Source organism: Piliocolobus tephrosceles, chromosome 6 (genome assembly GCF_002776525.5).
Source record: "Piliocolobus tephrosceles isolate RC106 chromosome 6, ASM277652v3, whole genome shotgun sequence".
NCBI classification, from domain to species: domain Eukaryota; kingdom Metazoa; phylum Chordata; class Mammalia; order Primates; family Cercopithecidae; genus Piliocolobus; species Piliocolobus tephrosceles.
In genome coordinates, this window is record NC_045439.1 from 96,050,903 (window position 1) to 96,121,769 (window position 70,867).

The following is a 70,867-nucleotide window of genomic DNA, read 5'->3' on the forward strand; positions in this document are numbered from 1 at the left end:
TTGCCCAGGCTGGAATGCAGTGGCTCGATCTCAGTTCACTGCAACCTCCGCCTCCCGGGGTTCAAGCACTTCTCCAGCCTCAGTCTCCTGAGTAGCTGGGATTGCAGGCACATGCATCACGCATGGCTAATTTTGTATTTCTAGTAGAGATGGGGTTTTGCCATGTTGGTCAGGCTGGTCTCAAACTCCTGACCTCAAGCGATGTGCCCACCTCGGCCTCCCAAAGTGCTGGGATTACAGACATGAACACCTGGCCGACTGTACCCTTTCAATGTGTGGATTGTATGGTATGTGAATTAGGTCTTGATAAAACTGTTATTCATATTAACAAGGAATATGAATAAGGAACTGCATAAGGAAGCTTTCATGGGTGATAGATGTCACTATGATGATTGTGATGCAAGTTTCATGGGTATAGACAGACATATGTCAGAATCTACAAAACTGTATAGTTTATGTGTAGTTTATTTGTACATCAATTACAATTCAGTAAGAATGTTTCTAAAAATCACCTACAGTGAACATCTAGAAATAAGCACAATTCACACGGTGGTCCACCCTCCCGGTCCCTTTTCTATAAACACACATAGTTTATTTTATATAATGGGTCGTCCTGCCTTTTTCCACTTTATATCGTAAGCATCTTTCCAAGTCACTAGCTCTCTATGGTGGATGGTCACATAGCATTTTCTGTGCAATAATGTCATTAGTTTATTTCCATACAGGGGTATTTGAAATGAGACAACTGAAGTGTTTCGGGTTACAGGGTCACCCCCTTCCTGTCCCTTCCTTAGACTCCCAACCCCATCGCTGCACCTGGCCTGGCGTCCTCTGGAAGGAACCTCAGATTTGGAGCCTCTGCCAGGGCGGGGAGCCTGTCGGAACCAGCCCAGCGCCAGCCGGCTCATTCCTGGAATTCCTGCCTCCTCTTACTGCCCTGGGTTGGCACCAGGTGCTGAGTGGGCCTCAGGCCAACTGTGGGCATGGGCTCGATACCGCTGCTTCCTCCTCCACATCAAGGCATCAGCCACACCTCGTCCCAAAAGGCAGAGAGGAAATCCAGGTAAGTCCCATGCCCAGCTCTGTGCTGGCTTCTGAAGGGAAGACACAGTCACTGATCGGCACTTTTGGTTCCTGTGTCCTCCTAAAACAAATGTGAACCACCATGTACCTTTCACATGGTTTTATGTCTAGCTCTCAATTGGTATCACAAGTGTAACTGTTACCAAGTATATAATTTGGGACATTATTTTCATGCTTCAAATATATTTAGGGCTAAAGGCTTAAGTTGTTCAACTTATAGAAAATGCCCACCATGTAACCTCATTAGCAAAGCCAGTACTTCTTGGCAAATTGATTGGCCAATTCAGAATTCAATTTCCATTAAAAGTTTGATTGCTTTTAAATTAAAATTAAAATGTTATTTAGTTGACAATTAAAAATGTTATTTAGTGACAGCTATCTCACTTCTGAATTATGACTTAAGTTAATAATAGGGAGGGAGGGAGGTAGGATGAATGAGTGGATGGATGGATGGATGGATGGATGGATGGATGGATGGATGGACGGACGGACAAGTGGACGGGTGGATGGGTGGATGAATGAATGGTGGCTGGGCTGATGAGTGGGTGTGTGGGCAGGTGGATGGGTGAATGCATGGGTGGATGGACAGGCAGGTGAGCAGATGGACACACAAAGATATGGAACCTTGTCATATGCTTGTCAATTGAACTCCAAAAGGCACTGCCCTGTTTAACAACCATATGCTTTGCAATCCACTTTTCCCTCATGCTGCTCAACCGTAACACGTCCATTTGGTGCCCCAGATGTTTTTACACCCTGAGCAATGCACCATAATGAGTTTTAGGAGGGGCGAGAGATAACTTCCTTTTGTGAAATGAAAGAAGGGTGACTGAGGAAGAAAGGTGGGAAAGGAGGAACAGGCACAGGCAGAGGCACGGTTCTGGGAAAGCGCATCCCCAGATCCCAGAGGAGTCCCCAGGACTCGCCCAGCCTGGGGCCCATCACGAAGCTCCTCTCTGCGGTGGGAGCCCTGTATGCCAGACCACTTCCCCCCGAGGAAGGTGGGGCCCTGGTGTCTTCCTGCTCTTTCTCCATCACCACAAGCATTTGAAGCCCTGGCTTTTACCTGGCAAGAGAGAGAGACACCTCCTCACCCGCTAGCCCTGACTCCAGCTAGACAAGCCTGGACAAACCCAGCTCATGCCCAATGACATTCTAGGTCGCCTGGGGAAGATCTGCCAAGCCACGGCCTGGCCCTCGGGGCTCAGCATGCACTGAGCAAAGCGCCCAACCCGTACAGTCTTCTTTCAGTCATCACACTGAGGCTTGGACCTGGGGGTGACTGTCCCCACCAGCAACACAGCAAATCAGTCTTCCTGGAGGCGGTCAGCCTCCCAAAAAATCTGAAAATCAGGAAGTCACAGAAAGTTTTGTAAGACTCTGCACACTTTTCAAGCAGAAGTTGAGGTCCTTTGAACCCTGTGATGGCAGTAACAATTTCTCTGCGGTGACTCATACAATTTCAAGCCACAGAAGGAGGACAAAGCACTCCTGCCAACAGGAGGGACGACACACCTCTGTGAGGAACCTCCTGGTGGGCTCTGGGCTTCCTGGCAGCCACAGCTAAAATGGAAACTTTTTGTTGTTGTTGTTTTTTGTTTTGAGACAGAGTCACACTCTGTCACCCTGGCTGGAGTGCAGTGGTGCAATCTCGGCTCACTACAACCTCTGCCCCCTGGGTTCAAGCGATTCTCCTGCCTCAGCCTCCTGAGTAGCTGGGATTACAAGCGCCTGCCACGACGGGGGTTTCACCATGTTAGCCAGGCTGGTCTCAAACTCCTGACCTCCAGTGATCCACTTGACTTAGATTCCCAGAGTGCTGGGATTATAGGTATGAGCCACCGTACCCGGCCAGAAACATGTATTTTTATTGAAATTGCCTTCAGCTCCCCAGAAAAGCTGGAATGCTTTCTTCAATTTTTACATACACACACACACACACTCTTTACTCAAGCTGGAAACGTATATGGGGCAAAGGAAATGGACATTGTTGACGGAAATCTAGTAGCCCCTTTACCCGATTTACTTCAATTCTTACAACAAGCAATATAATCTGTTCCATGTTTCTTTGTTATGAATGAGGAAATGAAGTCGCAGGGGCAGAGGGACCTTCCCGAGGAGGGCCGCCGAGTAGAGGAAGAGCTGCCGTTTGTACCCAGCTGGCTTGACTGCAGTGTGGCCCCCGATGCTGCACAGTGCAAACTGAGGACCCACATCCTGAGGCTAAGCTGGGGGAGCCAAGCACATGGGCTGCCAAGGTCTGGCCTTGACCGCAGCGCAGAGCTCACACTCCTGCTGGGAGGAGGAGACAGGCGTGGCAGGGACCGCACAGGCCTACAGCAAAGAGGCAGCCACAGCTGGCAACACCAGCTTGGAGGGCAGACTGGGAGCTGAACCCCCACCCCCTGCAGACTGGTCACCTCTCTCAGGCAAATGTCACAGCTGCATTTAACAGCGCCAGGCTTTTCGGTATGGCTTCAACTCTCGTTTTAAAAATCTCACTATTCTCCATAGGAAGTGGGGAGGCGGAGAGAGGAAGAGACAGGACCTGCTCCTCGCTAGTCTTTGATGAGGCCCTAGTTAGGGCTGTACAGATGAGAGACACAGAGCACCTCAATGTTCACTCTGCAGAGGGGAGAGAAGCGGGGCCAGCTTTGGAAGCTTTGCGGAAGCTCACAGGAGCCAATGTGAAGAAAGCGCAGCTGTGGTGAAGCCATTCATGGTACTTGCTCTTGGAGCCTGCATTTCTCCTGAATGCACGTGGTCAGGATAAGACTGTGCAGTCCTGTTCGCTCTGCGGTCCTGACGCTGGTAGAGCCACCACAGGGTGGGCTTGGCGGGATGTGTCTCTCTTGCTCCTAACTTCCCTGGTTCCCCACCAGCCCTGCAAGCTGAGTGGGAAAGCTGTGATGAGTCTACCTGGAAATGGCTTTGGAGCCCTGGGGCCTGGCATGGAGCTGGTGCCCATCAGTAGAATTACGTAATCTATCGTGCAACCCAGGAGTGCCTGGAAGCGTCTCTGGGTACCAGAGCAACACTGCTCATCTCCTTTACCTGCAGAAAGGACAGAAAAGGAGTCCAGCCCTACTCAATTCAACTCAAAAAAGCCACTGCTCCCCTACTGCTGCAAACCCTCAGGGTCCCGAGTGCCAGGTTCCAAACCCAGGCCAATCCCAGGGCCAGAGTAAGGCCCCTCGGGTTCAGGGGGCCTGGGCAGCTGGGGCCAGACACACAGAAACCGCCAGAGCTTCTACTGCCATGCTGAGCGTGTTTCCTCGGCTTTAAAATGGTGACCTCAACAGCGACCTTGGGCTAGGCGAGGTGGCTCTCTAATCCCAGTACTTTGGGAGGCTGAGGCGTGCGGATCACTTGATCACTAACCTCAGTCAGAGGTTAGTGAAAATAAATGTGTCATTTTTCTCCCACCCAAGTGCATGGATCCCCTGAATTTGATCCCAAATCCCAAGTTAAGAAGCCTGCGGCCTATTCTAGGCTTTTCCTTGACCCTCAGTGAGGCAGAGCCACATCCCAAAGCCCAACAAGGCAAAGGAAAACGCAGGACAATATTGTGCCCACTCTGGGAAATTCACCCGAATCACCCTGGCTCCCTGGGCAGGGCCTGAACCTCTGCAGGTACCATGAGCAGGACAAGCTGCATGTCAGGTAGGGCTGGGCCTGAGGGCAGAAGAGGAGCTGGGGGCCGGTCACCTTCATGGTCTCTTCAAGGTGGAAGAGACCACCTCGTCCATAATTCAGCCGTAACTTCCACCTCCTGAAGGAGAGGCCGGGCAGATCCATCCGGGCTGGGACTGGGGCCGGGGCGGGGCCATGATGGATGGGGCATGCTAGTTTCTTACTCTGCAAAATATCCCCCCAGTGATGATCCAGAAGAACCGAGGTTCTTTGCAAGCTGCGCTCATTAGACGATTGCTTCTGAAGAGGCTGCTTCTTTTCCCCGCTAGGATTTACAGCCTTGGGTGTTGAGCAAGGGGCGGCTGCCACACACCCTTGGGGTGAATGACTCTGGGCTCATTCTTGTCAGTTCCTGGCCAAAGAAGTGTCCTTTGAAGGCAGGGAGACCTGGCTGAACAGCCAGGTGGAGGAGGCAGTTGGCTACCCTCTCCTTGCCCTTGGCAACTTGACAGTCCCCCCAGGCAGGCTCTCAGGATGCCAAAGCCTCCAAGATGGCCTATTTTCTTTCCTGCATCAGGCACAACCAAGGAAAGCTCCACTGGCCGTCTCGGGCCCAAAGTTTCCAGAGAGGCCTTGCCCCGTCACTGATGGGGAGGGTGGCTTCTCCCCTCCCCAAGCCCTGTCCCAGACTCAGTCTGACCCCTGGGAGGCCAAGGAACATGGAGCTAGGCCTTCTGGGTAATGACTGGAAGCAACACCACTCCCAGCCCCCACAATGTAGCATATGGCTCGGTTTCAAATCCCAGTTCCACTGCTGCAATGTGGCGGCCATTCTCCCCGTGTAACGGGCTATCTGGGCATTGGTCATGGTGTTTGGTGCTTTATGGAACTCGACCTCAACGCTTAACCCTGCTATCATTAAGCCCGTATCAGAGAATCAAGTGGTTTAACCAAGCTTGTCCATACATGAGAGCCATACATGAGAGCTTGAACCCAAACCCAGGTGGGCCTAGCTCCAGAGTCCACATTCTGTCAGTTGCCACTGTGTTGCCTCCTCCTCCTCCTACTAGAATGAGACCTTGGGCAAGTTACTGTGACCTCTGGGCCCATTTCTTCATCGGCAAGAAGAGGCCAAGAATGTCTACCTCCGGGGGTCACTGCGAAGGTTAAAGGAGGTAATTATGCAAAGCACTGGCTAGTGAGCAGCACACAATCGGGGCTTGACAATTGCTCGACAAGAGGGGTTTGACAAGAGCCAGGATCTTGGCAGACGGTGGCTCTGCATGCTCCCAGAGAAGCTGGAGGCAGGGAAGTGTGCCCAGGTTCCTTCCACCCCTGACCCAACATGTAGAGGAAGAGGCTGCTACCTGTCTAATATCTATGCTCCCTTTAGTTGTGTTGGAGTCCTGGAGTTTCCTCGGGGCACTTTCCAGTCCCGCTCGCAGTCAGGCATGGATGTGACTGAGTTCTACTGCTGGGAGAATGCAGAAGTTATGGTGCAACTTCTGGGCCATGCCCTTAAAACAGGCTTGCCCATCACTTTCTCTCCTCCCCTTCCCACTGGCTGGAATGCAGATGGGACAGCCGGGGCTGGGATGGCCAGGGTGGACCAGGAAACTGCTGCGTTGCATGGAAGACGGCAGAGCAGGGAGGGAGGGGGTGGGGTGCAACGCTGGCGCCCAGTGGGCCACGGCCGGCTCACACTCACCCTGTGACTGCGTGACAGGGAACTTCACCTCTGCTGCTGTCTGAGCTGTACTCACAGGACTCTGGCTGGAGCCAACTTCTGGCTTTGGATGTGAAGCGCTGGCCAGAGTGAAGCGCTCAGGCCTGTATGGAAGTGGTGGCGTTCACCTGTGGTCCCCACCACTGCTGCAGGAGCGGACAGTGCCGGGCGAGTCCTAGGATGCCCCTCCCAGGGCTGCACCTCTGGGCAGGGGGAGGGACGAGGCCCTCTCTGCTCTTGGCCCTTGTACACACACCATACTCACCTCTGAGACAAACCCACTCAAGATCATTCCATTTTCTAAGGAATGTGACGTCATGCCCCTACGCCAGCATCAGAGCACTTCTTACACTACACTGTGAAGGCGCCATTTGGATTTTGTGGGCCAGCACACCACGGAGCACCATGGAAGCCGCCGCTGAGAGCCACCGTGCTGGGGTACCTCCGGGTTCCCGCTCACAGCACAGCCACCCCGCACGCAGGCTGCGCCACAGCATGGCCTTCTTGGGCTGCCCGCTGTCTGAGGGGCGCCTGAAGGTGAGACCACAAAGCACAGAACACGATGTTTACCCCGCGGGCATATGCTTGAGCTCATGAGGTTCATGGTGACTATGAAAACGCACAAGGAGGGCAGGTAGACCGGGACCCACAGCGCAACCAACGGGCACAAGGGTGCTGTGAGCTGGCGCTCAGACCGCAGAGCTGCCTCCTGCAGCCATTTTGCCCCTCTGAATGGCACTTGGGTTATTTTCAGACCAAGGAGCATCAGCTGGACGTTCTGCCTTTCCGAGTGGATGGAGTGACGTTCCCAGCTTCTATCTACTAGTTTCCAGGAGAGAATCGCCTCAAGAGGAGGGGCAGACAGGATCAGGGCTCTCCACGGAATCAACTTCACGGCTTCTAAAGTAACTTCAGGAGGAGACAGGAATGGGGAGACCTCTCATCCGGGTGGGTCCCCCTTCCCAGCTCATGAGAGGAGCGGACGCCAGCAGGCAGGCCTGAGCCTTGGCTGGTGGGACAGGACCGAAGGCAGCCAACAGCAATGTCTCCGACACCGATCCCAGCACACAAGGAAGGCAAAGAATTTTCTCAACTCTTTTTATTAAGTTAGGAAACTGGTAAAAACTCAACACAACTTTCGGGGAAAGCACCATGGCCCATCCTTTGTACTATGTGGTAAGTGTTTTTTTATCTCAATGAAGCAACGCCACGGGTCCAGGTGCACTCCCTGCAGCCCCGTGGCCGGGCTCCTGAGTGTGCCAGCAAAGCCATCCCCGGGGACCACAGCCAAGTGTCTTCGAGCAACCGGCCCGACACAGGCGGGGTCTGCGGGGTCTACAGGGTCCAAGGAGCCCCGTGTAGCCAGTGCCCCATGGTGGGAGACACATCAGTGGGCAAACCCTGCCCAAAGGTCCCACCCCCAAGAGGCCTCCAGGATCCGCACCAAGGCATGGGGACGCTCAGGGCTGCTTAAGTCACTGGTTTGTGGCACAGCCCCCTGTGTAGCCCTAACCCTGAGCCAGTCAAGCAGTGTTCACACTGCAGGTGCCTGGGAAGCCACAAGTGTGGACACCCTACCCAGCCCCGTCAAGGCACCCACACCCCTCCCCCTCAAACAGGGGGTTAGGAGTGAGAGAGAGGCATTAGGATGGTCACTGACAGGCACCAACCTCTCCACAGCCCAGGTGTAGGGAGGTTCTGCTGAGGGACCCCAGGGACTCAGGAGGTGACAGCAGTGAACACATGTTCAGCAGTTCTCTCACGGCCATCCTTATCTTGGAGCTCAGGGAGCAAACGGGGGCCAAGATAGATGCAAGAGGATGGTGAGGGCCCCATCACTGTCTCCCAAACTGAAATGGATGCGGCCCTGGTGGGGTAGGCAGGGGACTCCCTGGGGTCCCTCTGCTATCCCAGCTCACAGCTGCCCCTGGTCTTGGAGGGCAGCGTGGTCTCCTGGGGGGAAGCCCGCAGTGCTGTTGGCAGGTGTGTACCACGGGGGTCACTGCTGCCTCTCAGGGCGGGCTCTGAGGAGGGGATGTGAGGGGTGACCCCAGGGCACTCGGAGTCCTGAGTCTGCTGCAGGCCCAGCTCCACTGAGTGGCCAGAGCATCTGTGTCCCCACCAGGCCACAGCACTGGGCAAGGCCCTGAGTGGGTGGGCTGGGACTTACAGCTTTGTGGCAGGGGCCCACAAACCTTGGAGGTCTGGGTGTCCTTTGCCCTTATTAGCAAATAAGGCAATTAGCCTTATTGCCTCATGGATGTCACTGAGCACCCCCCTGCAGTTTCTACACCTTATAAAATCTGTCCTGGGTTCTCTGCTTATCAACCTTCTGGTCTCAACCCCTGGGAACCTGGTTTCCCAGGCCTGGGACACCATCTACAGGTGGCAGGAGTGCCCCAGCAGGGCGGGCCGGGAGGGAAAGCATGTGTGGCGGTGCTGCAGCCCCGAAAGCCACCCGGGGCTCCTCCCCGTCCCTCCGGCCCGGCCCCAGTCCAGGACCTGCCAAACAGGTGATCTCCACGCTCTGCAAGTGTCCTTCTCCCCGACGCCAGGGTCAGTCCTGGTGGCAGTCCATGACCCTCTGGGAGGTATGTCTTCCTATAAACCACTGCAAAGCTGAAGAGGCCCCCAGGGGCACAGATGCAAGAGATGCTTCTCTTCTTGTGCCTAAAGCTCCGAACAGCCCAAGGCTGCTGCTCCCCAGAGCTGGCGGGGCCCCTTCCACCTCTCGGAGAGCTGGTCCAGGACCCGCTCAGCTCCCGCTGTGGCACATAAGCCAAGGCCACGCTGTGACACTGAGGGCCGCGGGCTGTGGAAGGAGGAGAAAGAGAGAAAATCAATCAGTGGCCACATTGTTTTGTTCTGACCTGATCTGAAACAAAATGACAATGAGGCAGCTGCCCATGAGGCTTGGGCATGACAACACCAGATCCACCATTCGCCAGCAGCGCAGTCCGATGATTCAGGCACCCCAGGCCTGCTTTCATCTGCCACGCTCGGATGACTCAGGTGTCAACTTGATTGGATTCGGGGATACCCAGACGCCGGGGACGCATTACGTATTCTCCGTGCTGCAGCAGGCATGGAGCCTGGCCCTTTTCTGGAAGGGAAACCCAGGCGGCCTGGCACTTGATTCGAACGGCTGGGCCGCCCCGGTGAGTCTGTGTGGGTGCTTCCAGAGGCAACCAGCGTCAGAGCCGTGGCCCGGGTGGGGAAGATCTGCCCTTAGTGCAGGTGAGCACAACAGGATGGGCTGGGGCCCTGGTAGAATAAAAAGCTAAGGAAACGGGAATTCAGGTTTCTTTCTTCTGGAGCTAGGTTGTTCTCTGCCACCGGGCATCAGAGCTCCAGGTCCTCTGGCCTCTGAGACTTGCTGCCCACCACCCCATCCCCACCCCAGGCTCTTGGTTCTTTGTAGTTGGGCTGAGGACTGCCCCGGCTCTCCTGGTTCTGCAGCTTGCAGCCTATCATGGGGCTTCTCAGCCTCCATCACCAAGTGAGCCAATTCCCCTCATAGAAGTTCCCTCTCACATACAACTCCGAAGCCCTGAAAGGGGAAAAGGTGAGCCTTCTTACACAGGGGGGCGCAGGCAGGCAGAGCACTCTAGCAACCCTGCGAGTTCATCCACTCCACGAGGCAAGGGGCCTCAGCAAAGCAGTGACTAATGGTGACGCTGTCTGGGGTTTTTGGCTTTGGCTGTATTTAACCTGTACGTGTTAGTTTTACAGTTGTGTAGGAACAAGAACATAAGGGGCTTTACTAGTTGTATGCTTGTGTGTATCTAAGTAACCTTAGTAACATTTCAATTAAAACACTGAAGCCAGCACTGAGGCTCCATGGGACTGTCCCCTTTAAGTGGGGCACACCTCTCCGTCCCTCAGTGCTGGGCCCTCCGCTCTCTGAAGGCTGCTCTGCAGGAAGTCTGCCCTCCCCAGGTGGCCAAGTTGTTTCCAGATACAGAGGCTGGGTTGGGTGACTGAGGAGGCCCCCAAATCCCTTCAAGCTCCTCACAAGTGTGAAGCTGGGGTCACAGGGGCCCTAACCATCCTGAGGTGCTCTAACATAGCAAACCCAAACCTTTGGGGCCTGGCTGCCCGGTCTTGGCCCCGTCCCAGCACGCCACATGCTGACATGGGGTCCCTTCAGGGCAAGGCCCATTACCTGGAACAGCCACCCCACCTACCTGGGGGTGTCCCCCAGGGCACCCTGAGTTGCCGAGAGGAATACAGATGACAGCCAGAAGCATGGGGCTTGGGGAGCCTCGGGGCCAGGCTCCTGTGTTCCCTCTCAGGCTGGGCCCTTTAAATTTTGGCAGGTGCTCCCTGGGCCTGGCCGCCTCATCTGTGAAACGGGCTAACCCTCCAGCCTGCAGAGGGGACAGGGGTCAGCGGCCGCCCTGCACTTCCTGTGTGCGGCAGGCCCTGGCCGACGTGTGCCCTGTGGGTTGTTGGTGCAGGGCCTGCCCCGCTGGACTCAGCCTGCCCCGTCGAGGGTGGGACGGTGCTCTATCCCCCAGGCTGGCACAGGAACGAATGACTGCTGACGCCTGGACAGATGGACTCCGTCCTGGGCACTCGCTTAGCCAGGCCCAACCCTCGAGGCTGGCAGAAACCCTCAGGCCTGTGCTCTGGGATTTCCCATCTGTAGCAACTTCTTTTAAGACAGGAGAGAACGTGCCGCACTGTGCCTCCTGCAGCAGTGACAGAGCCCACGGTGGATTAATGAGCCCTGCCCTGCACCCCAGTGGCCAGGCCCCAAAAACACCTGTGAAGAGAAGACAAGCTGTCGGCAGCTGGACGCCTGCCTTGCATTCGGCAGCCCCCCATGCTGGAGGCAAGTGGGAGAGAAGGGTTGGGGGGCTGCGCCTTAAAGGGCCTGGAGTAGGGGGTACCCAGTGGGAGAGAAAGAAAAGGAGAGAATGTTCACAGCAAGAGCACCCTTAGTGGGTAACGGGGCCTCCTGTGGCCACTGGCTACTATCCCCTAGGCTGTGGGTCCAACCGCAACACTGGAGCAAGGGGCTGCCCTGGAGGTCACTCAGGTTCCAGCTCAGCAATTCCCCGCCGCTTCTGGGCAGCTGCTGGCCAAGCCTGTGCTCTGTGCCAAGGGCGCAGATGTGAAGATGCCCGTGGCCAGCTCCCCAGCACACTCAGGGCTCAAGTCCTGCTCCAGCCCTGACTCGCTGTTCATATGATGCCAACTGTCCCCCCTCTCAGAGTCCCAGCGGGTGCCCTGTAACAGCAAGACCTATGACAAACGGCTGTGGGAATGACAGGGGACTCGATGCAGATGCTCACACCTACGACGAGTTCCAACAAGCGGCCAGGAGAGGGAACACAAATGCTTGTGGACAAACAGGGGCCATCATCTGGGGTGCAGAGGCCACAGTGTGCAGGGGACCTCCTGGTGACTTCTGAAGCTTATGTCAGAGTCTTGCAGGATGGACGGAAAGGGGCCTCCAAGGACAGGGGCAGTTGGGCCCAGCATGGAGGCAGGACACTCAGCCATGCTTGTGGGGACGAGCGAGAGCTGGACTTCTCACCAGCACCCTGATCCCCGCTGCTGCCTGGGAGAGCAGAGTCAGGGCGGGGAACGTGGGGAGTGGGGTGGCCACAGAAGCCATCTCGGGCCCAGGCACTGCCAGAGGACACTCTAGGTGGCCGATGCGCTGGTTGGGGCTGCAGGCAGTGGTGCTCAGTGAGAAGTGCCATGGTCACCAGGAGCACCCACCACGTGGGGGAGGCGGCAGGCGTGCTTTGTTTCCACCCTCCCTGGCCCCGTCCCTGTCAAGGGCACTCCACCCAGCTCCCCGTGAGCCTTGTCTGGTTCCAGGGCTCGGCCCCTCCCACTCAGAGCCACATCACAGGCCCCGTCTGCGGCTGCCTGAGTTGAGGGCTCTCCTCTGGCTCAGCCCTGACAGCTCTGCAATGGCTGCCTGAGCAGCAAGAGCTCTGCCTGCAGCCACTGTGGTTCCACCTCCTGGGGACCTGGGAAAGGCCAGGCATGCCCGGGTGTCGGCCTCCGTGCTGCAGGCCCTTCTGTGGAGAGCCTAACTCACTCCCTGCCTTTGAAGAGAACTCGGACACTGAGCTGTCCAGGCAGAAGCTGGACAGGAGGGGCTTTGCAGAGCATGGGAACAACCCAGGGACATAGTGAGGGGACAGAAGCCACGGGACTGGGGCGGCCTCAGGCGAGGAGGGGCTGCCGGAGTGTCTCTGGGTCGCTGCCAGGCCCATGAGAAGGAAGCAGCTGGAATGCAGGGCAATGGCAGAAGCTTAAGAGCAACCTGGACTCAGCGCCGCAGCCGAGGAAGCACACAGCCCAGAACGCCTTGGGGACATGGCTCTGGGATGACAGGGTCTGGAAGTAGCTACCCCATCAGGTCTGGGACTGGCTCAGTCCTGTGTGTCTGCTTCCTCATCCCTAAATGGAGCTGATGACAGCAAGCCCATTACAGACTGAGGACGACTCCAGTGGGCACAGGGCAAGTGCCCGCCGAGGAACAGCAGTCATGGGTGGACAGGCCTTTCAGAGGGAGGGGCTGAGCAGGGACATCTAGAGGCCCACAGCACCCCAAAACCATCATCATCAGCATCTCCCTGTCCTCCATCGCCACCCCTTTTAAAGCTGCTTCTGAAACTGGCAATCATTTGATCTCTCTTCAAGTGCTATGAGGAATACGATTTCCACTCGTTGTCCAGATGGAGAAGCTGAGCCAGTCCAGGGTGAAGCAGCCAGAAAGTCACAACCAAGACACCATGCATACTCCCCTTCCAGGGTCCCTGAGATCAGAGTAATCCCTGGGAGAGTTCACCAAGTCCAGCTGACAGGGCAGGGCCAGGTGAGAGGGAGCCTCCAACCTGGAGGGTAGGCAGGGGGCAGTCTCTGGTCTGGAGGCTCAGACCAGAGATGGTCTTAGCTGCCTGAGGCCAGCAGCATGGGCCCCTCATCCTGCCCATCCCGGCTGGCCTGGGGTGGGAGGCACCTCCATTCCCACAGGCAACATTCCCCAGGTTCCTAAATGACCTAGGGGACAGCAACAGGGAATTAGTGAGCAAATGCCAGTATCCTCTTGGAATCTCCTCAGGGAATCAAGAAATTTGGCAGGTCTGATTTTTCTCCAAAGGGAATAGATTAAAAAAAGAATGCCGGGCGCAGTGGCTCACACCTGTAATCCCAGCACTTTGGGAGGCTGAGGTGGGTGGATCACCTGAGGTCAGGAGCTTGAGACCAGCCTGGCCAACATGGTAAAACCCCGTTTCTACTACAAATACAAAAATTAGCTGGGCGTGCTGGTGGGCACCTGTAGTCCCAGCTACTCAGGAGGCTGAGGCAGGAGAATCGCTTGAACCAAGGAGGCGGAGGTTGCAGGGAGCCGAGATCGTGCCATTGCACTCCAGCCTGGGGGAGAAGAGCAAGATTCCGTCTCAAAAAAAAAAGAAAACAGAAAAGCTGTAAAAGAGAAAAGCAAGCCAGATGTGGTGGCACGCACCTGTAATCCCAGCTACTCAAGAGGCTGAGGAACGAGAATTGCTTGAACCTGAGAGGTGGAGGTTGCAGTGAGCCGAGATCACACCATTGCACTCCAGCCTGGGTGACAGAGTGAGATTGTCTCAAAAAAAAAAAAAAAAAAAGAAAGAAAAGCAGTGTTCCTATTCAGGCTGGCCTCTGTGAGCCCAAACACTCTATGTTCACCAGCCTGATGCTTGTTCTTGGGCCCTCCTTGCCTGCCACCGTGTCCCCTTATGGACTCGAAGGCTTGGCTGGGTCTGAGTTAGCGGCTGAGCCAACAGCTTCCATTGAGAAGCAACCCCAGCTAAGAGTGACTGCCTTCACTGGGTACAGCTTTCAGCATTTGTATCAGCAGCCGCTGGCTCACTGAGGAAATTAATTTTTCAGCTTGGGCCAGCTCCTGACAAGGATCCTATGACCCGAAGCTGAGCCCACACACAGGGACCAGTGCCACCACCCAGCGCTGCAGGATCGTGGGAAGCGGCTCGGCTCCCTCCGGCAGGAAAGCTCATCTTCCACAGTCCCTTCTTGTGCTGGAGGTAGAGTGCACCCAGGGATCTCCTGCCCCGATCCCAGGGGTGAGGGCCCAGGAAAGCAGGAGCCGGGAGAATGGCCAAGGACTAGTGGCACACACCCTGGCCTTTCCCACGCCTAACCACAGAAAGCATGTTGGGCACAAAACCCTTCTCTGGCATCTACCCCAGTACCCGGCCAGGCTGGCCGAGATACCCTCTCTCAGGGCAGGACCTCACGCCGATCCTGCCCCTATTTGCTGCGGGAAGACCCTGCCCCCAGCCCAGCTTCTCAGGAGATTAAACCAGCACCAGATGAGACGTTCCTCCCGTCCGTTCCTTCCCCTCACTGCAGGGTCTGCAGGGCCTGGCTCCAGTTGCTCCCAGTGTCTCTGTCCCACCATCACCTCCCACAGAGTGCCTTGTGTGTCATCTGTTTTCACAGCGATTCCACACAGTGACAGCGTGGCAGCAACCCACGGACACTCGCTCTGCAGGAAGCCCTGCTCCAAGGCCCGCGAGGATGACCTCGCTTAAGCTAGACGCCTGCTGGTTTTGAGGAAGGACTTCTCCCCATCCCTTGCACGCTGGTGAGCATACAGCTGCCCCCAAGAGAAACAGCACTCAAACCAAGGCTGTCTGTTCCGCAGGCTTTGGTGTTTACAGTTTTTGGGGGGACTCCACCATTTAGACATGGATGTCATACCCGGTTGGCAATCTTTTTTTTTTTGAGACGGAGTCTCACTCTGTTGCCCAGGCTGGAGTACAGTGGCATGATCTTGGCTCACTGCAGCTCCACCTCCCAAGTTCAAGTGATCCTCCTACCTCAGCCTCCCGAGTAGCTGGGATTACAGGTGTGCACCACCATGCCTGGCTCATTTTTTGTATTTTTAGTAGAGGCGGGGTTTCACTGTGTTAGCCAGGATGGTCTCGATCTCCTGACCTTGTGATCCACTTGCCTTGGCCTCCCAAAGTGCTGGGATTACAGGCGTGAGCCACCGCGCCCAGCCAGGACTGACTTTGAACGTTGCCCAGGCTGGTCTTGCACGAGGCTCAAAGTCATCTGCCCACCTCAACCTTCCTAAAGTGCTGGGATTATAGGCATGAGCCACCGTGCCCAGGCCTGGGTGGCAATCTTCATACATATCATTACTCATCAGTGCCAGGAGAGTAACACTGTCCTGATTCCATGGGGAGGGGGCCGTTCTCCTGAACTCTGCCTTAGTACATGTCTCTTCCCTTGGCTTATCTTAATCTGTATCTTTCCCTGTAATAAACTGTAACTGTAAGCGTAGCAGCCTTCAGCGACTTCTCTAAGTCCTTCTGGCAAAATTGACCAAGGGTGGTTTGGGAGGCCCTCTTTGTTGCACCTGGTGTCAAAAGTAAGAGCAGGCTTGTGTGGAGACTGCACCCTCAGACTCTGCAGGTTGACCTGTGCTCCACATGGCACGTCAAAATGTCCCCGGGTGATTCCGAAGTGTAGCCATGTTTGGGAACTACCATGTTGGTCTAACTACGGTTACTGTCCCCATTCTGCAGACTGGTTGAATAATTTGCTCCAGGTTAACTGCAAATAGAAGGCAGAGCCAGGAGTTGACTCCAGAGCACACCAGCCACCTGCTGCCCACCCAGACCTCCCTGGAAGACACGGTGACCTTCACCCAGACTGAGAGGAGGTGGGACTGCATTCCCCCATGACCTTTCCAGATCCAGAGTAGCCGTGGGCTGCCAGGGGCTCACCTGGCTGGGCTCGGCAGGTGCTCCTCATGCGGGCAGGTGCTTCCAGGTGCTGACAAAGGCCGTGGGGATAAGTGAGTAGGGCACCGTGGTAATGCAGTTCCACGTATCTGAAGTGGGGTCATAGCAGTCCAGAGTCTTACACCTCTGGGTCCCAAAGTAGCCCCCGACCACATAGAGCTTGTTGCCGGAAGCCAGGGCATGGCAGGACATGCGCTTGGCGGTCATGTCCCCAATCCGTGTCCACTGGTTGGTCTCACAGTCAAAGCGGTAGGCCGAGGCGGCCGTGAATTCTGTGTCACCTCCCATGATGAAGATCTGGCTGCCCAGGACAGCAGCGGCTGTGTACCGCCAAGGCTGGGGGCACTCAGCCTTGATCGTCCACCTGTTCTCCGAGGGGTCATAGCACTGGACCTTGGACACCATGTCCCGGTGGATGCTGGTTCCTCCAAACACAAAGAGCTTCAGCTTGGCACTCACCACTGCGGCATTGCTGACGCCATCCCTCAAGGGGGCCACCATCATCCACTTGTTGGCCCCAGGGTCGTATTTCTCCACTTGTTTCAGGGAGACAGAAGGGGAGGCTGGGAAGACGCCTGCCAGAGAAGTGTGTCCCCCCACCACATAGAGGCAGTTCTCCAGCTCAGCTGAGCCATGGCCAAAGCGGGCAATCAGCATGGGCGCCGCCTTGGACCATTCCTCATGTACGGTGTCATACACCCAGACGTCCTTGGAGACCCCGTTCTCGGAGCCCCTGCCCCCCGTCACATAGACCTTGCAGCCGATCGCTGAGGCGCTGAACTCCTTCCGGGGGCTGGGCAGGTCGGCCTTGGGGATGATCTCCTTGGCCTTGTGGTCCACCTGGTAGATCTTGTCACACATGAAGGTCTGGCCCCCCAGGATGAGCAGCGTGTGGCCTGCCTTGCGTGGCCGGGCACAGGGGCTGGTGACCACGCCGTCATTCTGCAGGATCCTGGTCTTGCAGCGCAGGGCCTCGTCTAGGATGAGCTTGGTGCGCTCGTCCGCCATGAGGAGTGCCTCGCTGGAGACGGCCTCCTGCAGGCAGTCAGACGGCAGCAGGGCCAGACGCACGCTGCGGAGGAGCTCGGGCAGGTGGGCCTTCCGTGGCTCCAGGTCGTGCTTCACCCACTGGAGGATGGCCTCGAAGACCACCCGCTCGTCCTCGGTCTCCAGCTCATCACTCGAGATGAGGTCCAGCAGCGTGTCCTTGGACAGGCTGTTGAAGTCCTCGCTCTGCCGCACCGTCTCAAAGTGCACCAGGCACATGCGCCAGGAGAACTCGTACAGCCGGCGGCACTGGTGGGCGTCCGAGAGCAGCATCATGCCCAGGCAGTTGGAGGGGAAAAGGTTCTTCTCCAGGAACTCGGCGGCCGCGTCCCGCACGTCGTGGAACTGCAGCATGTCGCCCGCCTCCAGCAGTGACTCAGCGTTCTCCTCGTTAATGGCGATGCGTGAGGAGTAGGCGAAGTCCAGCAGCAGCTCCAGCACCTCCGGGTGCAGGTTGTCCTGGAAGTTGACAGTGTCATCCCGGCTCTCCCGCAGGCCGTGGCTGAACATGGCCTCAAAGTAGCGGCTAGAGGCGGCCAGCACGGCACGGTGACAGGGGAAGGCGCGGTCGCCCGCCCAGAGCGTGACGTCTGTGAACATGCAGTGCTTGCGAAGCGTGTTGAGGTGGGCCAGCACACAGTCCGGGTGGGAGGCCTTGTGGAAGAGGGTGACGTTCATGGACCCCGTGCTGCTCCGCGACTTGCGGGTCTCATGGACGCTGACCGACATGGCGCACCAGCCTGTGGGGGAACAAGCCCGCAGGTCAGAGGAGCCCCTCCTGTCCATCTGCCCTCTCAGGACTCACTCTTCAGCATGAGCCCCCTTGCCCCCTCCCACCCACTCCCTGCTCACCTCTGCTAAAGCAAGTCCCTCTCCCGCAACCACGTTGCCAAGGACAACATAGGCAAGACTGGCTGGGTCTCACCCTACCCTGCCGAAACTGGTTTTGTTCTCAGGGTATGGGCCAGCTCTGGGACAAACATCTTTGGCCTGCAGAGGAGCCACCCCCTAGGTAAGCTAGAGTTGAGGCTGCCTCCCATGGTTAAGAGAACATGCAAACGGTGTTCCTGACTCAGGCAGGTGTCTGGGCAGTGCTAAGTAACTGGTGCCTTTGACCATATTCCACTCTCATGACAGTCCTCTGCAGAAGCTTCTCCTGTGAGTCCCATTTTAAAGCTAGGGAAGCCACAGCTCAGAGAGGCAAAGAAACTACCCAAACCGCCACAGCCAGGATTCTCACATGGGCTGTCCAGCTCTGGAGCCTGATCTCTGTTCAAGGTGACTGATCCCTGCAGGGTTTGCTGTGGACACCCAAGCAGAGCCTCATGTACCCGCTTCCCTGCTCCCAGCAGGCTCTGCCCTGGGCTGGGCTCCAAGCGGTACTGGCTAGACATCCCCCCAGCCTTGGAACAAGAGCTGCCATCAAGGCCCAAGTGCTCAGTGGAGACATGTTCTCTGAATCCAGGTGTCTCCACAGGGCTCTTCACCTAGCCGGGGCAAGTGATGGCCTGGAGGTGGGGCCACGAGTGACTCACCCTCGAGACCAAGGCAGAGGCCCAAGACGACAGCAGGACATACTGAACGCTAACTGAAGTGATCCAGATTTGCCTCAGCCAAAGCAGAGAAACATGCAGCCAGAGCTTCCTGGGTCCCCCGATTGACTCCAGCACCCTGAGTCAATGCGATGCCTCCCCTGCCTCCCTTCTCTGCCCTTCTCCACCAGGCCTGGGGACCGGGTGCTCACAGTGATGGAGTGATGGTCTGTGCCAACAAACAGGTTCACTGCCTGCTCAATCTAGGGGAATTCCAAAGCATTGTCATTAACGTCCAGTGAACGGCATGACCCAAGACCCCAGTTCAGTACTGTGAACTCAAGGCTCAGCCAAAACTCACGCCTAGAGAAATTATGGCCAACACTTTTGATGCCATCTCTAAGACCACAGCTACCTGCCCCCCTGACCTGTGGGAGGAAACTGTATTCAACAAGTCTCCCGATCAGGAATTCACTGACCACCTTGTCAAGACCCTCACCAGAGGCTCCGTGCAGAAGACCCAGGCTCCAGCTGTGGCTACAACAGGGTTTTTACCCAAGAAAAATAAAGTGAATTAAGCCTGAAAGAGAAAAAGAAAAGAAAAAAAAAGAAAACATGGCCAAAACGCAAACTGCATTCCAGCATTTTGACCCCCTAAAAAAGCCTGTGCTGCCATCTTCCTGATGGTAACGGGGCCAAGAAAAACAAAAAACCCTAAACAACAAAGTTTTTCATTTTTAATTTTCAAAAGTATGTAACTCCCCTGCCGCCTCCCATTCCAAGTCAGTTTTCTACTTACCTGGTAAAGGTAGGAAACGATTTCATGCTTCAATGAAATTGCAAATGAGTGTCCGACTACATGGCTCTCTCTTGCTCACTCCTCCTCTGGCAAAGAGGCAGAGAAGCCACAAACTGACAAGATTAGAGCTAGGCAAGGTCCCTGCTTTTCGGCTCAGGCAGAGAGGGCACAGGAGCCGTACTGGCCTTGCTGCTTGGGCCCCCAAGCTCCAGGTAGACTGCAGACTGAGAACCTGCCTAAGGCACTGCTGTCCAAACCTGCAGCCCACAGGCCACAGGGCTCTGATGCCGTGAGGTTAGCCCTTCTGGGGGTTGAGGTGAGAGCACTGGACGCAGGTCCAGGCTGTATCCTGACTCCACCTCCATCCTGCACCTCATTATTATTTTCTTTTAAAGTGGGATCCCTATCCTATGTAGGCCTCCACAACTCACTTGTTGGCAACTATTTCCTGAACGCATCCTCGAAGCTGGGCCCTCAGATGCAGTGGCACAGAGCCTGAGAGGCTGCGCTGACCTGGTCTAAGGGAAGCTTTGCCAACAGCTTGGTTCGTGACTGATCGGAATCGCCCAATCTGAATTCCAGACCCTTCGACATTTCGCCAAATCCTGCTGTGATTGCTAAACCCTCACTCCAGTTTCCAAACTCCAGATCACCCCCTTGGTGATCAAACAATTTCTCAAATGTGGCTCTGTCCCCTCCTGCCCCACCCCACAGTGTCAGGACATTTTAAGAGGCATTTGTTGCCTCTGGTCTGCAGACTGTGCTGGGGGAAACATCGAGAGCCAAGGACCAGGAAGAACTCTAGTTCAAGCCCTGGGACTCCTAAGCCCAAGCCCTCTCCACTGAGGTCACATTCAAGGACCCTGATGCTGAGGTGCGGCCTCAGTTCCATTATCAACACACCTGTGCTTCCAAGGGCCTCCCTGCTCTAGGTCCCTAGGCACCTCATCACACCTGCCCCTGGCCCTGCTGGGAGGGAGGCTAGTTCTGAGCTTGGGCTGAATGGCACCGTGAAGGCCTGGGCTTGGACACTCCAAGTATGGTGCCAAGCCCCTCTGGGATTCTTCTTACAGACAGCCCCAGCTGGAATCCCAGCTTCTCACCTTAGTAACTACGGCCCTGGAACCAACACACCTAGAACTAACTCCACTCTGGGGCACTGTGTTAACTGGGCTGCCTGCGAGGGCACCCAGGCAGAGACTCCTTTTGGAGGGGGTTATGGGCAGGACAAAGTAAGACTCAAAAGACTGAGAAAGCCAAAAAGCAGGACAAATTGAAACAGAGCAGCCACAAAGGTCCAGAGAAGGAGACAGAGCAGCGACCTCTCCAAGTCAACACTGAGCGGCAGCCCAGGGTCCCAGAGCTGACAGATATCCTGCCAAAGTCAGTGCCAAGAATGCCTGCCTGCTGACGCAGACACTGGCAACTCATGTACATACCCAGGCAGGTTCCCACCCCCTTAGACAGCCGCCAGCCTGGGACACCTCTGTGCCAAGGACAGAAGCACCTGCCCAGTTCCAGTTGTTTCTCCAGTTTGTCCCATCTCCTTCTGGGCAGTGCCTGCCCCTGAGCCAGTCTTCCACTGATGGCAGCCACTCACTCACCGACTCAGCCTGATCCCAAGTGAGGCACTGGAGCCTCACTTTACAGGCAAGGATGCTGAGGCCCACACAGGTTCTGGGCATGTTATTTGTGTACTGTCTCCCCAACTGCACAGGAGGCCCAGAAAGGCAGGGACCATGTGTGGTATTCACTGATGTGACCTCAACACCCAGGACAGATCCCAGCACAGAAGTCACTTGATTTGATGGCATGGGCCTGTCCGTCTCTTCCTATGTCCATGATGAAGCCCTGAGGCACAGCACACGAAACTCATTCACATCACCGCCACCATGACTGCCAGCCCAGCCACTTTCAAGACTCAGAGGAGAGGAAGGCCGAGGCAGTGGTGAATGCTGCCCAGGTGGCTGCGACACCTGACATGTGGTAGACACGTGGCATTTCACTCGTGCCAGCACAATGCCGCCTCCTCCTCCTCGCACTCACACCCTGACTGCTCTCTGGGAACCACCTGCCTCCAGGCAGCCCAGCGGGTGGGATCCCAGGATGGGCACTGGGCCCCGGGGATCAGGTGGGGAGTGGATGTGAGCCAGGCCTGGCTGTTCAGCTAGTGTCACCTCCCAAACACTGCGATGGGGCCTACACCCCGGACAGACCAGTGGGACTCTCTACGAAGACGTTCCTTGGAACTGTGGGGAAGGAAGCAGGCCCTGTCCCCAGGACTGCTGACCGGACTGGACCAGGGTTGGGAGTGGAAAGGAGTGGCGGCTGTGTTGCCACCTACACAAGATGGAAGCCTGCGCAGAGGGCCGAGTGGAGCCCTGTGGTCCCCCAGTCCGCCCCCTTTTGCTGAGGCCTGTCACATAAGGACTCACAGGGTCATCAGTGCCCTGAATTGGTGATCAGGGGCTGCTTGTCTCAGTAGGGGGTCTCAGCTGTGTGTGTCCCTCCACCCCTTCCATCCAGCACCCAGGAGGAATGGTTGTGTGTGATTATTTTCAGTGGCTCAAGATATATGTGTTCAGTACCAGTGGCGTACCCAGCCTCATAGCAGGGCTTGGGGATGCAAAAGCAGCCTAAGCCAGAGGCTCCCAGTGGCAGGGGGTGGGAAGCATGTGAGAGGGCCCAAAAGCAGGCCCCAGGAAGCCTCCCTGTGCCCACGGCCCACGTCTTTGGGGCCATAATCAATCAGACACTCTCACTCTGCACATATCACAGAATTGTTCTGATGACCTAAGCACGGTCCTGAGCTTTGATGGATGTAAAGCATATAATGTAACTGCACAATGCTGCAATGCCACAAACCAGCAACCCTTCACCCTGCTACGAGGTGTGGATCCACCTTGGACATCGCTGCTCCCCAGGCAATCCTTACCTACAGACTCGACTAAAATGTACCCGATAACAATGTGCCCAGCTCCCTTCTCCGGAACATCTTTGGAAAGTTACATGCACGAGGAAACAAAGTAGCCAAGGGGTGAGACTTTCTGAAGAAAACTTGCCACACTCACAGAAGATTCCAGTGACTGAAAGCGAAAGGCCTATTCTGAGAGACATAGGAACCAGGATGCCATCAAACTGCTTTTTCCGTGCCACTCTCAGGAAGGCCTATCTTAGTCTGGCTGCAGCACTAACCCCTTCCCACCTGCCTCCACTAACCAAGAGTTAGCAAGGCTCAAAATGAGGGTGTCAGCTCCATCATTCTTCACTAGAGGCTGGGGAAACAAGAGAGGCACAGGGCTCAGCCTGCATAGTCCCCAGCCATGAACAGCTCAAATCATCTCCGGAGCTCAGGGCCACAGCCAATCCGTATGGCCCCCTGGTACAAACTGAAAACCCCTCCCCACTCCCGCAGTGCGATTCTTTTTTTTTTTTTTTTTTTGAGACGAAGTCTTGCTCTGTCGCCCAGGCTGGAGTACAATGACAGGATCTCGGCTCACTGCAACCTCCACCTCCCAGGTTCAAGTAATTATCCTGCCTCAGCCTCCTGAGTAGCTGGGATTACAGGCGCCCACCAACATGCCCAGCTAATTTTTGTATTTTTGCTAGAGATGGGGTTTCGCCACGTTGGCCAGGCTGGTCTCAAACTCCTGACCTCAGGTGATCCACCCGCCTTAGCCTCCCAAAGTGCTGGGATTACAGGCATGAGCCACCACGCCCGGCCAGTGCAATTATTTTCGGTTTGCCCGTGTACCTGCAGTGTACCAGTCTCTGGGTTAGCAGGAAAGCACCTTTGTAAACTCGGAAAAGCCAAACCTGGCTTTTGGGCTTTTTGACAGATGTGGCTCTGGGCCCAAGCACAAGACTTAGAGAGGAAAATGTCGCTGAAATTCAGCCTGCATGAGGCTGGGTGCCCTTATGTAGTGAAAACCTGCACAGTGGTTCACGGCCACTCTGCAGGAGCCGACGCTAACAGCAACCCAAGACACAGCCCTTCCTGGCACCAAGTATGCACTGGGTGCATCGGAGTCAGGATTCCACCAATAATGACTTCATGAAAACACAGAGCTGCAAGGACCTCAACATGTTCCGTTGCCAGGACTTCCATCATTCTCATTTCATTGATAAGGAAACAGGCTCAAGGCCACATTCTTGGAACTTGGGCCTGACTGCAGACTCTGAGCTCGTAATTCCTCAGGAAGGTGGACTTGCTCAGTAAGCAGTGGGAGGAAAGGAGATGGAACAATGAACTCCTCGCTCTCCTGTCCCCTCCAGAGGGTTGGCAGCGCAAGCTAGGTAGGATGCACCAGCCACCCGGCCTGATGTCCCCTGCCTGGGTTTCGGAGGCTGTGGGGGCAGCAACCATGCATGAGGGCACCCAGCCAGGTTGCTGCCTTTCAATGGCCCGTTTAAAAAAAAAAGGAGGGGGGGGCTGGGCATGGTGGCTCACGCCTGTAATCCCAGCACTTTGGGAGGCTGAGGCGGGCCTATTACCTCAGGTCAGGAGTTCCAGACCAGCCTGGCCAACATGGTGAAACCCTGTTTCTACTAAAAGTATAAAAATTAGGTGGGCGAGATGGCATGCGCCTGTAGTCCCAGTTACTTGGGAGGCTGAGGCAGAATTGCTTGAACCCGGGAGGCAGAGGTTGCAGTGACCCAAGATCGTGCCACTGTACTCCAGCCTGGGCGAAAGAGAGACTCTGTCTCAATAAATAAATAAATAGCAAAAAAAAACCCTTTGTGCATATTTATTCAATATTGTATGTATCTTGTTATTTAAAATGTAACTGATCCAAATTATTTATATTTTTCAGTGTGTATATTTATTTAGTTTGATTTTATTTCATCTTTTTATTGTGAAAAGATCTGAGACCAGGCGCGGTGACTCATGCCTGTAATGAGTCCTCCTTTGGGAGGCTGAGGCGGGCGGATCATGAGGTCAGGAGATCGAGACCATCCTGGCTAACACGGTGAAACCCCGCCTCTACTTAAAATACAAAAAATTAGCCAGGCGTAGTGGCGGCGCCTATAGTCCCAGATACTCGGGAGGCTGAGGCAGGAGAATGGCCTGAACCCAGAAGGCGGAGGTTGCAGTGAGCCGAGATGGCACCATTGCACTCCAGCCTGGGCAACAAAGCGAGACTCTGTCTCAAAAAATAAATAGATCTGAAACCTGCAGTGAAGTCACAAGAATTGTGAAATGGCAGCTTCTGGTCTCAGGTGGACAGTTTGCTAGGCAGTATTCAGGTCTCCTAGCCCTCAGCCTCACCGCGGCTTCCTTGCCTCACTTTGGCCCCCATGCCTCCCGCACAGGAATGGGCTGCCCATGGGGCAGTTCTAGAATGGAGCAAGGATCAGGGAAGGCCTGAGGACGTCTGCTTCAGACAATGCTTGGTAATAAATGGGCTTCCCCTTCAGGCAATCCCATGACGTCCCTGCATCAAACAGCTCCCAGCCAATGCCCACCCCAACAGCACAGAACCATAGCCCTGCTGCAGCCTCTGACAGTGCATGCAGTGAGACCACCTGGCTTCACCCGCTGTTCCGAGGTCAAGATCAACAGCGCCAACAACCAATGCTCTCAAACTTGTGTCTCCTTCCCTACCCAGACACAGTCTCCCTTGTGGACAATGAATCAGAGGATTACTCTATACATGGCTACCCATCAGCCTGCAGCCAAAGCCTGGAAAGTGAAGGGAGGTCCCGACAGACCCAGAGGGCCGCCCAATGTTTCAGTGCCTTCTCCACATGCTCCAGCCTTTTTTTTTGAGACGGAGTCTCGCTCTGTCGCCCAAACTGGAGTGCAGTGGCTGGATCTCAGCTCACTGCAAGTTCTGCCTCCCGGGTTTTACGCCATTCTCCTGCCTCAGCCTCCCGAGTAGCTGGGACTATAGGCGCCCGCCACCTCGCCCAGCTGGTTTTTTGTATTTTTTAGTAGAGACGGGGTTTCACTGGGTTAGCCAGGATGGTCTCGATCTCCTGACCTTGTGATCTGCCCGTCTCGGCCTCCCAAAGTGCTGGGATTACAGGCTTGAGCCACCGTGCCTGGCCGCTCCAGCCTTTTTTCTTAACACACCCAAACATTAAGCACACTTGAAGGGCAGCCACTTTAACTTCCAGGATTGACCTCCGAGTCCCAGGGTGACTGCAGCCTCTGGTCACCAGGGAGTGGGAGCTGTGATTACAAGTTGAGATGGATGCCTTCTCCACTCCAGAGGAATGGGTCGGGCAGTGCAGCATGCTGGGCCCTACCCAGCTTGGTGAAGCTCTTCTTCACATAGAAGGCACAGAACAGGAGGTAAGGGGTCAAGGCCTGTGAAACCGCTGAAAGATGAAGCAACACTTGCTGCTAAAAATGAGTAGGGGATTCTGGCCAGGAAGGGAGCCAAATCAAATGCACGACTGTCATGTACCTGATACTGTGCTAGGCATTTTACATACAAAATTTAATCATCACAACCAAGCTCAACATGGTTATGACTTTCTGTCTTAATCAGGACAGACAAGGTTCTATCGCAGCAAGGAACAGCCCCCAAATCTCAGCAGCTGTACAGGAGAAAGATTTTATTTCTTGCTCATACTATTAATACATGCATCATGGTTCAGGTGGTGATGAGTGTTCTCATTAATCCCACTCCTAGGAACCCAGATGACAGAGCTGCCACCATGTCACCAGTCACTATGCCACAGGGCGGAGAGAGCGCTCTGGAAAGCATAGCACTGACAATTAAATGCTTGGCCTGGAAAAACACACAGCACTTCTATTCACATCTCACTGGCCAAAACCAGCTACACGCCTTCATTCACCCACCAGAGAGCCAGAAAATCCAATCCTGCCATATGCCACACTATTTCTGTTTTTTTTTTTTTTTTTTTTTTTTTTTTTTTTTTTTTTTTTTTTTTTTTGACGGGGGTTTCGCTCTGTGCCCGGGGTGGAGTGCAGTGGCCGGATCTCAGCTCACTGCAAGCTCCGCCTCCCGGGTTTACCCCATTCTCCTGCCTCAGCCTCCCCAGTAGCTGGGACTACAGATGCCCGCCACCTCGCCCAACTAGTTTTTTGTATTTTTAGTAGAGACGGGGTTTCACCGTGTTAGCCAGGATGGTCTCGATCTCCTGACCTTGTGATCCGCCCGTCTCAGCCTCCCAAAGTGCTGGGATTACAGGCTTCAGCCACCGCGCCCGGCTACTATTTCTGTACAAAATTTACCAATAAGAAAATAGAAGCTCGCAGGTTAATGATAATGGCAACAACAGTGCTAATCACAGGTGCTTAGTACTATATGCTGGGCACCATCTCAGCGCTTTGTGTGTTAACTCACCTCATCCCTACTCAGCCTTAGTTATAATCATGGCCTGCATTTCACAGCTTAGGAAACTGGGCAGGGAGATGTTAGGCAATTTGCCCAAAGCTACGCAAGGAGTGGGGGCAGAGCCCAGGGCTCTGTCTTGTTGAGTCTGTTCCCACAACTACACTATGTGAGCTCACTGGCCCAAGACTGGGGAAGGGGTGGTGTTCAAATCCAGGCCATCCCTCTCTTTGCTGAGCACCAAAGGGGACAGAAGAGAGGTCTGTGGGGCCTCAGCCCTGTGTCCACCAGCAGGTCCCAGCACCAGGACACTGTCCTCTCCGTCTACCCCTTAAGCAGTCCTTCTCCACCAGCTTCTGTGCAACCAGGACAGTGGGATCCTGAAGAGGATTAAGCTCCCAGGCCCCATGATATCAACTTCTCTCCTGTGGGTCACTGGTCCTAGTAGGGAGCAGCCTCTGTGATCAGATGGGGAATCAGGATTGAGAAGGTTCACCCTAGAGAAAGGACCCATCCAGGACTTGCCCAGCTACTCGAAGGCAACGTATGGATTTGGCCAGCTCCTTACCAACAATTTGTTTTTTGTTTGTTTGTTTTAAAAGAGAAGCCATCTTGCTAAGAGGAGAAGCCAGCCAAGCCCTTGCATGGGAGGAACTGTCCAGGCCACACATCCAGCCCGGGGCGGGTACAGATAGAAGCAGCCATGGATGGGCAGCACCCGCCTTTCTGCCCAGCATCCTGTCTTCTTGAGTGGGAGCTCTGCAGACCAAGGGAGAGAGGCCAAGAGCCTCACCCAGGAGCTCCACTGTGTTGTCTTTTACTGACATAACAGTGAGGAGCAAGACAGAAAAGACACCAATGCCCTAGAACCACACCACCTGACCACGGTGAGCAGGGAGGCAGTGGATGGGGACACACAGCTTAGTTCCTGGGGAATGAAAAACTCTTCTTCATCATATGTATAAGGCATAGATATATACGTGGTATTAAAATGCAATGAGGAGGGTGGGTGTAATTAGGAAAAACATGTCTAAAAAGGCTTAGGGGTGGGGGGTGCCAACAAGATTGAGAAACACTGCAAACACAATGACTATTTTCACTTTGGCTTATTATGTTCAGCTTTTATCCCAAAACAAACACTTTGAAATTACTGCAGTTACGGAATACTATTTTACACTGGTTTTACCTCAACTTTTCACAGTTGCCATTTTCCTACCCTTCCCTCACTGCTGAACAAAGACTGATTAAGGGCCTGCCAAGTGCAGACACTGGGGACCCAGCCTTCTGGAGCCCTCACGAACCTCAGTCTAGTGTCTTTGCGGTTGTCAACTGTAAACTGTAATGTCCGTGGAAACATCAGTATGGCTTACTAATCCACTCACCCATAATTTTCTGAATTTTTATCAAAGGAAAAAATAATGCCTTTTGCTTCTGTTGGTTCACTGTATTCTCTTGAGATAAATCCTTTCGAGAAAAATTTTTTTATGTCACACTGTCCTAAAAGTTCTATTTATCAGGTAGGCCACCCGCAAGCCACACTTAAACCACCCTGCAACGAAGAAGCTTCTTTCAGCTCAGGGAGGGGTGGTGGCCCCTCTAAATCTGCCAAGGCAGACGGAAGGTGCCGCCCGGCTTCTACCTGCCGCATCCCAACACCCTCATCCTGGGGGCGCTGCCCAGGCTTTCTCTGGACCCCAGAGCTGGGAGTAATCTGCAAGCCCAGCTGCTGCTCCAGACGGGAGTAATGTCCATAAAATGGACTCCACTGCTCTCACCACAGAGGGGACAAAGAACTCGGCACTCGGGTTCACCCACCTGGTGAAGTAACTCGTTTACTTCCACTTATCCAGAGCAAGCCAGAGAGAGAAACAAAGAAGGGCAGCAAGACTGGCTCCCTCCAAAGCCAACATGGTCCCCTGAGGAGGATTCCGCCTCTACAGCAGGACTGGCCTTTGTAAACAGATGCAGTCTGAGGACCTGCAGGGAGGCTGTCTCCCCTCATCTCTGGTCCCACAGATGGAGCCATTAAAAGCACTGTGGCCTAGATATCACTTTCAACGAATCACCAGGAGTGACAGTCTTAGAAGAACACAAACATGCAGAACAGAACAAAAAATGAACAAAAGCCGAGCACTGGCCCTTTACTGGTAGTGAATTTCTTTCTCCCTGTTCTCCAGAAGCTCTGTTCTCCAGGCTGTCAACGCTGACACTGAATCAGGATGAGAATGCCTCTCAATTCCCAAAGCCCAAGATACAACTCTCTTCACCCACTGAGAGAGATGAGAGCAGGGGGAGCACAGTTGGCACAATCTCTTCAGACAACAATTGGGCAACATCTTACAAAATGACAAATGCATGTGCCCTCTGCCCCAGCATTTCCACTCCTAAAAATTTCCTTTCCATCATGCCTGCACGTGGTTACAAAATGGTTACATGCCTCAGCATGGTTACAAAAGGAAGGGCTGCGAACAACCACAGTGTTCACAAATAAGAGGCCTGGTGAGATAAACTTGGGCACATGCACAGAGTGGAGTACCACACAGCTGTCTAAAAACACCAAAGGGGCCAGGCAGTGGCTCATGCTTGTAATCCCAGCACTTTGGGAGGCTGAGGTGGGTGGATCACCTGAGGTCAGGAGTTTCAGACCAGCCTGGCCAACATGGTGGTGGCAGTCACCTGTAATCCCAGCTACTCGGGAGGCTGAGGCAGGAGAATCGCTTGAACCCAGGAGGCGGAGGTTGCAGTGCCAAAATCGAACCATTGCACTCCAGCCTGGGCGACAAGAGCAAGACTTTGTCTTAAAAACAAAAACAAAACAACTGGCTTTCTGCACTAAAATGAAAGAGCTGTGTATCCGATGTTACTTTTTTCTTTTTTGAGATGGAGTTTCGCTCTTGTTGCCCAGGCTGCAGTGCAATGGTGCAATCTCGGCTCACCGCAATCTCTGCCTCCCCGGTTCAAGCAATTCTCCTGCCTCAGCCTCCCAAGTAGCTGGGATGACAAGCATGTGCCACCATGCCCAGCTAATTTTGTATTTTTAGTAGAGACAGAGTTTCTCCATGTTGGTCAGGCTGGTCTCGAACTCCCAACCTCAGGTGATTTGCCCACCTCAGTCTCCCAAAGTGCTGGGATTACAGGTGTGAGCCACCGCGCCCAGCTCAGATGTTACCTTTGACATGTGTGTAAAACCAGACTATTCATACACACACACATATATAATATAGACACACCTACTGGCACATGCACAAACCATCTCTGGCAGGCTATGTAAGAAATTGGTTACTGCTAGCTATGGTGGAGAGGAGAGCAGGGGGGACTGTTTTCACTGCACACCCTTTTGACCTATTGAACTCTGAGTCCAAAGTGGTATTATCTTCAAGCACCTTGCTGTATGTGAGCCTTTGTGCAGGAGCCCTATCTATATTCTTTCATTCAATCCTTTCAACATCTTCACAAGGTCTCCCTGTCCTGGTTGTACAGATATGCAAACTGAGGCTCTGAGAAGATAAGCAATGTGCACACATCCTTAGTTTGACTGGAGCCAGTACTCAAAGCTGTTTCACTCCAAAACAGCAAAATGTGGGATATTGACGAAGATGAAGCACACCAACACTGCGTGTGCCTGAATAGAGGCATGCTATTACAAACTCTTGATTTCCCAAGCCTCTCGCTGCCACAGCAAATCTATGCCTGTCTTCCCGGGCGTCAAGAAAGAGGACAGCACACGGAGATACACCTCCCTGCCAGGCTCAGCACTGCATACTAGGCGGAGGACTAGAGCATACAGAGCAGGCTCCCCCTGTCCCACCCCCCGATATCTGCCTTCCTCTCTGCCTGGGACATCCCCACGTGCTGGCACTCCCACCTCTGTGCTGTGAGACCTGTGCCTGGGATTCATTCTCAGTGCCTCAGTTTCCTCATTTGTGAAACAGATACGAAAAGAATTACACCAACCCCAAAGGACTGGTGAGGGACTGAAAAGGGAAGATGGTGTGCAGAGCCAGATACAGGGTCCGACGCTTAGCTCCTGGTTTTCAGGGGCTTTAGATGGTACAGCTATTCTCAACAACTGCTTGGTCCCAGGACCTTTACAACTGAAAAATAACTCAGGACCCTAAGGGGCTTCTGCTTATGTGGTTTTGCCTATTGGTATTTACCAGAGTTGAAATTAAAACTGAGCAAAAAACTATGTTAATTTAAAATAATAAAACCTTCACATGTTAACATAAATAACAAATGTTTTTCTGCCGCCTAGACTGGAGTGCAATGGCATGATCTCAGCTCACCACAACCTCTGCCTCCCAGGTTCAAGCAATTCTCCTGCCTCAGCCTCCCAAGTAGCTGGGATTACAGGCATGTGCCACCACATCCAGCTAAGTTTTCTGCACTTTTAGTAGAGACGGGGTTTCGCCATGTTGGCCAAGCTGGTTTCAAATTCCTGACCTCAAATGATCCACCTGCTTCAGTCTCCCAAAGTGCTGGGATTACAGGTGTGAGCCACTGTGCCCAGCAGTAACAGATGCTTTCCATAAATCAATTTCCCAAGAAAAGATAAACGTTTCAGGTGATGGGTATCCCAGTTACCTGATTTGATCATTACACACTGTATGCTGTGTATCAAAATATCACAGGTGTCCCCAAAATATGTGCAACTGTTACATGTCATTTTTTTAAATTATTTTTTGACCAAAAAAATCAATTAAAACAATTTTTTAATTGAAGATAGTGGCTGGATTCTCATATCCGCTTCTGCATTCAATCTGTTGAAATGCATTGTTTTGACTATACAATATAAAGAAAATCCAACCTTACAGATAGCTGGAAAAGGGAGATTGTATTTTCAGATCATTGTGGATACTCTCCTTTGATACTACACTAAAACTTGACAAGTATCGTGCCTTAAAGGTTCGCTGCAATGTGAAATCTGAGCCCATATCAATGAACTTTTGTACTCAGTGGCATTCCCATCTGACAGCCTGTCCTGCACTTTGAATGGATTGTTTACCCATGCGTGATTTTGTAACATCAGGCACCAGCCATTTGGAAAACATCGGTTCACTGAGTTATGCACTCTGGAGAGAATGAGTGGAAAAGACAAATAATGTTTTAGTATTACCATGAAAATAGTTTTGACCTTGTGGACTCTCCACCAAGAGAATCTCAGGGACACCCAGACCACACTTTGAGAACACTGGGGTAGCAGATTTTTCTTTCTTTTTTTGAGATAGAGTTCCATTCTTTTTGCCCAGGCTGGAGTGCAATGGCGTGATTTTGGCTCACTGCAACCTCCACCTCCCGGGTTCAAGCAATTCTCCTGCCTCAGCCTCCTGAGTAGCTGGGATTACAGGTGCACACCACCATGCCAGCTAATTTTTTGTATTTTTAGTAGACACAGAGTTTCACCATATTGGCCAGGCTGGTCTTGAACTCCTAACCTCCAATAATCCACCCGCCTTGGCCTCCCAAAGTGCTGGGATTAGAGGTGTGAGCCACCACGCCTGGCCAGAAGATTTTTCTTATCCTCCACACTAAGCACAGTTTTCTTCAAGAACTCAGAAAAAGAAACTTCTGTAGGAAGCATGGGGGCCTATGCAGGGGGTCGCCATCCCGTTTGTTCTACAATGCAGGCACTAGAGCCTGCTGTCACTGGAGGCGGCTGGACCCAGTACCCTCTCACCCACGGCTGGCTGCCTCCTTCTAATGAGCTGGCCCTGCCTGCTCCTCCCTTCATTATCAAAAGCCTTCTCTTCCCCACAGGACCACCTCATCCTTCTCTAAAAAAAACAGACCTCAGGGGTTTGCAGAGGGCAGACTCCCCAGTAGCAAAGTACAGGGGCCATGAGTAGACTGCTACACTTGGGCTTTGCAGTTGATAATTCTTGGTCTCTTGAAATTACATATGTATGTATATTTATAGCAAAAACATGGGTGCCCATAAATAGCCAGTCATTCATGTACACATTTTTAGCATATTGTTTAGCCACCAAGTTCCACTGCATCCTTCTTCCTGGGACCTTGCATTGGGGTTTTCCTTCCCAGTCTTGCCACCACCACTGCAGGCCAGGTTATGGCCAGGCCCCTGAACCCTCTCTTCCCACACCTACCAACCCGGTGCCAAATTGTGAGAGCTCCTGCTCAAAAGCCTTCAATGACGCTTTCACATCCAAGCTGTGTTCAATCGGTTCCCTTTCCAGCTTTGTCCCACCCCCAGCCCCTCTTCCTCCCTCTCTCAGCTTTAGCTCTCCCCCTCCCTTCCCCTCATTCTCCCTGCTCAGCCCCATACCCTCCCCTCCATAATCTCTCCCTTCACAGCTGCAACCCACTCTGGATTTTATATTTGTCAGGCACGTAGATGGCCTTGTCCATAGTACATGCTCAGAAAATGAATGCAGTAAATACACTGAAATCTGAGCACCTACAGTGTGGCACCCCATGCAGTGCACAGGGCATATGGCATGCAGTAAAGAACATCATTTTGTCGTTCGTGTCTCCTAGAATGAGCATTCTTCTGCCCTCTGTGTCTTTGCTCCAGCATGGCAGCCTTTCTTCTTCTGCTGGACCGCACTGTCCACTCCTCAGGTCACTGTGTATTGTGCCCTTCTCTGTACTGGCAGCTCAAGGACAGTGTTCTGTGTCATCTTTGCTACCTAGAATCGATTAGATGCTTAATAAATACTGCTAAATGAAATGGGGATTAGCCACAATACCCATGGGAGAAAGAATCAAAATGATCCAGAGATCTGTTAGACCCACATGAGAGTTCCCTGGTGCCTGCCTGGTACCTGCCATATTATTTGCAGTATAATCAACATATACCATATTTAAACATTTTATTTATTATTTATTTATTGTGAGACACAGTCTCGCTCTATCACCCAAGCTGGAGTGCAGCAATGCGACCTCAGCTCACTGCAATCCTCCGCCTCCTGGGTTCAAGCTATTCTCCTGCTTCAGCCTCCCAAGTAGCTGAGAGTATGACTGGCTAATTTTTGTATTTTTTTTTTTTTTTTTTTTTTTTGGTAGAGATGAGGTTTTGCCGTGTTGGCCAGGCTGGTCTCAAACTCCTGACCTCAGGTGATCCACCCGCCTTGGCCTCCCAAAGTGCTGGGATTACAGGCGTGAGCCACTGTGCCCGGCCATATTTAAACATTTTAGGCCAGGTGTGGATCTTAAAGAAGGGAGATTATCTGGGTGAGCCTGATCTAGTCAATAAGCCCCTTAAAAGCAGAGTTGGCTGGGGACAGTGGCTCATGCCTATAATCCCTACACTTTGGGAGGCCGAGGCAGGCGGATCACCTGAGGTCAGGAGTTCCAGACCAGCCTGGCCAACATGATGAAACCCCTGTATCTACTAAAAATACAAAACATTAGCCAGGCGTGGTGGTGCACACCTGTAATCCCAGTTACTCAGGAGGCTGGGGCAGGAGAATGGCTTGAACCTGGGAGGCAGAGGTTGCAGTGAGCCGAGATTGCGCCATTGTGCTCAGCCCAGGCAACAAGAGTGAAACTCTGTCTCAAAAAAAAAAAAAAAATTGCAGTTTTCTCCAGCTGGTCCCTAAAGTAAAAGTCAGAGATTCGAAGCAAGAAAGGATCTGACACATCTCTGCAGGCTTGAAGATGGAGGGCATTGAGATTGGCACCCGGCTGCGGCCAGCAAGGAAATGGGGACAGACTTTAGTCCTATGACCATAAGGAACTTGATTCTGCCAAAAACCTGAGCCTGGAAGCAGACTCTTCACCAGAGCCTCAATAATCCAGTCCAGCTGCACCTTGATTTTGGACTTGTGAGACCCTAAGTAGAAAATGCAGTCAGGCCAGCCCAGACTTCCAGCCTACAGAACTGTGCACTAATCAATAGGTACTGATTAAGCCACTAAGCTTGTGGTGATGTGTTATGCTGCAATAGAAACCAATATAAGCCCCATCTGGCCTCTAGTCATAATGTACAGACATTAAAAACACACCAGGTAATCATCCAAAAGGTGCAGAGACTACTCACGCTTTCTGCATTTTCAATTCCTGAACATGTGATGCTAGAGAGCAGAGACTGATGTACCCTGGTCCTTGGCACAGTGGGTAGCATAGAGTAGGTTCTCAATCTCGTTTAACAAAGTTTCAACTTTCTGGGCAGTCAGAACAACATGGCTTACAGTTTTGGAGCTGCCCCGGCAGCCAGGTACAATTATCCGGGCAAAACCCAGCAAAGTCCTTTTTTTTTTCCCACCTAGAGGAAACTCCAGGCACAGGAAGTGGTTCAGACAAAGCCGCCCAGCAACCAGGGCAGGTGTGTGTCCACATGCAAACGTGTCTTGCTTTGTACAACACAGGACCATGTGCAGTGGCCCCTGCCTCAGCCCACGGCAGCCTCCCAGGCCTTAGCTAACCAGCCAAACCCTGGCATTTTGCTTGTAATTGTACCTCCCAGTAAAAAGTCCTGGTTGGAGTGGTAAAAATAGCAACTGCAACTTCCTGCAACACAGATATACCAGTTGATGCCTGAAAAGAAACCTGGTGATCCGACCTCACTCCAACTCAGCGAAATGCCTTCAAGCTGTGCTCAGAATGGCAGTGGGACAGGAGCCCAGCAAAGGCTGCCGATTCACCCCTGCCCCAGGAGAACCCAAGCAAAACCAGCTCTAGAGTGAGATGCTTCCCTTACTCTCTTAATGAAACACCCAACTCTCAGAATCAGCAGGTGTCTAATAAATGCAAAAACTGCTTTCAGCGAGGCCCTTCCCCTTTCCCTTTTGCTCGCTAGCTGCAGAGGTATAAAGGCAGGAGGCCTCCCTACCAAGCCCTTTGAGGGTCCCATTGTCCCCTTGGTTACCCTCTCCCTTCCCCTACCTACACCTGTCCCTGAGACTGTTCCAAGTAGGTCAGGCTGGCTGGGATCACAGGAGCCTCCTCTGGAGCATGGTTCTGAGTCATCTCCAGGGCAGCAGGGGAATCATGGCCAAAACTGGATGTTGCTTCCTGAAGGGTGAGGAGAGCCTGGCCAAAACGTCCCCAGGTACCTAACCCCAGCAGTAATGAATTCCTCTGGGGCCCAGGCCATGGTCAGCAGTTCCCTGGCTCCTCTATCATGGGGCCTGATGCCTCCTGGGACCACACAGGCAAGTAAACAGGGTTGAGTCTGTGGTGGCCACTGCCCCTCTCTGGGCCTTTTTCTAGACCAGCTAGGGAACTCTCTCTGTCCTCCTGGCTCATTTCTTTATTCCTGCAGACAGGTGACAGATCACTGACTGGGTCAGCCCTCTGTGAAGAGCTCTCAAGCACAGCCAGATGGCTCTCTCAGCCAGGTAAGGTCCGGTGCATCTCTGGGACAATAGGCAGACACCTCCCACCTAAGGCCAGCCCCACTGCACATGGGCAAAGTCACCCCAGCTCCTCCCCTGTATATGCTGGCTGTTTAGAAACACCTGAATTCATTCAAATGTTCCAGATACTTCCGTGTCCCTAGTAAAAACCATGCCTCTTCATGTTTGCTGAGCTTTTCAGGATAAAACGAACTTTCAGGAACATTTTCCCATGTAAAAAATACAGCAGCCTAGTGGTGGGCAGGGGCGGGCAGGGATTAAACGGCCTCATTTCACAGATGAGTCCCCAGCTGAGGTCAAGAGACCAATAAGAGGCAGAACCAGCACTCAATAAATTTTGATCTTCTGGAAAGACAAACATGGACTAGAATCAAAGGACAAAGCCTGAATAAACATTTTTTTTTTTTTAATGGAACAATGAGATTTCACCGCCCCTGCACTCCCCCCTCCCTGCCGCCCCATCACATTAGCTAAAACTAAAAATGCAGATAACAGCAAAAATTTGGGAGCTGGGAGCAGTGGCTCACGCCTATAATCCCAGCACTTTGGGAGGCCGAGGCAGGCGGATCACCTGAGGTCGGGAGTTTGAGACCAGCCTGACCAACACGGAGAAGCCCCATCTCTACTGAAAATACAAAATTAGCTGGTCTTGGTGGCGCATGCGTGCAATCCCGGCTACTTGGGAGGCTGAGGCAGGAGAATCACTTAAACCCGGGAGGCGGAGGGTGCTGTGAGCCGAGATCACGCCATTGCACTCCAGCCTGGGTGACAAAAGCAAAACTCCATCTCCAAAAAAAAAAAAAAAAAAAAAACCTGGTGAGTCTGTAGAGAAATGGGCACTCAGACACTATTATTAGTGGGACAGTAAACTGAATAAGTCTTTGCAAAAGGCATTTGGCTTTCACAATGAAAATTTAACATAATCACACTTGCTCATAAAGATGCATGATCAAGGACACACAAGATTTCATTGATCATACAGGGAAAATGAGGCATGACCTAAAGTCTCTCCTTAGGACACAATGAGAGGAAATGATGGTTTGGCTGCAATGTGGAATATGACGACACTGTGAAAAAAGAGCTCCACCACACACTAAGTGGTATAAGTTGTAGAGTATTGAGTATGATTCAAATTACATAAATGCAAAATCTACACACACAACGGAGGACTAGAAGGGTATGCACCCATCTGTGGACAGATACAAAGGAGAGGATGGACCCTCACACTGTGCTCCATCTTTTCCTATATTTTTCATTTATAAAGGAAATCCTAGCTGGGCGTGCTGGCTTGCACCTGTAATCCCAGCTACTTGGGAGGCTGAGGCAGGAGAATCGCTTGAACCCAGGAAGTGGAGGTTGCAGTGAGCTGAGATCGCACCACCACACTCCAGCCTGGGCAATGAGAGGGAAACTAGATCTCAAGAAAAAAAAGGAAATCCACTGATATATTATTTAAATCAGAGAAAAACAATAAAATGAAAGAGAACAACGTTATCCTTAGTCTCCCCCTGTACCAGAGGACTGCAGATAGTTAGGGTGTGGCGCCTCTCTGTGCCTCGTGGTGTCTTCGTCCGCAGCCCACACAGGCCCAGTCTTTGCACGAGCTGTGCTTCCCACCTGGCAGGCCTTTCTCTGATCCTCCCACGGCTGGCTCAAATGTCACCACCCCAGAGAGGCCTTCCTTGACTCCTCTTCGGAGGGCATCCTCACTTGACCATCTTCCCACACCTCCCTGTCTACTTCCTCTGCAGCTTCACATTTTTTTCAGTCTGTTGTCTGCCTCCCTCAGCTGAATGTGGGATCAGGAGGGGGCCGAGGAGAACCTTGCCTTGTTCTCCACTGAATCCCAGAGCCTGGCAGAGAACAGATGGGGAAAAAAAAAAATTCCCGGGACACATTTGAAATGAGGAAACCAACAGTCCACTTCCTCACCTCATCAATGAGGAAACTGAGGCAGACTCTCAACATGCCCACTATTGAGACTCTAGCACTGTGCCATACCACCTGTCTGCCTTCCACATCAGACAATGAGCTCCCAAGCAGGAGCTCTTTGAACCTGACTTTCTTTCCTCAGCTTCTACTCCAGAGCGAGCCATTCAGAAAACTAAATAAATGTTTGTGGCATGAATGGAGCTGGATACCTTTCTCCCTCAGATTTCCAAGCCTGTGAACAACAGAGGCATTCACAGGTTAAGGGACTTGCTGCCAAGGTCTCACAAGCTCAGCTAGAGTGCAGAATATGAACTCCAGACAATGGATGGAATCGCCATGGTTTTCTAGAAAGAGAAATCCTCCATCTCTTGGCCCTCACTCCTCTCACAAATTGGCCTGGCCAACAGCAAACCTGGCTGGCAGCTTGTCCTGGGGTTTGAACGAGCAAAGCTTCTCCTTATCTTAATTACGAAATTAATTATGCTCAGCCTAGATGGATCTGTGGTCAGCCTCTCCTTGGGGGCCCAATGGGAACAGGCAAAAAATGTAAGCAAGGCTTTTTTGTCTCCATCCTTTCCTTGCATCCTACTCCTCACCACATGGTTGATGGTGGAAGGCTCCTCCTGACAGAGGTGGGTGGGGAGTGACACCTAAGGTGAATGTGGCCCTTGGGCTGGTGGCAGCAGGCACAGTGCTCCCACGGCCTGCTCAGCTCTGCTTCCCCGTGGGAGGAGTCATCCAACTGGTCTTGCAGGCTGGTGTTCAGCTGCCTCCTCCTGTGCCACTGGGCTCCCTCAAGATCCCCCCCCTTTTTTTTTTTTGAGACAGAATCTTACTTTGTTGCCCAGACTGCAGTGCCATGGTGCAATCTCGGCTTACTGCAACCTCTGCCTCCAGGGTTCAAGTGATTCTCCTGCCTCAGCCTCCCAAGTAGCTAGAATTATAGGCACCTGCCATCACGTCCGGCTAATTTGCTCAAGATCCCCCTTGCTCCTCAGAGCTCGTTGTCCAACTCTCTACTGGGAGGTGGCCCTGGCTCCGTGCCCAGGGGACATCCCACTAGGGAGGTCTCACCCTAGCCATTCCAGAGGGGGTCATCCTGGTACTCCCATGAACTGCTGCCCAGCTCCCTGCCCACAACCAGAGCGACAGCCTTGGGAAATGAGTAACCCACACACCACCTTCCTTTGAGCCGTCGCATGCTCAGCTAAGCCCAGCCTGGTGCAGTCTTCTGTCTCCACCACCCCTTCGCAGGAGGCCCAAAACTCTGAGGCAGTGGGCAAGGACAGGGAACTGACGGAGGCTCAAGAATAGCCCCGTCCCTTTGGAGTTACTGGGAAAATCTGAATCGAGTCTCCAGGAAACTAGGAGCTTGCTTACGTCACCCCTCTCATTCTACAGGTGAAAAAACTAGATCCCAGAGAAAGTAACTTGCCCAATTCCCACAGCATATATCTGAGGCAGAGTTGGAACTAGAACCCCATTCCTGACTCCTTTTTTTTTTTTTTTTTTTTTGAGACAGAATTTTGCTCCTGTCGCCCAGGCTGGAGTGCAATGGTGCGATCTCGGCTCACAGCAACCTCCACCTCCTGGGTTTAAGCGATTCTCCTGCCTCAGCCTCCCAAGTAGCTAGGATTACAGGCATGAGCCACCACGCCCAGCTAATTTTGTATTTTCAGTAGAGATGGGGTTTCTCCATGTTGGTCAGGCTGGTCTCAAACTCCCGACCTCAGGTGATCCGCCCGCCTCGGCCTCCCAAAGTGCTGGGATTACAGGCGTGAGTCACCGTGCACGGTCCATTCCTGACTGCTAAATTGGCCCCTCTGTACTCTACTGGCTGCTCAAGCTCTTCCTGACCAGAAGGGCTAAGCAAGTAACTCAAGCCTTATAAAACTGCTGAATACCAGAGCTTGCAAGAACTTTTGAAATTCTATAGCAAAACATTTAATAGAAGTATTATACAGGAAAGCAAATTGAGGCTCACAGAGGTAAGGGAACCTGCATGGCGTCACACAGCCAAGCAGGGGCCAAGCAGGACTCCCCTACTCCAACTCAAGTGCTCTTTCTGCCAACAGGTTCCAGAGTTGAAGGTTCTAGCTACCGGATGGTGAAGAGACGGAGTTGGCCTCAGGTCTTGGTCACATTGAAACAAGACGTGGCCCAGGTGAGCCTCATACAGACTCTGTACCCAAGACAGGGCACGTGAGACCACTGTGGGAGAAAAGTATGGCTGGGAAGATTTTTATGTATTTGCAGAAAACTTGGTGCAATTTCTCAATGAAATTGATTTCTGAGACCACAGAGCTGCCATTAAAGAAAAAAAAAAACAAAAAAGGCCAGATGCAGTGGCTCACACCTGTAATCCCAGCACTTTGGGAGGCCAAGGCAGGTAGATCACGAGGTCAGGAATTCAAGACCAGCCTGGTCAACATGGTGAAGCCCCATCTCTACTAAAAATACAAAAATTAGTCGAGTGTGGTGGTGGGCGTCTGTAATCCCAGCTACTGGGGAAGCTGAGGCAGAGAACTGCTTGAACTCAGGAGGTGGAGGTTACAGTGAGCTGAGATCGCACCACTGCACTCCAGCCTGGGCGACAGAGTAAGACTCTGTCTCAAAAAAAAAAAAAAAAAAAGGCCAGGCACAGTGGCTCATACCTCTAATCCCAGCACTTTGGGAGGCTGAGGGGGGGCAGATCACCTGAGGTCAGGAGTTCAAGACCAGCCTGGACAACATGGAGAAATCCCGTCTCTACAAAAATACAAAAATTAGCCAGGCATGGTGTTATGTGCCTGTAATCCCAGCTACTCAGGAGGCTGAAGCAGGAGAATCGCTTGAATCCGGGAGGTGGAAGTTGCAACGAGCCAAGATGGCACCATTGCACTCCAGCCTGGGCGACAGAGCGAGACTCCTTCTTAAAAGAAAAAAAGGTCAATACACACACACCTATCCTTTATCATCCAACAAGGTGCTGGGGCAGGGCTTGGAAGGAAAGGTTTAGCGATAAGAAAGAGTGGCAAGAGAGGGACGGGGCAGGGGTACGGGGAGGTGACTGGGGGCTCAGGGGAGGGCTACAAGTCAGCTGCAGAGCAACAAGCACCCAAGCTCAATTCTACACCCAGAGAACAAAACCAAAAAAGGGAAAGGGGAGCCCGGCATGACTGACACCCATTTGGTGCCAGACCCCATTCTAGGGGATTCTGCATAATATGGTGGTTAACCTTCACCATATCCCTGAAAAAAGCTAACAAAGCTCAATGAGGTTAAGGAACTTGATCACAGACCCACAGCATTTGAACACCAGTCTAGTGCCAGAGCCCAAGCTCTTTCCACTGCTCCTGGGTTAAAAGGACTTAACAGGGAGCCCTTTCTATCCCTAAACCCCTTCGCTTCCCCACCTAATCCCACAGCACCCCTTCCCCAGCTCCTAACAGCCCCAGAAGGACTTGGAGGCAGTATGGGATGATGATGCCCTGAAGATGACAGGTATCAGCTTTTGACACCTTTAGGCTGGTACGGCAATGAGGTGGTCCAGGAAAGGCGTTGGAACCTGCTGTAGGGGCTGGGCTGACTTCCATCAGCTGGAGATAGCTGCTGATTGATAAGTCCTGCTGGGATGCTGTGACTGAAAGCTGTGGATGCTTAAGTTCTCCCTCCTCCCTGCTCCCCTGCACCGCCCCTCTCTACCCACAGCTTGTTCCAACTAAGTGTTTCCTGGTGGGGAAAATGCTTCAACAGCCTTGGCTGGCTGAGGCAATTAAATTATGAAATTTACCACATTAGATGAAAACCAGCATTTCAATCAACCAATTCATTTGTGTCTGACCACTGTGTTTTCTTGTGCCAGCTCTGCCCACACTGGCAAGGGTATGCCTACACTGCCTGCTGGTACAGAGGGACTAGAGGCTCAGACAATGGGCTGGTCTTTGGGACCAGGGGGGTAGGTTCTTCCAGGATCCCCAGAGAGGAGAGGCTGCATCCAGAAGCCATCCAGCTTCCTGCAAATGCGCTGGACTGCTGACTGTGCAGCCAGACACTACAGAAGAGAGCAAACCTTCCACCACGTCCCACTTGCATTCTCCACGGCCTCGACCTGTGCCTATCTTGAGGCTGGCAATGAATTGGCCTCTGGGAGAAGTGTGGGTGAGAGACAGGAGAAAGGTGGCTGCCCTACACCTGGAATCTGGGCTGTGACATGCGTTTCCCATCTTAGTCAAGGCATCCTCTCGCCAAGAAGCCTTGCCCACCTGTGTCTCCTCCGCTCCTCTGGCTACCTCTATCACTACGATGTGTCATGGTTCCTAATCCATGTGCCAGCACTCCCTTATGTAGGTGCTCACTAAAGGAAGAGTCTCCAGCACCTAACCCAGGGCCTGGCACACAGCAGGTGCCCACTCAGGTCTGTTCAAACAATGAATGAATGAATTAATTAATCAATCAGTCACAAACCACCCACTAAGTAACACTCTCACTCATACTACTCTTCCCCGCTGCCCCCGCCCAAGTGATAGACGGACGAATCAAGCTTGCTTTTCACTGGGTAATTGTTCTCTTTTCTTCCTGCTCTCTTCTGCCCACACGGGGTGCCCGCAGATTTAAAATGCTATTAAGGGGCATCGGGCTGCAGAACCTGCTTCCGATGTGGAGCATACAGCTTGCCTTCAGCTCTTCTCTCCGCACCACACACATAAATCCAACTGCAGCCCAAGACCCCAGGATGAAGGTGTCTTCCATTTCTACTTCCCTTTTATCAACCTCCCTGGAGCCACTGCCTGACAAATGACTCAAAACTGAAACAGCTGCCGGGCCGGAAAAAGACTGACTCCATCAACCTTCACAGGCACAGCTTGGTGACCCAAGGGTCTCCGGTCTTGGGACACCAAATGGACCCGGAAGTGGGGTAGACTGTGTCCTACTCTTCCCCAGACCTCCACGCAAGCCTTCACCAACATGCCAGGAATCCTCACAGCTCAGATCAGCACACTGAGCATCAGTTCCTCCTATGAATGGGGAGACTGTGGTCCAGGGTCCCAAAGGTCTTGGCCCCATCACAGTCACTGGAATCTGCTCCAGGATACAGACCGTGGGGCCCTGACTACCGAGGAGAGTCAAACCCAGCCCACCTTCCCCAAGGTCAAAGACACCGGGATCCAGCAGGACCCAAGGCCGTCCAGATTAAATCTGCAGGGGCCTGGTTCCGCCCCCTCACCCACAGTTCGTGGGGTCAGGCCTCTAGAGAGATTTTTCTTTGTTCAAAGACAATGGGAATGCACTTGGGGGGCTTAGAGCACCAACACAAAAAAGTATCTGGTATCTCCCGGGCACAAGCCCCCAAAAGAAAAGCTTCTAAAGCAACTACAAAAGAGACAGGGGGAGTGTGGGCGTAACATCGCGGGGTGGTGTCTCGGAGCCAGGGCAAGCGTGGGAATTAGAGGCAGGCTGGAGGGCTTGCTCTGAACCTGCCAGGCTGGCCGCCACCCAGGTGGACAAGTGGGTGTGCCTTCGAATGCGACCTTTCTCTGCCGCTGGACAGTTCTGCAAATCGAAACGAGGGACCCTGGCAGGCGGCCAGGCCCGCGCAGACCCTCCCCTTGTGAACCCCGGGTCCTCGCTCTGCGCCGGGCAGGCAGCCATCCGGCCTGGGTGTCCAAGGCGCCGGGCATTGCCGCTTGCGTCCTCAAAGACAAGCAATCTCTCTGTCCAGGATCAATAGTAATTTTTTAAAAAGAGAGTCTGCGGACTCAATGAATCAACCACTCCCTGGGGAAAGAGTAGCGGCTCCCGCGCGCAACATCCATTCGCCAAACAATTCATTCCCTCGCGCAGAGCTCTCGGTGAATTCCCTCGCCGAGCCGCGGGGTGCCGGCCGGCCGCCGCTCCCCACCATTGTCCCAGGGCCCCCGCCCCAGCCGCGCGGGCTCCTCCCGGGACACACACCCCGTTGGGGCTCCGAGCGCTAGGTCCCGGCCCGGCCCGGGGTGGCGAGTCCCCAGCGCAGGGAGCGGGGACGCGGGTGCAGCGAGCGGCCAGAGCACGGCGCCCCCGCCCGGCCTGGGTACTCACTGCCGGAGGCGCTCCCCGCCGCCGCCGCCTCAGAGACCACCCCTAGCCGCCCGCGCGAGCTTTGCAGGCCCCGCCGCGGCTCCCGTCGGTCGGCTCTCTACAGCCCAAAACGCTCCTGCTGCGGTACAGCCGAGGCACCACCAACAAACTAGTTTCTCCGGCCTTCCCGCCCCGCCTCCCGGCCCGAAGCGCAGCAGCCAATCAGAGGCATCGCCTCTGTGACGGATGGGTAGCCGAACCCTTCAGTGCAGCCTCAGAGAAGAAAGGGGTGGGCCCCAGGCCGTGCCGGCCCCGAGGGGGCGCGGGGGACGGGGGCGTGAGGGGACCGGGGGCGGGGAGGGGCGAGGAAAAGGACTTCGACCAGATTCTTAAAGAGACAGGCGCCTGCCCACCCCAGCGGCCCAAGTTTGGGAACAAAACGCGACGGTATTCTAGAGCTTTCCGGAGGGAGCATTGTAGATTACATAGGCCTCTTTTGTGTTCGGGTCACAAGTGTTGTAGATCTCTTTAGACTCTGCAGAACCACACTTGAAGTTGCCCGAGTGTTAATGAAACCCTTTCTTTGACTCTGGGCTTGTTTGAATGTTTGGGACTTTCTGCAGCCCCAAACCCCACCTGTACTTGAAATCTGTATTTTTCGGGGTATTTCAGCTCTCCTCTCTGTGTTATTTCTCACTAAACTCCTTTTGTAAGCCAGCCTTTAAATGTTCATTCATTCATCCATCCATCCATCCATCCATCCATCCATCCATCCATCCATCCAATAATTTCTTTCAGGAACGTTTCCTGGACGCCTACACCATGCACTCGTCTCGGAGGGGGAGAACGGTTTGTGATTCCTCGTCCTTTCCCCTCCTGACTACTCCTTCAGCTGGCTATGTGTGTCCAATCTCATCCGTAAAGCGGCAGATAACTCTTCATCGGATTATTTGGGGGATTAAAGGAGACAAACTCCCAGACAAAATGAGTGCACAATAAACGTCCTCTCTTTTCTCCCTCCCATTGAACATCAGTAATTCAAATAGGTTGCTTAGGGATACAAAAGGTAAAGCATAGAAAGTGATAAGAATGAAAGAGCCAAGCCTGGTGCGGGGAAATTCCCAGAAAGCAGAGGTCACCTTGAGGGAGGTGGGAGGTGCAGGGAAGGTTTAAGGAAGTGTACAAAGATTTGGGAGAGGGGATAGGATTGTGACTGGTGGAACCTGGGAAATAGAACCCCTGGGTAGAAAGCTGCTTAGACTGGACAGATATTCCAGGGTTAAAAGACTGGGAGATGATGAGAAGATACCACCAGGGAAGGTATTTTTGAGAAACAGTTTGATGTTCTGGATTTGAAACCACGCCCTGCCCCTCAAGAGCTGGGTAGAACTGAAGCAGATGGCTCAGACTCTCTGGTGTCTGGTTCTGACTGGTGAAGAGGATTCTAAAACCTTTCTTGCAGTGGTATGGGAAAGATTAAGATAACATATGGAATAGGCCTGGCACGTAGTAAGTGCTCAATATAGATTACTTTTTGTGCTTCCATTTGGCCCAGATCTGCAGATCTGCAGGCACCAGGGTTCTGATACTTATGAACAGTATTGGCCAGAGGTAAGAAGCTTGCCAAGTGCACTGTTAAGGTGCCTTCAGAAAAGTTAGTGAAAGGTGAAGCCAGCTGAACTTCCTGGGTCCAGTGGGGACTTGGAGAACTTTTGTCTTACAAGAGGATTGTAAAACGCACCAATCAGCGCTCTGTACCTAGCTAGAGATTTGTAAAATGCACGAATCAGTGCTCTGTAGAAACGCACCAACCAGCGCTCTGTGGCTAGCTAGAGGTTTGTAAAATGGACCAATCAGCACTCTGTAAAATGGACCAATCAGTAGGACATGGGCGGGGACAAATAAGGGAATAAAAGCTGGCCACACCCAGCCAGGAGCAACAACTCACTAGGGTCCCCTTCCACGCTGTGGGATCTTTGTTCTTTCGCTGTCCACAATAAATCTTTCTGCTGCTCACTTCGGTCCGCACCACCTCTAAGAGCTGTGACACTCACTGTGAAAGTCTGCAGCTTCATTCCTGAAGTCAGTGAGACCACGAACCTACCAGAAGGAACCAACTGTGACACATTAGCATCAAAGTAATTGCTTCATTAAGGAAATGACAGAGATCACATTTGTAGTTTTATCATCCTGCCGATTTTCTAGCACTAGAGTGTTTATAGAATTGTTGGTTGAATGAAGCTCCACATGCAAAATTGATTCTTGGCAAGTTTATAACTGTTGCTTATTATTCTATGCAGGTTTGCTGTAAAATTATAAGTACCAACCAAATAAAATCTGGTCCACATTATCATTTTTCCTCTCTTCAACTCCAAGGCTTAAATTAGGTACTAGAATAGATTAAAATCAAATACAGTATAAGCAATGGGATAAAATCAGACCAAGAACACGTGTGGAGTTAATCGAATTTAGGTACAATTTGAAAGAAGATGAGAGGAGGAGAGGAAGTTTGCCTTGCCATCTGTTGCAGACCCTGGAGCATTACCGTCAACACAGCCCTTACCAGCCAGTGTTGTAGTGGCCTGCTTACCTAGTCCACCTGCTGTGCAGGGAGTTCTGGGAGGGCAGGGACCATGAATTCGTCTCAGAACTCTTGGGGCTGCACCAAAGTTGTCTACACAGTTCTGAAATACTATGAATAAATCTCATATCCGTTATAATTAGTTTTTACTGCATATGAAGAAAACCCCAAATTAGCTGTGACTGAAACAAGATAGAAGTTTCTTGCTTATGCAAAAGAAATCTAAAGTCAAGCCATTCCTTGTTGGCCACTCCACAGTTGTCAGAAACACGGGCTACTGTATTCTTATTCTTCATCTATAATGTTTGGTTCCCGTTTGCAAGGTTGCTCTGTAGTCTGAGATGGCTGCTAGGACTCCAACTCTAACATCTATAGCCCAGACAGTAGGAAGGAAAAATGGTGGAAGAACATGAGATGTGTGTCTTCCAGCCTGATTAGCTCCATTTATGCAGACTGCAGAAGTCCCACTTAACACTTTTGTTTATGGACAGAATTTAGTTTTCCTACCTGCAAGAGCAGCTGGGAAATGTAAACTTTTATGTTATTACATCACCTCCTCAAAGTCAGGATTCTGTTAACAAGGAAGAGGGAAGAATAGATGCCTGTTGTCCACCAACAGTCCTTACCAATACCTTCCTCCCAGCATTGCCATCTAGCTAGTATTCCTGGTGGCCCAGAATCTGAAGTCTCAGAAATTCTGGGATGATGTGTAGAATTCAATATATATTTGTTAATGGATGATCAAATTCTTGGTTTTGTTTTTTTTAAGATGGAGTTTCGCTCTTGTTGCCCAGGTTGGAGTGCAATGGTGCCATCTCAGCTCACAGCAACCTCCACCTCCTGCGTTCAAGTGATTTTCTTGCCTCAGCCTTCCGAGTAGCTGGGATTACAGGCATGCGCCACCACGCCCAGCTAATTCTGTATTTTTAGTAGAGACGGGGTTTCTCCATATTGGTCAGGCTGGTCTCAAACTCCTGACCTCAGGTGATCCACCCACCTTGGCCTCCAAAAGTGCTGGGATTACAGGCATGAGCCACCTCACCCGGCCTCTTGGTTTTCTTTCTACCTCCTCAGATGTTCTTTTCAGTCTCCTCTGATGATTCCTTCTTACTTCTCAGACTTGCAAATATTGGAGTGCCCAGGAAGCGAGCATAGGGAGCATAGGGAGATAAGAAGACCTATTCCCTTCCCTACCTACACACGCTAAGTGATTTCATCCAGGCCCATGCCTTATGTTCATATAAGTACTGGCAACTGCCAGCTCTGTGCTCCCACCCCGCCTTCTCCATGAACTCCAAGCCCATGGGTGCAGCTACTTACTGGGTATCTCTATGTGCATGTCTAGGGCGCCTTACCCTCAATCTGTCTCCACTGAGCTCCTATGGCTGCTCTACCTGTGGGCTTCCCCATCTCAGGAAAGGACAACTCAGTCTTTCATTTTGTATGATAAAACTTGGCATCATTCTCTCCTACCCCATGCATCAATCCATCAGAAAATCCCTGTTGAGTCTGAGTAGTAACTACTACCACTGCCACCCCTAGGCTGGTATAGAGACACTGTCATTGTCTCTCCTCTGTGACATTATGGCAGCCTCCAGATCATCTCCCTCTTTCACCCTGCTCCCGTGGAATATGCTCTCAACACAGCAGCCGGGGAATCTTTTTATAAGATAATCTCATTATGTCTGTCTACCCCTCGAAATCCACCAGTAGCTCCCACCTCACTCAGAGTGAAGGCCAAAGTCCTACCATTGGCCCATAAGCCTGCTCTGGTCTGGCCTGGGCCACCCTCACATGTCAACTCCCACCTCCCTGTTCCTGACCCTGACATGCTCTGCTGCAGACCTACTGATCCCTTTTCGAGATCTCAAACAGGCCAAGCCCACTCCTGCTCAGGGCCTTGCCCTTGTTGTTCTATAGGATTGCTCTCCCTCAGAGGGCCACACGGTTCCCTCCCCCAGTTTCTACTCACATGTCACCTTGCCACCTAGGCCTTCCTGACCACCCTGAGCAGCCACATTCCCCACTCCTGGCAATCCCTCACTCTAGTCCATATCTCCAAGGCACTTACTTCCACCTGAAAGTATATACACATACAGAGAGAGAGAGAGGCAACCCCTGGCAGGGAGGAGCTGGCCTACATGCATAGCTAGGCCTTGGTGCTCTCCTGTTGAACATAAACAATGTCATAGACCATCAGCATCAGAAAAGAGCGCTGTGGCCGGGCATGGTGGCTTACGCCTGTAATCCCAGCACTTTGGGAGGCCAAGGCAGGTGGATCATGAGGTCAGGAGTTCAAGACTAGCCTAGCCAACATGGTGAAACCCTATCTCTACTAAAAATACAAAAATTAGCCAGGCGTGGGGACAGGCGCCTGTAATCCTAGCTACTTAGGAGGCTGAGGCAGGAGAATCACTTGAACCCACGAGGCGGAGGTTGCAGTGAACCTAGACTGCGCCATTGCACTCCAGCCTGAGTGACAAGAGAAAGACTCTATCTAAAAAAAAAAGAAAAAAGAAAGAAAAGAAAAGAGCACTCTGCGACCATGAGTGATCAAGACAAATAAGCCCACTCCGTTGTCATGTCCGAACACAGACAAAGCTCCAACATTGTCCAAACCCCAAAGTGTCAAACATCCTCCTCTCCCGGCTGCTATGAATGACTGCTGCCTCTTGGTTAATTCTAACTTTAACCTCACTCTAGTCAGCTGTCCTTTTGGATAAGATACCCTATCCCAGACTTCTCCCTGCTTTCTGAGGGCAGCTGATGCAGAGCAAATCCCTACTTCCTTGGGTCCTCTCCAAAGCCACCCAACCGAAGCCCAAATTCTACTATAGGTTCTTCTTAACACTCTTGTACTGAGATGTCCCATGGTTACCCCATTGTGTGTGGTCTCCCTCGGAACAATAAGCTCAAGTTGTTCAACTGCAGGTGCTTCTGATGGAGGGCATTGACAATAAGATACACAGATATAAATTGTATTTGGGGGAGTGAGATTTGATTGGCTGTCTCCTCTTCCAAAATATAAGTCCCATGAGAGCAGGGCCTCATCTCCAGACCTGGAAGCTCTCCATACATATTTATCCAGTGAATTCAGAATAAACTCAATGTAGCTTCAGAGATAGTGTCCACCACCATAAAGTTAGGAAATTCTGATCTTGGTGTTGGATCTGTTCAATAAAGTCTTCAGTTTTTAATCTAGCGCCCCAAAGATGGAACCCACTCAGGGCAAGGTAGTGGCAAAAAGTGGCTTTGTCAGCGTCAGTTCCCAAGGGAGGAGCCAGGTGTCATTGGTTGCCTTCCTCGGGGAGCAGCCAGGATTAAGGTCACTGGTGAGTCACTGCTGGCCCCGGGCACACAAAGGAGCAGGAGGGCTGGGTCTGGCAGGGACAGCAACTGCGGGAGGCAGGAGGCTGTCGTGTCTTCACCTGGTGGCAGTGTGGGGACTGCCTGAGATAGAAGCCATCTTAAGGGAGAAGACCACCCCTCATACTGTCTTATGCCCAATTTCTGCCTCCAAAGAAAGAAGAAGTGAAAACTAAAAGGCAGAAATGAAATCCACAGGCAGAGAGCCTGGTGCCATACCCTGGGCCGGGTAGTTAAAGATAGACCCCTGACCTAACCAGTTATGTTATCTATCGATTCCAGACATTGTATAGAAAAGCATTGTGAAAATCCCTGTCCTGTTCTGTTCCGTTCTGATAACTGGTGCATGTAGCCCCCAGTCACGTATCCCCTGCTTGCTCAATTGATCACAACCCCCTCACATGCACCCCCTTAGAGTTGTGAGCCCTCAAAAGGGACAGGAATTGCTTACTTGGGAGCTCGGCTTTTGCGACGCAAGTCTGCCGAAGTGTCTGGCTGAATAAAGCTCCTTCCTTCTTTAACCCGGTATCTGAGAAGTTTTGTCTGTGGCTTGTCCTGCTACAATCTGACTCTCACTGCTTCTTCCAGCCTTTTTTTTTTTTGAGACAGAGTCTCACTCTATTGCCCAGGCTGGAGTGCAGTGGTGTGATCTCAGCTCACTGCAATCTCCACCTCCCAGGTTCTCCTGCCTCAGCCTCCCAAGCAATTCTCCTGCCTCAGCCTCCCGAGTAGTTAGGATTACAGGCGCATGCCACCACGCCTGGCTAATTTTTGTATTTTTAGTAAAAACAGGGTTTCACCATGTTGGCCAGGCTGGTCTCGAACTCCTAGCCTCAAGTGATCTGCCTGCCTTAGCCTCCCAAAGTGCTGGGATTACAGGTGTGAGTCACTGTGCCCGGCCTACTCCTTCTATCTAAAGAAGCTACAGTCACTCAGCAGTCTTCGTGAAGCCCCTTTCTCTAAATTATTTCCTCCCACACCCCTGTCAATGCTGTCATGAAGACCCTTGTCTGACATAGAAAACATGCTTGTAACAGCCCAGTATGTTCACCTTGCTTGCTGCCTAGACAGAGCCAATTTATCAAGACAGGGGAATTGCAGTGGAAAAAGAGTATAATTCATGCAGAGCCAGCTGTGCGGGTGACCGGAGTTTTATTATTACTCAAATCAGTTTCCTTGAAAACTCAGGGATTAGAGTTTTTAAGGATAATTTGGTGGGTAGGGGGCCAGTGAATTGGGAGTGCCAATTGGTTGACTCAGGGATAAAATCATAGGGAGTCGAAGCTGTTCTCTTCTGCTGAGTCAGTTCCTGGTTGGGGGCCACAAAACTGGTTGGCAGGTCCAGGTGGGGGCATCCAGTTGTTAGAAATGCAAAAGCCTGAAAAGACATCTCAAAAAGCCAATCTTAGGTTCATAAGAGAGACGTCACCTTCAAGAGTAATTGAGGAAGTTGCAAATCTTATGACCTCTGGAATGATGGCTGTTAATATTTAGAATTTCAGCCCCTCTCATCTTGACTTGGTGGTGGCCTTTCATTTGTTTTACGAGAAGAGTTTAGCCTTTTGGGAAGGGCTAGTATTTAAACCATACACTAAATTCCTTCCCAAAGCTAGTTTGGCCTACGCCCAGGAATGAACAAGGACAGTTTACAGGTTAGAAGCAAGATGGGGTCAGTTAGGTCTGATGTCTTTCATTGTCATAATTTTCTTTCTTTCTTTCTTTCTTTTTTTTTTTTGGAGACAGAGTCTCGCTCTGTCGTCCAGGCTGGGGTGCAACGGCAGGATCTTGGCTCACTGCAACCTCTGCCTCCTGGGTTCAAGCGATTCTTGTGCCTCAGCCTCCCAAGTAGCTGAGATTACAGACATGTGCCACCATGCCTGGCTAATTTTTGCATTTTTAGTAGAGATGTGGTTTCGTTTTGGCTAGGCCAGTCTTGAACTCTCAACCTCAGGTGATCCGCCTGCCTTGGCCTCCCAAAGTGCTGGGATTACAGGCATGAACCACCACACCTGGCTGTCATAATTTTCTCAGTTATGATTTTTGCAAAGGTGGTTTCATGCTCATGCACTAGCGTGCTACGGTGGCATGGAAGAATGAAGGGTATGACCAGTCTGGTCTATAGGGCAGTAGGCATGTGCAGAAACACCAAGGGGAACTTTAGGTGTCCAAAGCCTGGCCAGAGATGCCAGTGGCAGGGGAGCTACCAAAAAGGAGGGAAGGGTGAGGCACCGTGGCTCACGCCTGTAATGCCAGCACTTTGGGAGGCTGAGGCAGGCAGATCACCTGAGGTCAGGAGTTTGAGACCAACCTGACCAACATGGTGAAATCCCGCCTCTACTAAAAATACAAAAATTAGCCGGGTGTGGTGGCATGCACCTGTAATCTCAGCTACTCAGGAGGGTGAGGCAGGAGAATTGCTTGAACCAGGGCGGTGAAGATTGCAGTAAGCCGAGAGCACGTCACTGGTCACTGCACTCCAGCCTGGATGACAGAGCAAGACTCTGTCTCAAAATAAATAAATAAATAAATAATAAATAAAACCAAAAGTGGGGGAAGAAGCTGCAGGGAGGAAGATAAGTGGTGTCAGAACAAATGCCGCCATTTAGAAGCACTGGCCCAGCCTGTCCCACTCCTTTCCTTCCCAGAAATGAGGAGGAAAAACACAACAGGGAACAATGGTTAACAAACAACCGTTGAAGATGCAAAACAGTTTGTATAGTGTGCTAACTTTTGGCCCCCAAGTGGGAGAATTCAGAAAATACTATTGGAAATGCATGTGTGTGAGTGAAGATTCCCTGGAGGACATTCAGGAAATAACCCAGCAGACGCCTGTAAGTGGGGAGGGGCAATATGGGGCAGAGGTGGACTCCACAGGATACCTTGTTAGTTAGTTTCATTTCTGAGCCATGGGAATCCATTGTTTATTCAAAAAACAATTCAAAGTCTGGGCATAGTGTCTCACACCTGTAATCCTCTCAGTTTGGGAGCCTGAGGTGGGCAGATCATGAGGTCAGGAGATCGAGACCATCCTGGCTAACATGGTGAAAACCCATCTCTGCTAAAAACACAAAAAATTAGCCAGGCGTGGTGGCGGGCGCCTGTAGTCCTGGCTACTCTGGAGGCTGAGGCAGGAGAATTAACCCAGGAGGCAGAGGTTGCAGTGAGCTGAGATTGTGCTACTGCACTCCAGCCTGGGCAACAGAGCAAGACTCCATCTTAATAATAATAATAATAGTAATTTCAAAAACCAAGTTGGAAGCTCAAAAAATCAGTTAAAATGATATATTTCTATGCATGAATTAGAGGAAGAAGAAGGATAAAGGAGACTTGTACTTTATCCGTATGATCTGGAGTTTTAGAAAAATGTATTTGGGGTTTCTCTGTATAATCAAAAAATAATGTTCAGAAGGAAGGAACAAAGGAAGAGAGTGAGGGAGAGCGAGAGAGGAAAGAAATGGCATTTGGAGAAAGCCAAAACAATGTGAGTTTGCATCCTGGCTCCGTCACCTGGTGGGTGCCATGGGCAGCTGATTTGACCTCTGGAGGCCCTGATTTTCCCATCAGTAAAAGGGGAATAATAATAATTCCTACTTCATAAGGTTCTGAAAAGGTTAGATTTAAAAAATCATTCTGTGTAAGGTTGGGAGTGGTGGCTCACGCTTGTAATCCCAGCACTTTGGGAGGCCGAGGCAGGCAGATCACCTGAGGTCAGGAGTTCTAGACCAGCCTGACCAACAGGCTGATCTAGTGAAACCCCATCTCTATTAAAAATACAAAAATTAGCTAGGTGTGGTGGTGTGCACCTGTAATCCCAGCTACTTGGGAGGCTGAGGCAGGAGAATTGAACCCAGGAGGCAGAAGTTGCAGTGAGCCATTGCACTACATCCTGGGCAACAAGAGTGAAACTGTCTCAAAAAAAAAAAAAAAAAAACTATTCTGTGTGGAGCACTATGGCAGAGACTGGGAGCTAATAAACCCTAGCTAGGAAGCATCCTAGCTGTGAGTACAGCTGGATGTTTGTAAGTTGCTGAGGAGAGTCCTTGGTTACTTTTCCTAAGTGCTCTATTACTTGTAATTATTGTCTGTGAATGTCACTATTATTATCAATGTCATCTCTGATAACTCCCCAGCTGGAGGGGTAAGAGCCTCTCACCACCCCTAAAAATCTTATCTCATTAGGATTCTAATCCTTGGTAGTTGTTGCTGGCAGAGGGGATGGCCTCCACCCCTTGGAGCCCCTCCCTGGCATCCATGAAAGCTGTGGAGATGTAGCTAGGACAGGACTGGAAAATTCCTGGGCTTGGTTCCAGAAAAGCTCCTCCAGAAAAATAGACAGTGAGCCCTGTGGAATTTGGTTCCATGTTCAAATGAGTCCATGCATACCCAACTGGGGATGTTATCTAGGGGTTGTTTAAAGACCACAGGCTTAGTTCATTAATGTGTTGATTTCAAAATGTCTATCAAGCACACAACATGTTCTAGGCACAATGCTGGGAGTTGAGTAGATCTAGAGAGAGAAGGGATACAAAGGTGAATAAATCCTAGTCCTTGTTCTTAAAAACAGCACAAATAACGCCTAACATTGCAAAAAAAAAAAAAAAAAAAAAAAAAGAAAGAAAGAAAGAAAGAAAAAAGAAAACAAAGAATGCGATAGAGAGCCAAATAAAACGCCGTGGCAGAGTTGAAGAAGAAAAGATGAGATTTGGAGGTAGCATTTGCACTGGGTCTTGCTGGGTAGGTAAAATTCAAAAGGGGTAGAAAAGCATCTCAAAGTGTAAATGAAGACACCTTACATGGGAAATTGCAAGGACAGATTCAAGAAAAGAAAAGGAGGCCCTGGGAGGAGTAAATGGGGGCATGGGGGAGGGAAGACTCAAATAAACTGACTTCTGGCTAGCAGTCCTGCCAATTGTCCTGCTGCTAAGGCTCCCCAGGTCCATCATATACTGAAAACTCACCACAGGAAAAACGAGGCATATGAGTAAATTAACTGTTACTGTTTATTTATCAGAAGGATAGCCCACACACCAGTGAAAAGTAATCAGCTGTTTTTATGTGCCAAAACAGATACATCTGGAAAACTCCTGTTGAGTGAGAAAAGCAATTGGCGAATGGATACATGAAGTACAATCATATTTACGTACATTATAACATCTTACAAACAATGCTGTAAAGTATACACTATTTATAGATAATTGCAAATATTGTATAAATATAAAAGCATCATGTATGCATATACACTCAATATGCAACAGTTTAACAAAATATTTTGAGAACCTCAATAAGGTTGAAGATTTTCCAGGAAAATATAGGTTATTGAAACTGCCTCAAAGATGTAGAAAACACAAATAATTGCTCAAGCCCAGGAGTTTGAGAGCAGCCTGGGCAACATGGCAAAACCCCATCTATACAAAAAATACAAAAATTAGCCCGGTGTGGTGGCAGGCATGTATAGTCCCAGCTACTTGGGAGGATGAGGTGGGAAGATTGCATGAGCCCGGGAGGCAGAGTTTGCAGTGAGCCTGGATTGGACCATTGCACTCCAGCCTGGGGGACAGAGCTAACAGAGCAGGACCCTGTCTTAAAAAAAAAAAAAAGCATATTCCTAGGCTTCATCCCCTGCCAAGATCTGCAGGGGGAAGTGGGTCTGGGAGCCTAGAAGACAGACAGACAGACAGAAGGAGAGAGAGAGAGAGAGAGAAGGAGGGAGGGAGGGAGGGAGGGAGGGAAAGAACAAACAGTTCAAAGACAATAAAAAGGATTAATCTGTCAGGATGACACAGTGATTCTAAATGTGAATGCACCAAAAAAGAGAAGTTCAAAATACGTGAAGTAAATAGTATAAAGCTAAAAGGAGAAATAGACAAATGCACAATCATAGTTGGGGACTTTAACGCCCTCCACTCAGCAACTGATAGTACTATTAGAAAACCAGAGAGGATATAGATCTGAAGAGCACAATCAATCCAAAGACTCTAATTGACATTTATCAAACACTCCTTCCAACAGCAGAATATACATTTTTTCCCCAGGTGCCCATGAAGCATTCACCAAGGTGAATCATATCTTGGGCCATAAACCAAACTTCAACAAATGAAAAAAGAAAAAGACATTATAGAAAATGTGTTCTCTGACCATAATGCAATCGAACTAGAAAACAATTACAGAAAAACAAACAGAAAACCTCTAAACACGTAGGAATTAAATACATTTCTAAATAATCTATGGGTTAGAAAAGAAGTCTCAAAGGTAGAAATAATTAGCAAATACATACACAATCCCAGCAATACAACTTTCCTGACAATACAATATTGAAAGCCACAGAAGTTCAATTCCCTGTAAAATAACAGGTAGAGAAGCCAAGTTCTTAATAAGATGCTGTTTGTTTCAATACTGAAAAGAGGATTGATTTGGTGTGCACCAGCTGGCAAATGTCCCATACTTTCTCTCTCACGTGAGAAGATTGGACCTTCAGGAAACCTACACATGGCTGAGCTGACCGCTTCCCTACACCCTCTCCTTCCAATACAGTTTCTTTCTAACTTTCCTCCAAGTTTGTTTGAGTTGTTTTCAGATGTATGCCTGAGTTTGAGAACATTTCTGTTTTGTTTGTTTGTTTTCTACACAAGACATGGTTCAGAATTGTTGGTAAATGGAAGTTCCTCATGACATCATTTGTATGAGAGTGGATCATGAATAATAAATAATGTACACTGCTGACTATTAAAAATTACATAGAACAGAATGAAAACAAAAATACAGCCTATCATAATATGTAGGATGCAGGTAAAGCAGTGTTTAGTGGGAAATTGATAGCACTAAATGCTTACATTAGAAAAAAGAAGGCCAGGCATTGTGGCTCACGCCTGTAAATTAAAAAAGAAAGAGGCCAGGCCTGGTGGCTCACACCTGTTATCCTAGCACTTTGGGAGGCTGAGGTGGGTGGATCACGAAGTCAAGAGATTGAGACCACCCTGGCCAACATGGTGAAACCCTGTCTCTACTAAAAATACAAAAATTAGCTGGGCGTAGTGGCATGTGCCTATAGTCCCAGCTACTCAGGAGGCCGAGGCAGGAGAATCGCTTGAGCCCAGGAGGCGGAGGCTGCAGTGAGTGGAGAGTGTGCCATTGCACTCCAGCCTGGGTGAGAGAGGGCTCAAAAAAAAAAAAAAAATCTGATTCTCACGAAAAACATCAATAAAATTGGTAAACTTCTAGTGAGACTGGCAAAAACAAAAGAAGACACAAATTACCAACAAAAAGAATTAAATAGGGGATATTGCTACAGATCCTGTAGAGTTTTTTTTTTTTTAAACAAAGATAATAAAGGCATTCTATAAACACCTTGATACAGTTTGGCTGTATTCCCACTCAAATCTCATCTTGAATTGTAGCTCCCATAATCCCCACATGTCATTGGAGGGACCCAGTGGGAGGTAATTGAATCATGGGGGTGGGTTTTCCTGTGCTGTTCTCATGAGATCTGATGGTTTTATAAAGGGTAGTTCCCTTGTACGGGCTCTTTTGCCTACCACCATGTAAGATGTGCCTTTGCTCTTTCTCTGCCTTCTGCAATGATTATGAGGCTTCCCCAGCCATGTGGAACTGTGAGTGCCATAAACCTCTTTTGCTTTTTCGTTTTTGTTGTTGTTGTTGTTGTTGTTGCTGCTGCTGCTGCTGTTGTTTTTTGAGATGGAGTTTCACTCTTGTACCCCAGGCTGGAGTGCAATGGCGTGATCTCAGCTCATAGAAACGTCCATCTCAAGCAATTCTTCTGCCTCAGCCTCCTGAGTAGCTGGGATTACAGGCACACATCACCATGCCTGGTTAACTCTTGTATTTTTGGTAGAGATTAAATTTCACATGTTGGCCAGGCTGGTCTTGAACTCCTGACCTCAAGTGATCTACCCGCCTCGGCCTCCCAAAGTGCTAGGATTATAGGTGTGAGCCACCGTGTCCAGCCCAAACCTCTTTTTCTTTATAAATTACCCAGTCTTAGGTATATCCTTACAGCAGTGTGGAATGGACACTGGCGTATAAATTTGACAATTTTACGAAATGGACCAATCCTTCAAAAACCACAAACTATCAAGACTCAATCAAGATGAAACAGAAAATCTGACTAGTCCCATAACCACTGAAGGAATTGAATTAACAAATTCAAAGCTCTCCCTGCAAAAATATCCAGGCCTAGATAGTCTCACTGGAAAACTGCCAAACATTTAAAGAATAATGAATGCCAATTTTACACAATTTCTTCCAGAAAATAGAAGGCACATGACTATTTCCAAAGTTATTTTATGAGGCTGGTATTATCCTGCTATTATTTGAATGTTTGTCCTCTCCAAAATTTATGTTAAAATGTAATTGCTGGGCCAGGCACAGTGGCTCATGCCTGTAATCCCAGCACTTTGGGAGGCCAAGGCTGGCAGATCACCTGAGGTTGGGAGTTTGAGACCAGCCTGACCAACATGGAGAAACCCCATCTCTACTAAAAATACAAAATTGGCTGGGTGCAGTGGCTCATGCCTATAATCCCAGGACTTTGGGAGGCCGAGGCGGGCAGATCACCTGAGGTCGAGAGTTCAAGACCAGCCTGACCAACATGGAGAAACTCCATCTCTACTAAAAATACAAAAAATTAACTGGGCTTTGTGGCAGGTGCCTGTAATCCTAGCTACTTGGGAGACTGAGGCAAGAGAATAGCTTGAACCTGGGAGGACAGAAGTTGCAGTGAGCCCAGATAGTGCAATTGCACTCCAGCCTGGGCAATAACAGCGAAACTCTGTAACAAACAAACAAACAAACAAACAAAATTAGCCGGCCGTGGTGGCTCCTGTAATCCCAGCTACTCAGGAGGCTGAAGCAGGAGAATCACTTGAACCCAGGAGGTGGAGGTTGTGGTGAGCCAAGATCACACCATTGCACTCCAGCCTGAGCAACAAGAGCAAAACTCCTTCTCAAAAAAAAAAAAAAAAAAAAAAAAAGTAATTGCTCTTAAAACATTAATAGAATTGGGATCTTTAAGAGGTAATTAGGCCTGGTGGGCTCTGCCCCTATGAATGGATTAATGCCATTATAGCAGGAGTGGGTTTGTTATCCTGGAGTGAGTGGGTTCATTATAAAAGGGTAAGTTTGGCCCCTTTTCTCTCCCTCGCCCTCTCATCTTCTGCCATGTCTACATTTAAGCCTGTGACCCATTTTGATTTGTTATTAATATTATTTTAAATTAACAAATCATAATTGTATACATTTATGGAGTACAATGTGATGTAGACATAAAACTGTAATTTTTTAAAAATTAGGCAAAAATTTTCAGGATTTAGCGCTAGGCAAACAGTGTTTAGATTTGATACCAAAAGCATGATTCATAAAATAAAAAATTGATAAATCAGACTTCATCAAAATTAAATATTTTTGGCCAGACGCAGTGGCTCACACCTGTAATCCCAGCACTTTGGGAGGCTGAGGTGGATGGATCATGAGGTCAGGAGTTCAAGACCAGGCTGGCCAACATGGTGAAACCCTGCCTCTACTAAAATACAAAAAAATTAGTTGGGCATAGTGGCGGGTGCCCGTAATCCCAGTTACTCAGGAGGCTGAGGCAGCAGATCTGAATTGCTTCAACCCTGGAGGCAGAGGTTGCAGTGAGCTGAGATCTCACCACTGCACTACAGCCTGGGTGACAGAGTGAGACTCCGTCTCAAAAAAAATTAAATTTTTTTTTGCTGTGTGGATGTCCACATGAAGAGGATGAAGACAAATTATACACTAGGAGAAAATATCTGCAAACCACATATCTGGCAAAGGATTAGTATCTGGAATATACAGTGATCCTTACTTATCCTTGGTTTCACTTTCTGTGGTTTCAGGTATCTGCTCTCAGTTGCTGTCTGAAAATATTAAATAGAAAATTCCAGAAATAAACAATTCATAAGTTTTAAATTGTGCACCATCCTGAGTAACATGACGAAATCTTATGCCAGTCCTCTCCCCCTTACCGGGATGGGAGTCATATTCCTTTGCCTGGGATATCCACATTGTCCACACTAGCTACCTGGAAGTCACTTAGTAGCTACCTCAGTTATCAGACTGATTGTCCCAGTATCACAGTGCCTGTGTTCAAGTAACCCTTATTTTATTTAATAATACTTTACTAATAATAACTTAATTATTGGCTGGCCGTGATGGCTCATGCCTATAATCCCAGCACTTTGGGACGCTGAGGTGGGTGGATCACGTGAGGTCAGGAGTTCAAAAGCAGTCTGGCCAACATGGAGAAACTCCGTCTCTACTAAAAATACAAAAATTAACTGGGCGTGGTGGCGGGTGCCTGTAGTCCCAGCTACCCAGGAGGCTGAGGCAGGAGAATCTCTTGAACCCAGGAGGCAGAGGCTGCAGTAAGTTTAGATAGTGCCACTGCACTCCAGCCTGGGCAACTGAGTGAGACTCTGTCTCACAAAAAAACCCAAAAAACTTATTAGGTGTAGTTGTTAATCTCTTACTGTGCCTAATTTATAAATTACACTTTATCCTGGGTGTGTATGTAAAGGAAAAAACAAAGTATGTATAGAGTTCAGCACTATCTACGTTTCAGGCATTCACTGGGGGGTCTTGGAATGTGTCTCCCGAGGACAAAGGGAGAATACTGTTTAAAAAACTCTCAAAACTCAATAGTAACAACAACAACAAAAACAAAAAAAAACTATCCAATTAGAAAATGCGCAAAAGACATGAACAGAAATATTACTGAAAAGGATACAGGATGACGAAATAGGCATATGAAAGACATTCAAAATTATTAGGCGTGAGGGCAATGCAAGTTAAAATCATAATGAGATGCGCTGTAGAGTCATCCCTCCATATCCATGAGGAGTCAGTTCCGGCACCCCTCTTCCCCCATAGACAACAAACTCCACAGATGCTCATGTCCCTGATGTAAAATGGCATACTCTTTGCATATAACCTGTGTAGTCCTCCTGCATACTTTAAATCATCTCTAGGTTACTTCTAATACCTAATACAGGCCAGGTGCAGTGGCTCATGCTTATAATCCCAGTGCTTTGGGAGGATGAGGTGGGAGGATTGCTTGAAGCCAGGGGTTTGAGACCATCCTGGGCAATAGTGAAACCCTGTCTTTACAAAAAAAAAAATTAATTAGCTGGGCATGGTAGTGCATGTCTGTAGTCCTAGCTGCTTGGGAGGCTGAGGCAGGAGGATTGCTTGAGCCCAGGGTTCAAGGCTGCAGTGAAATGAAATCATGGCATTGCACTCCAGCTTGGGCAACAGAGTAAAGACTGTCTCTTAAAAAAAAAAAAAAAAAAGTTAAGATAACCCTAATAAAATGTAAATGCTAGGTAAATAGTTGTCATACTGTATTGTTTAGGAAATAAGGACAAGAATTTGTTTTTTTTTTTTTTTTTTACATATTCAGTACAGACACAACCACCGTCTTTGACATAAAATATATTTTTGATCCTCAGTTGGCTGAATGCATGAACATGGAACCCATGGGTATGGAGGAACGACTGTATATCTATTAGAATGGCTACAGTTGAAAATGACAACATCAAATGCTAGCAAGGAAATAGAGAAACTCAATTACTTGTGCATTTACTAGCAGAAATATAAAATGATATCACAACTCTGGAAAACAATTTTGCACTTTCTTATAAAATGATATATGCACTCACCACACAACCCAGCAGTTGTACTGTTGGGCATTTGTCCTGGAGAAATAAAAACTTCTTTTATTATTTTTGTTTTTATTTGTTTTAATTGAGATAGAGTCTCACTCTGTTGCCCAGGCTGGAATGCAGTGGTGTGATCTTGGCTCACTGCAACCTCCGCCTCCCAGGTTCAAGTGATTTTCCTGCCTCAGCTTCCAGAGTAGCAGGGATTATAAGCAGCCTGTCATCATGACCAACTAATTTTTGTGTGTGTGTATATATGTATATATACATATATGTGTGTATATATACTTTATATATGTGTGTGTGTGTGTGTGTTTGATACAGAGTTTCTCTCTTGTTGCCCAGACTGGAGTGCAATGGCGCGATATTGGCTCACCACAACCTCCACCTCCCAGGTTCAAAGTGATTCTTCTGCTTCAGCTTCCCAAGTAGCTGGGATTACAGGCGTGCACCATCATACCCAGCTAATTTTGTATTTTTAGTAGAGATAGGGTTTCTCCATGTTGGTCAGGCTGGTCTCGAACTCCCAACCTCACATGTTATGCACACCTTGGCTTCCTATAGTGCTGAGATTACAGGCATCAGCCACTGTGGGCCCGGCCTGTATTTTTGTATAGGTGTGGTTTCATCATGTTAGCCAGGCTGGTCTCGAACTCTGGACCTCAGGTGATTCACCTGCCTTGGCCTCCCAAAATGCTGGGACTACAGGCGTGAGCCAGCGCGCCCAGCTTGAGCCACTGCACCTAGCCCCGGCTAATTTTTGTATGTTTAGCAGAGATGGGATTTCACCATGTTGGCCAGGCTGGTCTCGAGCTCCTGATCTCAAGTTATGCTTCTCAAAGTGCTAGGATTACAGGCTGGAGCCACAGTGCCCAGCAGTATACTATAGTTTTGCAAACTGTTACCCTTGGGGAAAACTGGACAAAGTGCACAAAGAGCCTCTCTGTATTGTTTCTTACAACTGCATGTGTATCTGCAATGATCTCAACAAAAATTTCAATTAAAAAAATTATCAAGGCAGGGCGCGGTGGCTCAAGCCTGTAATCCCAGCACTTTGGGAGGCCGAGGTGGGCGGATCACGAGGTCAGGAGATCGAGACCATCCTGGCTAACATGGTGAAACCCCGTCTCTACTAAAAAAATACAAAAAACTAGCCGGGCGAGGTGGCGGGCGCCTGCTACTCGGGAGGCTGAGGCAGGAGAATGGCGTAAACCCGGGAGGTGGAGCTTGCAGTGAGCTGAGATCCGGCCACTGCACTCCAGCCTGGGCGACAGAGTGAGACTCCGTCTCAAAAAAAAAAAAAAAAAAAAAAAATTATCAAATTATCAAAAACTTACTGACCCTCTCATTGTCCCGCTCCGCATAAAAGGATCTGAGTTAAAATGTTTTAAGGAACAGATAATTTTCCATGTTATTTAAAGTGGTTCAGCACATATGAAGAGATGGAAAAGCATTTCATTTATTTTACTCAGATAATGTCAATACCAAAAAGCACACATGGAACCCCAGTGTGAAAAGACTTTAAAAGATGAGCCGTTGCTGGTGGAAACAGAGTGGGGAGCTTGTAGTCACTCACTTTCCTTCCCTTCTTCCCACCCTTTCCATCACAAACCCCTTCCTGCCTACTCCCCACCCACAACTACATTTTGGGTTTCTGTGGAAACTAAGGGCTGTGCAACTTGCTTTTTGAAAATTACCTCTATTGCACAGTCCTAATTATTGAGAATTATTGCCATAAAAAAATCCCAAACAAAACACTAGCAAATTGAATTCAATTTAAAACAATTGTCTACTATCAGCATGAAGAAGAGTTTGTCTCAAGAGGGTTAAAATGGCATAAAAATGGAAAATACGTTACCGTGATACGGCATATCAGTAGGTTCAATAAGAACCTACTGATATGTTTAAGAGATACTAAAAAAAAGAGATTTAATGAGATTAATACCCACTTCATTCTTTTTTTTTTCTTTCTTTTCTTTCTTTTTTTTTTCTTCTAGATTCTTTTTCCAGGATGGAGAGCAGTGACATGATCTCGGCTCACTGCAACCTCTGCCTCCCAGGTTCAAGCGATTCTCCTGCCTCAACCTCCCGAGTACCTGGGATTACAGGTGCCCGACACCACGCCTCGCTAATTGTTGTATTTTTAGTAAAGATAGGGTTTCCCCATGTTGGCCAGGCTGCTCTAGAATTCCTGACCTCAAATGATCTGCCTGTCTCGGCCTCCCAAAGTGCTGGGATTATAGGCGTGAGCCACCATGCCCTGTCCTGATTAAAAAAAAAAAAAATCTTATTTACTAAAAATAGAAAGAAACATTTTTAACCTGATAGATTATGGGGCAAGGAAACATTCCTATTTCTGCATGATGTGATCTGAGGTTTCGGAAGCTTCATCTTCTGGAGGGGAGTGGAAGACTAGAGGGACAAAGACTCCAGGTGGACAGACTAATCAATCGTAGACAACCGCACTGGTCCAGGAAAGCAAAATAAGAGTCGGAACAGCAGTGCTTGCTGGGGTTGAGGTGGTTCTCCCAAGAGGTACCTGAGATTGGCTTGAGGGATGAGGGTGAAGGAGAAATTGAAATTGGCTCAGGCTGGGCGTGGTGGCTCATGCCTATAATCCCAGCACTTTGGGAGGCTGAGACAGGCAGATCACTTAAGTCAGGAGTCCAGGACCAGCCTGGCCAACATGGCGAAACCCCATCTCTACTAAAAATATAAAAGTTAGCTGGGCATGGTGATGTGCATCTGTAGTCCCAGCTACTTGGGAGGCTGAGGCAGGAGAATCTCCTGGGAGGCAGAGGTTGCAGTGGACCGAGATTGCGCCACTGCACTCCAGTCTGGGCAACAGAGTGAGACTCTGTTTAAAAACAAAAGAGCAAGGAGAAGACAAAAGAATGACAAGAAGTCCTCAAAGAACCTAAAACATTTTTTGGTATTTGTGCAGGTACATCATGTTCTTTCAAAATCGTTAATTATTAAAAATAATTAAATTATTACCTCACTTCATCCTCACCCTGTGAGGCTTCCACAAGGTTGCGAACATGAAGGCCCATCTTGGGAGCTGTGCCAGGGCATGTAAGGCCTCAAAAGGTGATGGGCACACCTCATTTTAGAGGCTACACTTCCCCACAAAGCACATGAAAATATACCACCTGTCATACTGAATATAATTCATACAGAACCAGGTGAGAGCTGAGTTGAGCTACAATTGACTAGCTGCCTAGTGCTACATTTAAACATGCATTCAAATTAATTTCTGAGTTGCCTTTTATACTTCAGAACCCATTCATTCTTCCTGGAATCTAGCATTTCTAGCAATCCCTTTAAAAGCTTCCCAACCAGGTCATACCGCAGTAGCTCATGACTGTAATCCCAGCACTTTGGGAGGCCCATGCTGGAGGACCACTTGAGCCCAGGAGTTCGAGAGCAGCTTGGGCAGCATAGCAAGAGCCTATCTCCACGAAAAATGTTTTTAACGTTAGCTGGGTGTTGTTGTGCTTGCTTGTAGTCTCAGCTATTTGGGAGGCTGAGGCGGGAGGATTGCTTGAGCCCAGGAGTTTGAGGCTGCAGTGAGCCATGATCGCACCACTGCACTGCAGCTTGGGTGACAGGGTGTTGCTTTTTTTTTAATTTTAATTTTTAAAATTGAACCCAACAACCTTGTGGATACAATGCCCTGAACTCTACCATGCCAATCCAGGCTCCTTTTTTTTTTTTTTTTGAGATGGAGTCTTGCTGTGTCACCCAGGCTGTAGTGTAGTGGCACGATCTCTGCTCACTGCAAACTTCACCTCCTGGGTTCAAGCGATTCTCCCACCTCAGCCTCCCCAGTAGCTGGGATTACAGGTGCTTGATATCATGCCTGGCTAATGTTTGTATTTTTGTAAAGACAGGGTTTCACCATTTTGGCCAGTCTGGTCTCAAACTCCTGACCTCAGGTGATCCGCCCACCTCAGCCTCCTAAAATGCTGGGATTATTGGGTCACTGCGCCTGGCCCAATACAGGCTTCTGAAGTCCTGAAGATCCTTGCAGAGTGTGACAAGCAACGTGGGACCAATGGTTGGAATACCAAACTTAGAACACTTATATGAGACAAAGAAAATGGGGTGTGGGCAAAATGAGTGGCGGGCAGGAGGCAAGCTGCCAAGGCTCTGGGCAGGAGAGTGGGTGATGGTGCTCAAACAGCTCCCACCTAACTCAGGGAGAATTTATTTCTAATTCCTCCAAAGACATACAGTTTTCTTTTCTTGTAGCTGAGAAAAACTCTTCTGGGTCTTGCCCCTTTTGACTGACAAACTACAGAGCAGATTCTATGACCACCAGGTCTAAGTGGAGGGAAGGGAGAGCACAGGTTTCCCATTCTGTGCGTCTCTGGCTCCACTATCAAGTTGAGAATGCTTCTTAACTCTTCTGTCAGATTCTGGTTGTCATGTGCAATTTGACTGTCTAATCCCACTCATAAAACTCTGAGCTTTTCCCCATGAGGCCTTCAAAAGCAGTCTTGTGACATTTATTTCTATTTCTTTTTTTTTTTTTAGATGGAGTCTCACTCTGTCGCCCAGGCTGGAGTGCAGTGGCATGATCTCAGCTCACTGAAAGTTCCGCCTCCTGGGTTCACGCCATTCTCCTGCCTCAGCCTCCAGAGTAGCTGGGACGACAGGGGCCCACCACCATGCCCAGCTAATTTTTTGAATTTTTAGTAGAGACAGGGTTTCACCGTGTTAGCCAGGGTGGTCTCAATCTCCTGACCTGTGATCCGCCTGCCTTGGCCTCCCAAAATGCTGGGATTACAGGCGTGAGCCACTGCACCCAGCCATTTATTTCTATTTCTATTCATTATTTTTCTTTCAATGTACATAACAGGTCTGATCACACTTGCAATCACACCTTTCAGGGAGGACCACTGGTTTATTTAGATGGATTTGGACATGGGTAGAGGGAAATTTACAGTACAGATGAGCTCTAGAGCCCATTTCTCTTGCTCTCTGCAATGTAGGTATTTTTGTTTTTGTTTTTGTTTTTCAATGATCAGCCTTGAGTGACTCGATGTACACCTGTGGGTTCCAGATTCAGGAAATGTTTGATGCTTTTTCATACTGTTGCAAATGGTATTTAGTTTGAAATTTCATATTCTATTAGTTTGTTGCTCCCATATAGGAATACTACTGATTTTTGAACTGGCTTTTATTTCCAGATTGCCTAATAAATTCATTTATTAATACTAACGGTTAATCTATAGGTTCTAAAGTTTCTTTCAAATTTTGTGTGAATCATAGCATTTTATTTATTTCCAATCATTATGGTTTTTTTGTTTGTTTGTTCGTTTGCTTCTTTGAGTCTGAGTCTTACTCTGTTGGCCAGGCTGGAACACTGTGGAGCAATCTCAGTTCACTGCAACCTCTGCCTCCTGGGTTCAAGCCATTCTCCTGCCTCAGCCTCTCAATAGCTGGGATTATAGGTGCGTGCCACCATGCCCAGGTAATTTTTGTATTTTTAGTACAGACGGGGTTTCACCATGCTGACCAGGCTGGTCTGGAACTCCTGACCTCAGGTGATCCACCACCTTGGCCTCCCAAAGTTCTGGGATTGTAGGTGTGAGCCAATGCGCCCGGCCCATTATGGTTCTTATCCTTTCTCTTGCCTTCTTGCACTGCCTCTGACCTCTGGTACACTGTTGATAAAAACAGTGCTCACTTGTCTTGTTCCTGACCCCTGGGGAAGAACACTCACCGTTTCATATTTAAGTGTGCTGTTAGGTGTAGATTTAGTAGGTTCTCTCTATCAGACTCCTCCCATGCATCATTCTGAATTCTCTGCCTCACATCTTGGTCTAGCTGGTGCTGCTAGAAGCGTCTTTTCACAGGCTTTGATCACCATCCCAGACACACTTTGACAGCACCTCTCTTCATGCCACACTGTGTGATTCTTCCCTCATGCCCAGAGGGTTTCCGTGCCCACACTGAAGTGGGAGACACAGTGGGTCTGCAGTGGGTGTCCCTAACAGTGTAGCCTTAAGGCCAAGCTTTGACTGGTAAAGATGGGAGCCAGTTGATCAATTCTTCCCAATTTTTCCCCGCCCAGACAGACTGTGCTGAGAAGCTGATGGTCCCACCTGACTGTGCGTTAACAGGCAGGGGCCAGCTGGCAGTGCCTCCTCCATCACTCTCCCTCCTTCCCTACCACCCACACCAAGCTCCTTGGGATTGCCTCAGGTTCGGTTGTCTGGGAAGCTTTGACTAAGATATTTAATAACAGGTGTAACCCTGGGAAGCAGACCCTTAAAAAAGAATTTTGGAGTAGGGTTACTCACCTTAAGGTCATCTCAAGGACCCTATTATTAGTGATTGGGAGGGGGATATGGTATTACCTGGTATGCAGTGCCATCAAAATTATTAAGCTTTTGGCCTACGGTGAATTTGGATAAGGTACAGGTGGAAAGTGAGGCATTTGCTTATGCAGTGGCTGTGGCCCTCATACGCCATGCAGCAATGAGAGGCATGAGGATTGTGGTGCACACTTGTTATTGTTAATGGTAGGCTCAGCACAGCCAGCTGTCAACTCCAGGTGCACTCTGAAAGTGACAAATGAGAGATCTACCTCCTAATGTTGCTGAGAACTGTGCTGAAAGTCAGTACCATCGATTTTTGTTTCGTGTATCTGGGAGCTACGTTATGAGGTGTGTGCACAGTTAAGATTGTTCTGTTTTTTTATTGATGAATCAACCTTTCTATTGGAATGAAATGTCTTTCTTGATCTTTAGGAATAGTCTTTCTCTTGAAGTTTATCTTGCCGGCTATTTTAATAGTCATGCTAACTTTCTTATGTTTAGAGTTTGTATGATTGATCTTTCTTTTTTTTTTTTTTTTTTTGAGACGGAGTGTTGCTCTATTGCCAGGCTGGAGTGCAATGGCATGATCTTGGCTCACTGCACCTCCACCTCCCAGATTCAAGTTATTCTCCTGCCTCAGCCTCCCAAGTAGCTGGTTCTACGGGCACCTGCCACCACACCCAGCTAATTTTTGTATTCTTAGTGGAGATGGAGTTTCACCATGTTGGCCAGGGTGGTCTCCGTCTCTTGACCTCGTGATCCACCCTGCATGGTAGATCTTACAAAGAGTCTTTATGATTAAAATGTGTTTCTTGCTGGTCACGGTGGCTCACACCTGTAATCCCAGCACTTTGGGAGGCCAAAGAAGGCAGATCACTTGATTTCGGGAGTTCGAGACCAGCCTAGCCAACCTGGTGAAACCCTGTCTCCACTAAAATACAAAAAAAAAAAAAAAAAAATTCGCTGTGCATGGTGGCGTACGCCTGTAGTCCCAGCTACTCTGGAGGCTGAGACAGGAGAATCGCTTGAATCTGGGAGGCAGAGGTTGCAGTGAGCTGAGATCGTGCCACTGTACTCCAGCCTAGGCGACAGAGTGAGACTCCATCTCAAATAATAATAATAATAATAATAATAGTAATAATTAGCTGGTGTGGTGGCACGCACGTGCCAGTAATCCCAACTATTGGGGAGGCTGAGGCAGGAGAATGGCTTGAACCCGGAAGGCAGAGGTTGCAGTGAGCCACTGCACTCCAGCCTGGGTGACAGAGCAAGACTCTGTCTCAAAAATTAATAAATAAAAATGTGTTTCTTATAAAGTATATATACAGTAGTTGGGTCTTGCTTTTTTTATTGAGTCTGCCAATTTCCACCTTTTAACTGAGATATTTAGATAAGCATTTAAAAATCGATTGTGTTTTACTCTTTCATTATTTATTTCAAAAGATAAATATATGTTTTTATATTTATATTTTCCCCTTCTTACAGCAAAAGGAACATGCTTGGCTTTCCCCGCCCCTGAACAATATTTCATGAAGATCAACTCCTAGAAGTTCACAGGCATCTTCCCTGTGTCTTTTTACAATTACAGAACTCTCCATTGTTTTGGGTTGAATGTTTAGTCAATCTATTCCTACTGACATTTGGTTCCAGTCTTTTGCTATTACAAATACAGTTGCAATGAATACTGTTGTGTATATGTCTTTTTCATAGTTTGTCAATGTGTCTTTTGCATAGAGTTGTGGACATGGGCTTGCTGGTCAGAGAACAAATGCCTATGTAATTTTGCTCCATATTGCTAAATCCCCCTGCTTAGGGATTGCACTCTTTCGCATTTGGTAGGTGGGGCTTCTCCCATGGAAGTCTCTGTGTCAGGGTGACACAGAGGGCTGCTGTCCATTATCCTGGGCCCCTAAAGGCTAGAACACAGAATTCTTTCCCCAGAAACATTCAGTTTCTTGAAGAAGAGGTTATCTGATCATTCATCTGGAGGGAATATATATTGTTCCCAGGTGTTTGTGTTTCCACAGGTGCATGTGAAGTGGGTGGATTTGAAGGCTGGTGGTGAGTCCGCTTGTTCCATGTGGACATCCTCCATAATTTTCTATTTCAGCTCACGTTTCACTCCCACCAGGCATTTCTGAATCCCAAGTCTCTCTAAGTTTGTGCAAGACTTGCTGACATCCTTCCCGGGTGTTACGCTGGACACCTTACTCTTGGCTGGGACTTCTTCAGTCCACCCAGTAGTTACTCTTCTCCAGGCACTCTTCATCTTGCAGAGCTTTGCTGAAATCTCTTGTGTGTGATCCGCCTCCTATTTCTTCTACCATTGAAGGTTTATGCCTTTAAAATTAATTCAGTAGCATTTTATGAGTTTGAGATTGGGGAGAAGATAAATTTGTGGTGTTTTTCCAACATTTTGATCCAGATAAGCACCAAAAATGTGTAGAAGGAGGCACTGAAGCAGCTAGAGTACAAGGTTAGAAAAGGAAAGGACTTTCTAATAAGGGCTACTCTGCAACATTTATTTGGCCCTACTTCATGGCTTCTGAGAAACACAAGGGAAGGATTTGAATTATTTTGAAGTTGCTTTTTCTTTTCCTTTCCTTTCCTTGCTTTTCTTTCTTTCTTTCTTTTTTTTTTTTGCGACAGTGTCACTCCATTGCCTAGGCTAGAGTGCAGTGGCACGATCTCAGCTCAC

The 70,867-nt window shown here is 50.0% G+C and overlaps 1 protein-coding gene and 1 long non-coding RNA gene across 7 annotated transcripts; both read right to left on the reverse strand.

Annotated features, from left to right (window-relative positions):
* Positions 1–3,113: 3,113 nt before the first annotated feature.
* Positions 3,114–6,926, reverse strand: LOC113219934. The gene is made up of 6 exons (XR_003306936.2): positions 6,708–6,926; positions 6,425–6,546; positions 6,084–6,190; positions 4,003–4,137; positions 3,696–3,833; positions 3,114–3,417 (listed from the first exon to the last, which is right to left on the reverse strand). It is a non-coding gene; the product is annotated as an uncharacterized LOC113219934 (long non-coding RNA).
* Positions 6,927–7,523: 597 nt separating this feature from the next.
* KLHL25 (kelch like family member 25) lies at positions 7,524–44,373 on the reverse strand. Of its 6 annotated transcripts, none has more exons than XM_023187209.2 (3): positions 44,222–44,373; positions 16,210–18,014; positions 7,524–9,254 (listed from the first exon to the last, which is right to left on the reverse strand). In XM_023187209.2, the coding sequence occupies exon 2, from the start codon at positions 18,001–18,003 to the stop codon at positions 16,234–16,236; it is 1,770 nt and encodes a 589-aa protein (XP_023042977.1). In that variant the 5' UTR covers positions 18,004–18,014; positions 44,222–44,373; the 3' UTR covers positions 7,524–9,254; positions 16,210–16,233. The 6 variants fall into 6 exon arrangements, with proteins under 6 accessions (XP_023042977.1, XP_023042981.1, XP_023042980.1 ...); XM_023187213.3 differs by lacking the exon at positions 44,222–44,373 and adding an exon at positions 44,096–44,190; XM_023187212.2 differs by lacking the exon at positions 44,222–44,373 and adding an exon at positions 19,606–23,018.
* Positions 44,374–70,867: the final 26,494 nt, after the last annotated feature.

What these genes read in the sequence shown, in the direction of transcription:
- KLHL25 (XM_023187208.3), bottom strand. Translation starts at nt 18,060, where the DNA reads ATGGACAGGAGGGGCTCCTCTGACCTGCGGGCTTGTTCCCCCACAGGC.